Consider the following 58,706-nt stretch of genomic DNA (forward strand, 5'->3'; position numbering starts at 1 on the left):
CTTTTTATTCTATATGTGTGCAGAGTTTGCTGTTAAAAGATCGCCAGTGATGGAATTGTTATTTTTAACTATTGTCCTGATATCAGCTGATTGGGCTGATATTCACCAGATAATACCTAACAGAGTTATTTATTAAACATTAAATAACCCTCTGATCAGTGGCACTATTTTAGACATGATTAATCTATCCTTAGTAAATGGATATGTACCACAGGCTTTTAAAGTAGCTGTTATTAAACCTTTACTTAAGAAACCATCTCTTGTTCAAGATGAGTTAGTAAATTACAGACCTATATCTAATCTTCTTTTCTTATCTAAAATTCTTGAGAAAGTAGTTGCTAATCAACTATGTGAACATTTACAAAGTAATGACCTACTTGAGGAGTTTCAGTCAGGCTTCAGAGCTCATCGTAGCACTGAAACAGCTCTGGTGAAGGTCACTAATGATATTCTCATGGCCTCAGATAATGGACTTGTGTCTATACTTGTCCTGTTAGATCTCAGTGCTGCGTTTGATACAGTTGATCACAATATTCTCCTACAAAGACTTGAACATACTGTAGGGATTAAGGGGAAAGCATTAGGCTGGTTTAAATCTTATCTGTCGGACAGATTCCAGTTTGTTCATGTTAATAATAAATCTTCCTCAAACTCTAGGGTCACTTGTGGAGTACCACAGGGTTCAGTCCTTGGACCAATTCAGATACAGGGGAGGGACATTATGAATATTTAACTGATGAATTCCTTCTTATTTTTTTCACCAGATGTGACCTTTCCTCGTTATATTTACTGCAGTTAAACAAAACATGTAAAATTGTTTCTTCTATATGGTGTTGATCACTTAAACCTGTTTTATGCTTCCCAATCTAATGTAATGTACTGTTTAAATTACTGTCCCAACATGATACGATTATCTGTTCTTGTCTTTCCTATCTTCAGAGCTGCTTTCTATACATTATCAATTAAACCAAATAAAAGTATTCCAGTGGTTCTGCTCTCCATCTAATCTGCCTTTGAACATTTAGTTAAAAAATTCAGTCACATTTCTGTGTGAAATGCTTCAGCACACCTGACTCCAACAGGAGCTCTGCAGAGCTTGGCTGCAGGCTGGTGAGGTAGTTTAGCGTCTGATTCAGGTGCGCAGGGACTCACCTGAAAGCTGCAGGATTACAGTTTGTGACCCCTGCCTTAGAGCCGAGGTCTTCAGAACCGCCCGTCCTGCATGTTTTCCTGACTTTGCTAAATGAGTGATTAACATGACTGCTGAGGAGCTCCTGCAGGTATTTGTTCAGGTGTGGTGGAGCAGAGGAGCCTGAGGACGTCTGATGGTCTTGGAGGTTCTAGATCTGGTTCAGTTTTCTGTCTGATGGTCTTGGAGGTTCTAGATCTGGTTCAGAGTCTGTTCATGGTGGGACGGCTTGGAGGAAGGACAGACTGTCCACCAGGTTCTGAATAGGCGTGTAAATCAGCAGCTTTATTACCATAAAATGTTATACTGATTGGATGACGAGACGATGTTTCTGATTAATATGATGCAATATTATTTGCCTAACATTATTCATATTGATGCCAACAAAGAAAAAAACATATTAACCATTTTATTTCTAAGCTTTTACATGTATCAGGCGTTTAAATCAAAATGAGAATTCCTCTCATTTTAAAATAATATATATGATAATAGATCTCATGCCTGAATTTCAAAACGACGACGATACGGGTCGGTAGTTTAATTTTGCGTGGATCTTAATGGCTCGTTAATCATTTAATTAATACATAGATGTGTTGCTGCACCTCTAGATCTGAAAGCACATTCTTTCTGCCGCAGATCTAGACTTTGAGAACTTCTAGTTTTACTGATCTACATCCTCTTTGAAAGTCAGAACAGGAGCAGGAAAACAGAACTGAGCTCAATTCTCTTCTGTTCTGATCCAGTTTAGTCTTCTGCAGGAATAATATGGTTCTGACCCTGATCCAGCTCTATTATAACACCGGCCCAAAAGCCTCCTAATAAAAACAACCTGAGCTCACTGCTGGTACCAGAGCCCAGATGTTCAGACTCCACTAAAATGCCACAACATAAAGTGGAGGAAAGGTTCTTTAATTAGAACTAAATTCATGTGGAAGTTGTTACCGCTGCGTCCCTCTTTTGCTCTGGGCTTTGGGCCGGGTCAGAACAGGAACACAGAACTTCAGAGTGACTTCATCACTGGTTTATTGGCACATTTCTGTTGAGAACAATCATATCATCAGAGTCCCGCGGCGCCCCCTGCTGATGTGACACCACAGCCCATATTGCACAAATGTATTTACAGTCAGCAGGTTCTGGTTCCTTCATTCAAAACTTCTTTGGGATTTCTAAAACATCGACCTCAGCGTCTGTTAAGGTTTATCCGAGCAGAGATCCAACGTTGAGCTGAAGAGCAGCAGGTCCAGCCCTGAGCTGCAGGAGAGCTGCAGCAGCGAGGTCCACACGGCCGTCCAGGAGGACAAACCCCAGCAGGAGCTCCAGGTCTTTGTCCCTCAGAAGGACGACTTCGGTGCAAATAGTGCATCTGTAAACGTTAAACAGGTCACCTCTCATTTCCTTTGCTTCAGTCTCTGAACAAGTGAGGAGGTCAGAGGAGTAACGAGCGACCCGTCCATCAGCGAGGAAAGGAGGAGCTGGATGCTCCTCTTAGAAGAACATGAAGGTCAGCTGCACACACCAAACATCTACAGCTGCTTCTCCACTAAAAAGTGCTTCTCTAACAACAAAGCAAATGTTCTACACATCCATATAGGGAAACTTTCAGGATTAAATTCTGTTAATGATTCTGACTTCCAGCTCATGAAAACCCGAATCAGTTTGCCGTAGAACCAAAATATTAAATCAGACCAATCAAACCCTTTTTACGCCAGAAACCCGGTCCTGTTGTACAATATCTCCAGCGTATGGTCCGTATCTGCAGCCAGAACAGCCCGAGGTTCTGCTGAGGGGTTCTGGAAGCCCGGCTTGCCTTGACAGCAGCCTTCAGGTCATCTGAACTGCTGGTTCTGGTGTTGCTCAGGTTCCTCAATCCTCCATAGATTTTCTGGAGGGTTTGGGCCAGAGCTGGAGGTGCTTTGGCGGTGTGGACTGGTACCAGTCCTGTTTAGGATGACCCTGGTACCAGTGTCTGCTGGACATCTGAACATTTCTGCAAAGAAAGCTGTTTTTATTGGTCTGATGTGATATTCTAATTTTCTCAGAAAGTTTCAAATAACTTTAAGCCAAAATCATCTAAATTAACAGAAGTAGAATTTGAGATATTTAATATATTTATACGTTTGGATGACCTCTGTAAAACAAGTTTCATCATGAGCTGAATTATTGAATTATTGAATTTAGTGAGACCAAAGATTCAGATGAAGCCTGACCTGAGATCAGTGCATCAGGAACCTGTCAGTGAGTGACAGTTCCTGCTGTGACCACCAGGTGTCAGTCTCTGCCTGACACAGCACCATCACGCTTATCTGTAGTGAGGTTCTGTGGACTGGTTCTGTGCCAACATGGTCGCCCTGGTTCTCTGGGCCAGGGTCCTGTAATGTTTTGGAGCAGGGACAATCTAAAGCATGCAGGTTACTGACCCCCCCCCCCCCCCCCCCCCCCCCCCAGCATGTGGCCCAGCATGGTGCAGGAGTTGTGGAGTAACTCCAGCTATAAACTCTGCATCACATCAGCTGCACGCTGTCACTGATTGCATTGTTCCTGTCAAATACATCAATTAATATTCATATTTTAAATTACAGGACTGGTTCTGATTATCTCTCAGACGGACTCTGGAGCATCCTCCCTAAAACATCTCTGTCACCCACAGCTCTGTGACCCCCTCCAGATGTGGAGCAGAGGCATAACCTGAGGGTCAACTCAGACCCCCGTGGTTCCCCAGGGTTGATGCTGATAACGTGCAGAACGTGGACAGTTTGATCTAAACAGGGGTGCAGTAATCTTAGTTAGGAGGTAGAGAAAGGAGTGGTGCCTCTAGAGCAGGAGCACAGCTCCTCCTGCTGGTCAGCCGAGTCCTACAGGAGATCTTCTGCTGCTCCAACCAGCGCTTCCTTCTCCGTATGACCACCTGATCATCCTGCCGGCCGTTTTAAGAAGGGCGTGGTGCTTCCATCCTCACCTTTTCTGTCTGTAGATGTTTCAGGGTTGGACTGGTCAGCACCTTCACTACTCATGGTGACTAAGATGTGGTTTGGTTACAATCCTACCCAACTGTCTCTGAACCCAGTTTGGTCTAAGGAAACCACCGGTTTGGTGTTTCACATGGTGGATGTTCTGTCCTGAAAGAGTGCAGATCTGGGGAGCTGATGGAGAGTTCTGATTCTTTAAACGGGGATCTCTCTGACTGCTGCAGGGAACAGACCAACGGATCACATCCATCCTTTTAACATAAACCTCATAGAGACTAAAACTGGGCCAATCAGGTAGTTTCAAACCAAGCTACTCTCTTCAGAACCTGGTGTTGGCTTGGACTCTCTGAGATGAAGAGGCTTTATAATAGATCACCCTCCCAATAAGTCCAATGCAGCTGCTCCTCATGCTTTGTTCCCTTCTGTCATCAGTCCCCATTGGACTCGGCAACCTTTTCAGCCAGGATCTCCTGGAAGGTGGAGAGCTGCTTCATCTGCTCTGTCTGCATTGAGTGTCTTCTCATCAGCTTCTTCTTCATCTTGAACTCAGGGCCCCGTTTGGGTGACGTTGGGGCCATGGGGACCAGGATCTTATGTCCGCAGTGCATGGGTGAAGTGGGCTTCCCGTTGGCCCGGATGTCAGGGATGGGTCTTTGGGGGTTCACGTTGAGAGGAGGCAGGAAGCCTGGCCTGGTATGCGAGATGTGGTCCAGCAGCAGCGTTCCAGAGCCCCGGCGTTCCAGGAGACCCGGGGGACGCCGGCGCATAGTGATGGGGGACACAGAGTTGGGAATGTTCTCCAGAGACTCCCTGGAAGAGCTGGTTACCAGGGACAGGGGGGAGGCATTATATCTTCGCCGCTCCACAGACATCCGACCAGAGTCTGGAGAGCCAGGGATGGACTCTGGACAGAGGTGGGTGTCCGACTCGTAGTGTTCCATGCGGGTCAGTTTAGGGTGTGCCAGAACCCGGGCCACCGTTGCTCCAGGTCCTCCAGCATTCTCCTGGGGCTCAGGAGCTGTGTTCCTACGGTACAGGATCTGGTGCTGCTGGACCTTGTCAGCCCAAGAAGGGGCAGAAAGGCTCGTGCAATCCTCGGAGCAGGACCGGTCGATGGGTTTAGGAGAACACGGGTCATGTGTCTCAATACTGTGCCGGCGTGACAACCGAGGTCGGACCGGTTCCGAGATAGACAGGCCATTCATCTCAGAGACCACTCTGCTCAGGTCGCTGCTTCCCTCCTCCTCCAGACCCTGGTCCAGTCTTTCCTGAGGAACTCCGTTCAGCACCGAGGGCGCCACCAGGCCCCACGGCTCTGAGTTCAGCCTTTTCAGGAGCTTTCGGGGAGGAGGCCTCTTCTCACCTGGAGGCCGAGCGGAAGGCAGAGGAAGTGCTGAGGTGAGGGCAAAGCTGAAGATCCCCTCCTCGTCTCCTGCTGGTGAGGAAGTGCCAATCTCCACGTCTGAGGGCGACATGCAGGCAGGAGACAGTTTGTCCACAACGCCCGGAGAGGGCGGCGAGTTCAGGTACTGTTTGGTCTTCTTTGTACCCGACGGTGACGTGTCAGTGGTGATGATGATCACCTCTTTGCCTTTGGCCTTGCAGGCGTCCAGGAGCACCTGCAGGGTCTCGCGGTCTCCCTTGTTGATGGCGTGGATGAGGGCGGAAGCACCAGAATAGTCTTTGAGGCTGGGATCCGCTCCGTTCTCCAGCAGCAGCGACACCACCTCCTTCCCCGCCTGCTCGGCACAGGCGTGCATCAGCGCGGTGCGGCCGCTCTTGTCGGGGATGTTTGGGTCGGCTCCTTTCTCCAGCAGGTATCGCACCATCCTCTGGCGGGTTTGCGGGTCATCGTAGCTCCCCAGGCAGGCGGCAGAAATGGGAGTCTCGCCTCGTTCGTTGCCTTCATTTATGTAAGCGCCGCCCTCCAGCAGCAAGCGGGCCAGTCGCAGCTTTCCCTGGAAGACGGCTTTGAGGAGAGCGTTCCCCTCGGACTGCGGGGGTCCTCCATCTCCCATGATCCTTTGCCTCTCCTCACACCTTCTGCCCAGTGGAAGCTCGCTCAAGGCTGGACATCCTCTCTAAAAAGTCACATGACCTGCAGGAGGACACAGAGGTTAGATGTTACGTGTTAAGAGACATGTGGACGGAGCAGAAATGCTGCCATGTGACTGATGATGAGAAGCAATCTGACGTCATGAGGAGATGAGGCAGTTTTTAACAAAACTCAGAGGAGTCTCACTGCCTCAGAGCAGATGTCCTGCCCAGCCGCTGATGACTTTAACAGGCTTTAATCTTTTTGTTCACTGAATGATTATCAGTTCAGTCAAACCAAATAATGTGGTTACCACTTCTGACCAACAGGGGCGCTGTTGCTGCAGCCAATGCAGCGTGATTGCTCCTCTTTCTTCTACAGCAGCGAATGAATGAGAAATAAAGAATGTGAAAAGGTGGAAGAAGCTGTTAGTTCTGTTCATTGTGGATTATTAGTCAGAAAGTTTATTTATAAAGCTTAGAAATCAGAAAGTTAGAGACAAATGTAAAGATGATTGACAATAATTAATAATTTTTCCAACATGGCGCTGCGCACACAGCAGCTCGTTACGTCGGCTCTGTCTTCTCTTTTCCTACTTTCTCTTCTTTATAGTGTTTTTTGGACTGTTTTTCTACCAGTTAATATCCTATCTGTTCTTCTGTAAATACCTACACAGAGAAAGCCAACTTTTTGGACTGTGGTGCTGAGCTTTCTCTGCTGCCCTGCTCCCACCCCACTGAGAAACCTGACATCCCCGCAGACAAACGGAGGAAACGGAGAGGCTGCAGGGGCGGCAGGACGAAGCGGAGGAAAGGTTATTTACCATCGGTTATCATGGGAAACGTTAGATCTCTCCGGAACAAGACCGAGGAGCTCGCAGCACTAATTCGTTTCCAGAGGAGGTACAGAGACGCTAGTATCATGTGCTTCATGGAGACGTGGTTAGATGGATCTGTCCCGGACTCAGTGAGCTCCCTGAACGGCTTTAAACTCATCCGTGCGGACAGGACTTTGGCGGAGAGCGGGAAAAAAGAGAGGAAGGGGGGCTGGAGGTGTTTGTGAGTGAGAGATGGTGCAGGGCGGCGCATGTTCACGTGAAGCAGCAGATCTGCAGCTCGGATGTTGAATAACTCGCAGTGAGTTTAAGTCCTTATTACTTGCCGTGGGAGTTTGGCCACATGATCGTGCTCTGTGTTTATATCCCTCCCTCTGCGGACGCCGCCGCTGCGTGTGAGCGGATCCACGGCGCGGTAAACAACCTGCAGGCGGAACGCCCCCGCGCTCTCCTGCTGATCACTGGGGACTTCAACCACGCCTTCCTGCTGATCACTAGGGACTTCAACCACACCTTCCTCCGCTCCACCCTCCCCACGCTCACCCAGTACGTCACGTTTGCTACAAGGGACAATAAAACGCTGGACCTTTTTCATGCAAATGTTAAAGACGCCTACACCTCCGCCCCCCTCCCCCCACTCGGACGCTCGGATCACAACCTCGTCTACCTGCCCCCCCCCCCCCCCCCCCATTACACTCCACTGGTGAGGAGGACAATAGCGCAGAAGAAGTCAGTGAAAGCTTGGTCAGATGAGGCCAGTGAGAAGCTGAAGGATTGTTTCAGATCCACAGACTGGAGCATGTTCCAAAGCTCTCATGATGATGACATCAACAGCCTGACTGAATGCATCACTGACTACATGAACTTCTGTGTGGAGAGCATCGTGCCTACACGACGGCTATGATGCTTTCCAAACAACCCCCGCTGGGTGACCCCTGAGCTGAAAGTCCTCCTGAACCAGAAGAAGAGGGCTTTCTACTCAGGGGACAGAGAGGAGCAGCGTAGAGTCCAGCGGGAGCTCCAGTGGAAGATCAGGGCAGCAAAGGATTATGGGAAGAAGATGGAGGAGCAGCTGGCGCAGCGTCAGGGATGTGTGGAGAAGTCTGAAGAACATCTCCGGCTTTGGGCAGAGGACCAGCAGAGCTGCAGACGGTGACACCAAGTTTGCAGATGAGTTAAACACATTCTTCACTCGGTTTGCCTCCCCCCACACTGGCCCCCTCCCTGCCGTCAACTCTCCACACGTCTCCAACCACCAGCCCTCCAGAGATCTAACACCCCCCCCCCACCACCACCACCACCACCACCACCAACACTCTCATCAACCCCAGACCCATCCACACCTTCAGCCCTACCTTCCTCCCCCCTCACAGTCACACCAATGCAGGTGAGAGGTCAGCTGACGAGGCTGAATCATAGGAAAGCCTCAGGACCGGACGGCATCCCCCCTCTCCCCCCCCCCCCCCCAGGCTGCTGAGGACCTGTGCAGACGAGCTCTGTGAAGTCCTCAGCTACATCTACAACCTGAGCCTCAGCCTGGGGGTGGTGCCCACCCTGTGGAAGACCTCCTGTGTGGTTCCGGTTCCCAAAACGCCGCACGCCAGGGAACCAGCCGACTTCAGACCAGTCTCCCTGACCTCCCACCTGATGAAGACCATGGAGCGCCTCATCCTAGCTCACCTGCGCACTGTGGTGAGCCCCACCCTGGACCTGCTGCAGTTTGCCTACCGGCCCAACATGGGAGTAGAGGATGCCATCATCTACCTGCTGCAGCGGGCGCTCACCCACCTGGAGACCACCGGGAGCGCTGTGAGAGTCATGTTCTTTGACTTCTCCAGCGCTTTCAACACCATCAGACCGGTGCTGCTGAGGGGGAAGCTGGAGGACACTGGGGTGGACAAACTTCTGGCTGACTGGACCATTGACTACCTCACTGACCATGGACTACCTCACTGACCATGGACTACCTCACTGACCGTCGACTACCTCACTGACCATGGACTACCTCACTGACCGTCGACTACCTCACTGACCATGGACTACCTCACTGACCGTCGACTACCTCACTGACCATGGACTACCTCACTGACCATGGACTACCTCACTGACCATGGACTACCTCACTGACCGTCGACTACCTCACTGACCATCTACTACCTCACTGACCATGGACTACCTCACTGACCGTCGACTACCTCACTGACCATGGACTACCTCACTGACCATGGACTACCTCACTGACCATCGACTACCTCACTGACCATGGACTACCTCACTGACCGTCGACTACCTCACTGACCATGGACTACCTCACTGACCGTCGACTACCTCACTGACCATCTACTACCTCACTGACCATGGACTACCTCACTGACCGTCGACTACCTCACTGACCATGGACTACCTCACTGACCATAGACTACCTCACTGACCATAGACTACCTCACTGACCATCTACTACCTCACTGACCATCGACTACCTCACTGACCATGGACTACCTCACTGACCGTCGACTACCTCACTGACCATGGACTACCTCACTGACCGTCGACTACCTCACTGACCATGGACTACCTCACTGACCATGGACTACCTCACTGACCATCGACTACCTCACTGACCATGGACTACCTCACTGACCATGGACTACCTCACTGACCGTCGACTACCTCACTGACCATCAACTACCTCACTGACCATCTACTACCTCACTGACCATGGACTACCTCACTGACCATGGACTACCTCACTGACCATCGACTACCTCACTGACCATGGACTACCTCACTGACCATGGACTACCTCACTGACCGTCGACTACCTCACTGACCATGGACTACCTCACTGACCGTCGACTACCTCACTGACCATCAACTACCTCACTGACCATAGACTACCTCACTGACCATGGACTACCTCACTGACCGTCGACTACCTCACTGACCATGGACTACCTCACTGACCATGGACTACCTCACTGACCATCGACTACCTCACTGACCATGGACTACCTCACTGACCATGGCCTACCTCACTGACCGTCGACTACCTCACTGACCATGGACTACCTCACTGACCGTCGACTACCTCACTGACCATCAACTACCTCACTGACCATAGACTACCTCACTGACCATGGACTACCTCACTGACCATCTACTACCTCACTGACCATCTACTACCTCACTGACCATGGACTACCTCACTGACCATGGACTACCTCACTGACCATCGACTACCTCAATGACCATGAACTACCTCAGTGACCATAGACTACCTCACTGACCATCTACTACCTCACTGACCATGGACTACCTCAATGACCATCGACTACCTCAATGACCATGAACTACCTCACTGACCATAGACTACCTCACTGACCATCTACTACCTCACTGACCATGGACTACCTCACTGACCGTCGACTACCTCAATGACCATGAACTACCTCACTGACCATAGACTACCTCACTGACCATGGAATACCTCACTAACCATAGACTACCTCACTGACCATGGACTACCTCACTGACCATAGACTACCTCACTGACCATGGACTACCTCACTGACCATGGAATACCTCACTAACCATAGACTACCTCACTGACCATCGACTACCTCACTGACCATGGACTACCTCACTGACCATGGACTACCTCACTGACCGTCGACTACCTCACTGACCATGGACTACCTCACTGACCGTCGACTACCTCAATGACCATGAACTACCTCACTGACCATAGACTACCTCAATGACCATGAACTACCTCACTGACCATAGACTACCTCACTGACCATCGACTACCTCACTGACCATGGAATACCTCACTAACCATAGACTACCTCACTGACCATAGACTACCTCACTGACCATGGACTACCTCACTGACCATCAACTACCTCACTGACCATGGACTACCTCACTGACCATCAACTACCTCACTGACCATAGACTACCTCAATGACCATGGACTACCTCACTGACCATGGACTACCTCACTGACCATGGACTACCTCACTGACCGCCCTCAGTACGTGCGGCTGCACGGCTGTCAGTCAGAGGTGGCACTCTGCAGCACCGAGGCCCCCAGGGCAACGTTCTGTCTTTGTTTCTTTTCACCCTCTACACCTCGGACTTCACCTACAACACGGACAGCTGCCACCTTCAGAAGTTCTCTGACAACTCGGCCATTGTGGGCTGTGTGTCTGAGGGGAACGAGCTGGAGTACCGGTCGGTCATCATGGACTTTGTGGACTGGTGTGAGAAGAACCATCTGTGCTTAAACACCAGTAAGACCAAGGAGATGGTGATGGACTTCAGGAGAAGACCCCCACCTCACTCACCTGTGAACATCCAGGGGCAGGACATAGAAACTGTGGAGAGTTTCAGATACCTGGGTGTTCACGTCAATAATAAACTGGACTGGACTCATAACACAGACGCTCTGTATAAGAAGGGCCAGAGCCGCCTCCACCTCCTGAGGAGGCTGAGGTCCTTTGGAGTGAGCAGGCCTCTGCTAAAGACCTTCTATGACTCTGTGGTGGCCTCAGCCCTCCTCTACGCTGTCGTCTGCTGGGCTCCTGGCAGCACAGAGCGGGACAGAAAGAGGCTGAATAAGCTGGTGAGGAAGGCCACTTCTGTCCTGGGCTGCTCTCTGGACTCTGTGGAGGAAGTGGCTGAGAGGAGGGTGTTGTCCAAGCTCACATCCATCATGGACAACACCTTCCACCCCCTGCACCAGACTGTAGAGGAGCTGAGCAGCTCCTTTAGTCTAGGAACCCTCACTGGTGCTAAGAAGCCTTAAGATTTCCCACAATCCTTAGCGTGCCATGGCGTATTATCATAGCCTCCTCACAGAAATCAACTAAAACCTCCGTAGAGCAGAGAGCGTCTCTCTGTAGCTCATCTCCAGAAGGCTGTAGGATCTGACTCCATCCTCCATGATTCTGACTCCATCCTCCATGTTTCTGACTCCATCCTCTGTGGTCTCTGACTCCATCCTCCATGTCTCTGACTCCATCCTCCATGATTCTGACTCCATCCTCCATGTTTCTGACTCCATCCTCCGTGGTCTCTGACTCCATCCTCCATGTCTCTGACTCCATCCTCCATGATTCTGACTCCATCCTCCATGTTTCTGACTCCATCCTCCGTGGTCTCTGACTCCATCCTCCATGTTTCTTACTCCATCCTCCATGTTTCTGACTCCATCCTCCATGTTTCTGACTCCATCCTCCACGTTTCTGACTCCATCCTCCATGTTTCTGACTCCATCCTCCAGGTTTCTGACTCCATCCTCCACGTTTCTGACTCCATCCTCCACGTTTCTGACTCCATCCTCCATGTTTCTGACTCCATCCTCCATGTTTCTGACTCCATCCTCCAGGTTTCTGACTCCATCCTCCATGTTTCTGACTCCATCCTCCACGTTTCTGACTCCATCCTCCATGTTTCTGACTCCATCCTCCATGTTTCTGACTCCATCCTCCAGGTTTCTGACTCCATCCTCCATGTTTCTGACTCCATCCTCCACGTTTCTGACTCCATCATCCACGTTTCTTACTCCATCCTCCATGTTTCTGACTCCATCCTCCATGTTTCTGACTCCATCCTCCAGGTTTCTGACTCCATCCTCCATGTTTCTGACTCCATCCTCCATGTTTCTGACTCCATCCTCCATGTTTCTGACTCCATCCTCCAGGTTTCTGACTCCATCCTCCACGTTTCTTACTCCATCCTCCATGTTTCTGACTCCATCCTCCAGGTTTCTGACTCCATCCTCCATGTTTCTGACTCCATCCTCCATGTCTCTGACTCCATCCTCCATGTTTCTGACTCCATCCTCCATGTCTCTGACTCCATCCTCCATGTTTCTGACTCCATCCTCCATGTCTCTGACTCCATCCTCCAGGTTTCTGACTCCATCCTCCATGTTTCTGACTCCATCCTCCATGTTTCTGACTCCATCCTCCACGTTTCTGACTCCATCCTCCATGTTTCTGACTCCATCCTCCATGTCTCTGACTCCATCCTCCATGTTTCTGACTCCATCCTCCATGTCTCTGACTCCATCCTCCATGTCTCTGACTCCATCCTCCATGTTTCTGACTCCATCCTCCATGTCTCTGACTCCATCCTCCATGTCTCTGACTCCATCCTCCGTGGTCTCTGACTCCATCCTCCATGTTTCTGACTCCATCCTCCATGTCTCTGACTCCATCCTCCATGTTTCTGACTCCATCCTCCATGTCTCTGACTCCATCCTCCATGTTTCTGACTCCATCCTCCATGTCTCTGACTCCATCCTCCATGTCTCTGACTCCATCCTCCATGTTTCTGACTCCATCCTCCAGGTTTCTGACTCCATCCTCCATGTTTCTGACTCCATCCTCCATGTCTCTGACTCCATCCTCCATGTTTCTGACTCCATCCTCCATGTCTCTGACTCCATCCTCCATGTTTCTGACTCCATCCTCCATGTCTCTGACTCCATCCTCCATGTTTCTGACTCCATCCTCCATGTTTCTGACTCCATCCTCCATGTCTCTGACTCCATCCTCCATGTTTCTGACTCCATCCTCCATGTCTCTGACTCCATCCTCCATGTCTCTGACTCCATCCTCCATGTTTCTGACTCCATCCTCCATGTTTCTGACTCCATCCTCCATGTTTCTGACTCCATCCTCCATGTTTCTGACTCCATGATTCAGACTCCATCCTCCATGTTTCTGACTCCATCCTCCGTGGTCTCTGACTCCATCCTCCATGTTTCTGACTCCATCCTCCGTGGTCTCTGACTCCATCCTCCATGTTTCTGACTCCATGTTTCTGACTCCATCCTCCATGTTTCTGACTCCATCCTCCATGTCTCTGACTCCATCCTCCGTGTTTCTGACTCCATCCTCCATGTTTCTGACTCCATCCTCCATGTTTCTGACTCCATCCTCCAGGTTTCTGACTCCATCCTCCATGTTTCTGACTCCATCCTCCAGGTTTCTGACTCCATCCTCCATGTTTCTGACTCCATCCTCCATGTTTCTGACTCCATCCTCCAGGTTTCTGACTCCATCCTCCAGGTTTCTGACTCCATCCTCCGTGTCTCTGACTCCATCCTCCATGTCTCTGACTCCATCCTCCATGTCTCTGACTCCATCCTCCATGTTTCTGACTCCATCCTCCACGTCTCTGACTCCATCCTCCATGATTCTGACTCCATCCTCCATGTTTCTGACTCCATCCTCCATGTTTCCGTCACTAATGACGTCAGAGTTAAAGGCTGGAATCAGCTCAGCAGCTGAAGCTGACTGAAGCTGATGGAGTTCGGCTGACCCAGGAAAGGTCAGGGAGCAGGAGGTAGGAGTTAGGAGGTAGGAGGTAGGAACAGGAGCTAGGAGCTGTTATTAAACGTTTAAGATGGAGCCAGAGGGTCCTCCTGTTTTCTGTATTGAAACGTTTAAAATAACACTTTGATTTACTAAATGAAAGTACGATGGCTTCACATGGCTGTTGTTTTAGACTTGATTTATAACCTCACCCAGAAAGTGAGCCAGTAATACGTGAATACAACAACTGAGCATTTAGCAAAGAGGCTCCTTTAAATCCCCCCATGTTGAAGGAAAGCTGCACGTTTCCATACCGTGAGTATAAAGAGCTTTTAACCTTGTGCACATATAACAGCTCTGGTTCATCAGTCCAGAGAGGAGGCCTTCAGACGTGGAACAGAGTCCCGTAGAACCAGGCAGGAACACACCGACTGAAGAGGCGCTTCGCTCAAATTGCACCAGCAACCCTGCGTCTATGTGGAGAGGCCTGTGGGCGAACCCCCCCCCCCCCCCCCCCCCCCCCCGCCTCTGCTGGTACCAGTAGTTGGCTGACAAGGTGAACGGATGGATCCATCCATCCATCCATCTGTTCATCCATCCTCCCATCCCTCCATCCATCATTAATCCATCCATCATTAAATCATCCATCCATCCATCCATCCATCCATCCCTCCCTCCCTCCCTCCCTCCGGTCTACCGGTGTTGCTGTGCTAACACTCCTGACTGCTACGAGTAGCGGGGAACTCTGAGTCTTCAACTGATCCATTGATTCATTAAATCGGTTCCTTTTACTGACTCACCTGGATCAGACAGGAACCGCTGACTGCTGCTAAATAGGTTCTGACCCGTTATTGATCAGGGTCACGTGCCCTCACCTGGGCGTCTCGGTGAATCAGTCACGTGTCACAGGGTGATGATGAAGATGGGCTGTAAAGGAATGCAGCGTCACCTTTTCTACGTCACCGCTCCAGTCTGACGCACTGACTTTCTATATTTACTCACCGGCTGCGCGAGCGTGTGCGCGTGATCTGAGCGTGCCTGCGCGCCCATCACACGCACGCGGGGAGGAGATGGTCGGTGTATTTCTGCATTTAAACAGCTGCACGGCGCGCACGAGCACTAAAACACACGCGCGCGCCCACGGTGGATGCTGGTGGTGAAAATGGAGGGAAGAAGAGGAAAAAGAAGAAGAGAGGCGCTGCAGAGATGGAGGGAGCAAAAGATGGATGGATGAAGGAGGAGGCTTTTCTTACCGCAGCTGATGGAACGGCTTCCTCCTCTTCCTCAGCTCGTACCGACTGACTGATGGAGCCGCTGCGCGACACTCCTCCTCCTCCTCCTCCTACTCCTCTTCCTCCCAGCCTGATTTAGCCCTTAGAGCGGGTGCGCGTCGGATCCATGCAGTCAGATGTGAGCTGTTGCTGATCAGCAATCAGCAGGAAACAGCTGACATCCTGCTGTTTCCATGGTATCCACTAACTGCCCTGGTTATCCGGGAAAACATCCAGAAGATAAACTGACAAACTGCGGAATAACTGCGGAGCTTTTAGTTGCCTGCATGTTCAGGACGCAGCGGAGACGGAGACCAGGAGGCGCAGTAACATCGGCGGCCAGCAGGGGGCGCAGCTGCTGCACAACATTAGAGAGAGATAGAGCTTTAGGAGCACAGCGCTGGTACCAGCAGAACCACAGCTGGTACCAGCAGAACCACCAGAACTGGTAGCAGATATCCCCATGCATGCAGGGTGGGTTGGGGGGTTCCCTCTGGGATTATTAAAGTATTTCTGGTTCTGATTCTGGAGAACGGAGAAATCCTCCCGTCTCTAGAGCTCTGGACTCATTTTTACTCCCAACCAGAAATAGCTGCCAGGCAGACGAGATTAACCTTAAATGTTTTTCTAATAAGATTTAAAAGCTAGTTAAGTTTTTTCTGGTGCACTTAGAACTATTTTAGTTTTTAAAAGTTTAACATCCGTGCAACGCTGACTGTCTCCAGTGGTCAACGGGTGAGAGGCGGAGACGAGGACATTCTGGACACAGGGTAAAATCTAACAGCTTTATCAGACGTCCAGAAAGCTAAATAATGCCTTTTATAAACTCATGAGTTGTGGTTATTAATAGTTGTGCAATGACAGGCAAAGCAGAGACTGGTTATAGTAATGTGTGTTAAATTAAAGTGTTTGGCGTCATCCTAGCGTCCCTCACAAGCGTCCTGTTGTCCCACATGTGAGACTTGGTGTCCCTGGTCTGCAGAGTAAGCAGCAGATTTCTGCCATTCTAGTTCTAAGGGGAAGACTCAGGATCTGTGACACAAAATACGTTTAATCTGGTTTAGAACTGGCATCAGGTCCAGTCCTCATCAGTGGTGCCACCAGAGCAGGTCTAAAGAGCCCAGAGAGGCTTCCTTCCTGATCAGGGGCTCATCAGACCTTCTGTGGGCCGGATCGGGGACTGGACCTGGACCCTGGTGGCCAGCAGAGGTTCTGGTGGGTCTGCAGGTTTACTGAGGCTTTATATGAGGTTCAGTCAGAGGTGGACGTCCTTCTCTGACAACTAAAACTAAAGAAGACACAGAGAATCTAGAAGAGCCAACATCTGCTGGTTTGATTCCAGCAATCCGCCATCGACTGCCTAAGTGTCTTTGAGCATGACACTGGACCCAACAACCCTTCTGCGAGACTGAGCAGGTCCAGATGCAGGAGGCGAACAGCTCCACCATGCAGGAGGAAGGACACCCCTCCCTGAACCTGTAGATCCTCCTGGTGGTAGTTCTCCATCCTCCCAACAAGAAGAACAGCAGGTAAGCCTGAGCGTCTATGTTCCTAACAGAGCACTTTGCTCTCAGACTGCAGGTCTGCTGGTGGTTCCTAGAGTCTCTAAAAGTAGAATGGGAGGCAGATCCTTTAGCTATCAGGCTCCTCTCCCGTGGAACCAACTCCCAGTTTTGGTCCGTGAGGCAGACACCCCGTCTACTTTTAAGACTAATGTTAAAACTTTCCTTTGTGACAAAGCTTCTAGTCAGAGTGGCTCATGTTACCCTGAGCTACCTCTATAGTTATGCTGCTATAGGCTTAGGCTGCTGGAGGACATCAGGGTCTATTTCTCTCTCTCTGCTGAGTTCTCCTACTGCTCTCCACTCTGCATTGTTTGTTGTTATTTCAGCTTTAAACTTTTTGTTCTCTGTCTTTTTTCTTCATAGAAGGTACACCTGGTCTGGCGTTCTGTTAGCTGTGACATCATCAGGGGAGGCAGATCATCCTCTATTACCATCTAACATAGAAAGTACTCCTGGGTCAATGTGAGCTTCTGTGCTTTCTGTGTCTCTGCTCTGTCTTCTCTAACATAGAAAGTACTCCTGGGTCAATGTGAGCTTCTGAGCTTTCTGTGTCTCTGCTCTGTCTTCTCTAAGCCCCAGTGGGTGGAGGCAGATGAGCGTTCACACTGAGCCTGGTTCTGGTTCTGCTGGAGGTTCTCCTCCCTGTTAAAGGGGAGTTTTCCTCTCCACTGTCGCTTCATGCATGCTCAGTATGAGGGATTGCTGCAAAGCCATCAACAATGCAGACGACTGTCCACTGTGGCTCTACGCTCTTTCAGGAGGAGTGAATGCTGCTTGGAGAGACTTGATGCAACCTGCTGGGTTTCCTTAGAGAGGAAACTTTCTCACCAACCTGGAGGATCTGATGGAGGCTGACTTTGGAAAGAACCTTGAGATGATGTGATGTGGTTTGATGCTATATGAATAAAAACTGAATTGAATTGAATTGAATTAACACACACAGTAACACACACACACACACCCTGTTGCTATTATGGAAACCCAGTTTCTATGGCAACTGCTGAGCTGAATTCCTGCAGATGGTTTAGGGTAGACATGATGGTTCCCACCGTGACACGCAGCTTCTTCCTTATTAACACACATCCTGGCTGATGAAGCGTTGGAGCTGCAGAAGAACAAACGGTTTAACATTCTGGGGAGAACGTTAAACCGTTTGTTCTTCTGCATGATGTCTGTCTGACCTACCTCCTCCTCACTGCTCTTCCTCCTGCTATCCTCGTCTTCTTCTGTCCTGTCCAGGTTCCAGGTTACGCCGCCTCCTTCTCTACTTTCTTTCACTCTGATATATATATATATATATATATATATATATATATATATATATATATATATATATATATATATATATATAAATCAATACGGCTCACCTTGAACCAAAAAATAAAACAATTAAATGTGGTCTATGAAATATAAGGTCTCTCCCTCCAAAGACTTTGTTAGTTAATGAATTGATTTCTGATAAACAGATTGATTTATTTTGTCTCACAGAAACCTGGCTACAAGAGGACTACGTTAGTATAAATCAGTCAACCCCCTCCAGTTATTTAAATTTCCACATTCCCAGATCTGTGGGAAGAGGAGGAGGAGTGGCAACCATCTTTCAATCTGATTTATTAATTAGTCCCAGGCCAATTAATAACTACAGTTCTTTTGAACATTTAACCCTCAGTTTCCCTCATCCAAACTGCAAAGCAATAAAACCTCTTCTGTTTGTTGTTTTGTATCGTCCACCAGGCCCTTACTCTCAGTTTTTGGATCAGTTGTCAGACTTCTTATCTGATTTGGTGATAAATACTGATAAGGTTATTATAGTGTGTGATTTTAACATCCATGTTGACACAGAATGTGATAACCTTAGTGTAGCCTTTAAAACTATCCTAGATTCAATTGGTTTTACTCAAAATGTGCATAAACCGACGCACTCTTGGCTCCATACTTTAGACCTTGTGCTGACATATGGAATTGATTGTGAAGAATTAACAGTATTTCCTCACAACCCGGTCCTATCTGATCATTTTTTAATAACCTTTCAGTTTAATCTAACTGAGTTCTCCACCCCCAAAAGAGGGTTCCATTATAGTAGATCTTTATCAGACAATGCTGTATCAAAACTTAAAGAGTCTGTCCCCTTTTAATATTGTCAGTATTGCAGAAATACCCTGCAGATAGTAGAAATGTTGTTTCTTCCCATTCACAAATAGATGTCTTTGTAAACAGTATGACTTCCTCATTGCGTTCTGCATTAGACAATGTAGCTCCCTTGAAAAAGAAGGTGATTATTCACAGGAAGCTGGCTCCTTGGTTTAATTCAGAGCTGCGTTCCTTGAAGCACAATGTTAGGAAATTGGAAAGAAAATGGCGCTCTACACACCAAGAGGAATCCTACCTAATCTGGAAGGACAGTCTATTGTTGTATAACAAGACCCTTCGCAGAGTTAGAGCAGCATATTTTTCATCATTAATTGAGGAGAATAAGAATAATCCTAGATTTCTCTTTAGTACAGTTGCCAAACTTACCCAGAGCCACAGCTCTGTTGATCCATCCATTCCCTTAGCTCTTAGCAGTAATGATTTTATGGAATTCTTCATAAATAAAATTGATTGCATTAAAAATAAAATAATTGGCATCCTTCCAAACATGATTACCTCGTCCTCAGTAAGTGAGGCAGCGTTAGAGGAATCTTTAGAACCTGCGCAGTGTTTGAACTGTTTAGAAGCAGTAGAGCTTTCTGAGCTATCTAAAATTTTAGCTTCATCTAAACCTTCTACCTGCATGTTAGACCCAATCCCAACCAAGTTGTTTAAGGAGGTATTCCCTCTGATCAGTGGCCCTATTTTAGACATGATTAATCTATCCTTAGTAAATGGATATGTACCACAGGCTTTTAAAGTAGCTGTTATTAAACCTTTACTTAAGAAACCATCTCTTGATCAAGATGAGTTAGTAAATTACAGACCTATATCTAATCTTCTTTTCTTATCTAAAATTCTTGAGAAAGTAGTTGCTAATCAACTCTGTGAACATTTACAAAGTAATGACCTACTTGAGGAGTTTCAGTCAGGCTTCAGAGCTCATCATAGCACTGAAACAGCTCTGGTGAAGGTCACTAATGATATTCTCATGGCCTCAGATAATGGACTTGTGTCTATACTTGTCCTGTTAGATCTCAGTCAGCGGAGCACTCTTGAGAAACAAGAGTATGGGAGAAGGGAGCAGCTGAGAGACGCTGGCCGAAATCGGAGTCCTTTAACCGGATCAACCATGAGCTAGATCCCGCTGACTCCGCGGAGCTTGAATGTCCAATGTCAAACCAACTTCACCGCGGTCTGCACTACAGCCACCAACTACGCACCTAGAAGGCATTTTATCTTGTAATTAGTTCGGCGATATTTTTTATAAGCGCTTGCTCAAAGTAGACGTGGATCCACAGATTTGGTGTGTGAAAGAAGATCCCGGAAAACATCCATATATATCCTTGTTCGCCGTACCGGTTGTACAATGTAAGCAATGTGTGTTTCTATGCAAGTTCGATACGCTCGTTCTCGGTGTTCTTGAACTGACGTCACAAGTCGGAAATGGCTGATCGTAAACGGAGGCAGCACTCAAACGCGGAATACCATAATCGGTGTAAAAAATGTGCAATATTTCATATTTAAACTTAATTTGAACACTTTTGTACATGAATATTCAAAGTTTACCTTGTTCTGGAAGTTATTAAACGGTTTTCAGGATATTTTTTCGGTACAAGGCCTTAGACTTTAAGACTAATCTTAAAACTTTCCTCTGTGACAAAGCTTCTAGTCAGAGTGGCTCATGTTACCCTGAGCTACCTCTATAGTTATGCTGCTATAGGCTTAGGCTGCTGGAGGACATCAGGGCCTATTTCTCTCACTCTGATGAGTTCTCCTACTGCTCTCCAATCTGCATTGTTTGTTATTATTTCAGCTTTTAACTTTTTGTTCTCTGTCATTTTTCTCTTCATAGAAGGTACACCTGGCCTGGCGTTCTGTTAGCTGTGACATCATCAGGGGAGGCAGATCATCCACTATTACCATCTAACATAGAAAGTATTCCTGGGTCAATGTGAGCTTCTGAGCTTTCTGTGTCTCTGCTCTGTCTTCTCTAAGCCCCAGTGGGTGGAGGCAGATGACCGTTCATACTGAGCCTGGTTCTGGTTCTGCTGGAGGTTTTCCTCCCTGTTAAAGGGGAGTTTTCCTCTCCACTGTCGCTTCATGCATGCTCAGTATGAGGGATTGCAGCAAAGCCATCAACAATGCAGACGACTGTCCACTGTGGCTCTACGCTTCTCCAGGAGTGAATGCTGCTTGTCGGGACTTTGAAGCAATCAACTGGTTCCCCTTTATAGGAAATTTTTGACCAATCTGTATAACCTGATTGATTTTGACTTTGTAAAGAGCCTCAATATGACATGTTTCATGAATTGGTACTATATAAATAAAATTGAATTGAATTAAATTGATGCAACCTGCTGGGTTTCCTTAGAGAGGAAACTTTCTGACCAACCTGGAGGATCTGATGGAATCTGACTTTAGAAAGAGCCTTGAGATGACGGGTGTTGTGATATAATTAAAATTGAATTGAATTGAATTGAATTAATATATTCAGAAAATGGCAGCACACGTTTTTGACTCCATCGCGTGTTAAGGTTCACAGCATGGGTGAAAAAAAAAATGGTACATCATGTTATTTATGGATTAAAACTACGTGTTAATAAACAGATTATCTTTGATACTAACGACTCGCCATAGCTCTGTCTACGAGTTGCAGGCCGCCCCTGCGTTACACTTCACAAACAACGGAGCAAAGAGGTGAAGGGAGTGAGTCCAGTCAGGCGAATGATTAGACACCAAATCACTGATCCAACGACTGGATTTAAATGACCAAAACTACCAAAAATAAAACAATTTTTTTGAGTCGTATCAATAAAACAAAAGGAAAATTAAGATTTTTTTAAGAATTCAATTGCTACAATTTAAAGTGATCTAAAGTGTAAAAGGGTCTAACATACTTTAACTGAAGCGGTGTGTTCTGAGCTGCAGGAACAGAACCAGACAGGTTTAGTTGTGTTGTGTCACTGTAGAACCATTTAATCAGTGGTTCTGTTGGTTTGGCCGACAGAGCACGCTCAGCTGGGCTCTGTTGATTGGACGGACTGATACAGACTTCTAGGTGAATACCAGAATCCGGATCAGACTGCAGGATCGGATGAGGACGAGCTAAGCATTCAGGACCAGAACCGGTCTGCTGTGGGTCCAGTTTCTGTCTGAGTCACCTGGCCTCACCTGATTGGCTCTTCAGGCTGAGCAAACTGTAGATTTTAAAGGTCGTGGAGTCAATGAACCTGAGAATGTTTGTGGTGTATGAATCAGCCAATCAGAGGACAGAACGCTCTGACCCTCCTCCTCAACTTGCTCCTCTACCTCTTCATCTTCTGCTAGTTCTGCAGCTCAACAATGCACACCAAAGGAAGCTCCTGGTGAGAAACCCGCCAACGCTTCACCTGTGACCTCCTGTCTCCTGCAGTCTGTACTCAGATCAGCAGTGGATTGACTCTCAGGTCCTGACTGGTTGTTTCCTGGTACCCACTGTGTTTCTCTGTAGTCGTATAGAGCAGTTAGTCCAGGCTAAGCAGGCCAGTTTCAGAACTTGGGCCTGAGATTATCGTGCAGCCAGTAGGAGATGTGAAGCTGATGGTCTTCCCTCAACACCTTCTGCTTTTTGTTAGCTCAGACTGATTCCAGCAGAGACTACCTGCTCAGAGAACCTGATTCTGTTTGTCTAACCTGGCTCCAGCTGCTGCTCCTTCGAGGACTACAAGCTGACCACCGAATGGCTGCTGAGCCAGACCCGGCACCGACCCAAGGTGGCCGTGATCTGCGGATCAGGACTCGGTCTGCTGGCCGAAGGGGCTGCAGACAAGCAGACCTTCAGGTACCAGGACATACCGAATTTCCCTGTCAGTACAGGTGAGTGCATGATGCCCCCTGCTGGAAGGCATGTGCAGGTGCAGCCGTAGGCCAGCAGTAAGAATCTGCTGAAGAAGTTCAGGAAGTAATCTCTTCCATAAATTAATGTCGAAATTAGGACATTAGATATCCATCCATCCATTTTCTAACACGTCTATCCCTTGTGGGGTCGTGAGGGGTGCTGGTGCCTATCTTCAGCATTTCAACAGGCGAGAGGCGGGTTCACCTGGACCGGTCGCCAGTCTGTCGCAGGGCAATTAAATTATCTTTAAACCTAAAATTAACCATGTTTAACTTCTTAAAACTTAAACAAAAAAGTTTGGACAACCCAGCCCTAGTCTCTCCTCCTTTGGTTGAAATAACTTCTGTGAGATGCTTCTTGTCTCCATTGAACATCTTTGACTGAGGAAGTTAGACTTTCTCTTCCAGTTGTTTAAGGGTTTTTCTAAGTTCATCCCGTTCAGTCCAGAACTTTCCATTTGGTGACGCTGGTTCTACTGGATGTTTTGGGTTTTTAAAGCTGGTCTCATCTTCCTCCAGCATCCTGTGATACATGTTGGAGATCCAGGTGGCTGACCAGATCCTGCTGCAGTAAAACATCCCAAACGACTTTATGGGAGCATTTAAATGTTCGCATATTGATTAGCAACTACTTTCTCAGGAATTTTAGATAGGAAAAGATTAGATATAGGTCTGTTATTTATTAACTCATCTTGATCAGGAGATGGTTTCTTAAGTAAAGGTTTATTAACAGCTACTTTAAAAGCCTGTGGTACATATCCATTTACTAAGGATAGATTAATCATGTCTAAAATAGTGCCACTGATCAAAGGGAATATGTCCTTAAACAACTTGGTTGGGATTGGGTCTAACATACAGGTAGAAGGTTTAGATGAAGCTAAAATTTTAGATAGCTCAGAAAGCTCTACTGCTTTTAAACAGTTCAGACACTGCACAGGTTCTAAGGATTCCTCCAATGCTGCCTCACTTACTGAGGACGAGGTAATCATGTTTGGGAGGATGCCAATTATTTTATTTTATTTTTTTTTGGGGGGGGGGCGGGGTTTCGTGACACTAGTGGCTCACTTTTTAACACAGTAGGCTGACAGGAACGGGGGAGGAAGAGGGGGAGAGACATGTGGCAAAGGACTTCGGGTCGGAGTCGAACCCCGGTCGACCGCGTCGAGGACTAAGGCCTCCATACATGGGTCACACTACCCAAATTATTACATTTTTTATAGAATCAATACTGAGGATATTAAAAGGGAGGCAGGAGACAGACTCTTTAAAGTTTCGGAGCCTGTAAACTCCATTTAGGCGGGGTCTGGGCAGTTTGGAGGAATGCGGCCTTGACAGCTGCGCTTTTTAGCAGCGGCTGGCTGGCTGCGTTCCTTGGCAACGCAAGGCCTCAGTCAATCGTTCCCCCCAAATGTTTGTTTAAGTGTATGTGATGGACGGTTGTACTGGAACTGACTTTTCGATTGCAATGCAAATTGTAATTGACAAATAAAATTTGATTGATTGATTGATTGATTGATTGATTGATTGATACAGCATTGTGCGATAAAGATCTACTATAATGGAACCCTCTTTTGGGGGTGGAGAACTCCGTTAGATTAAACTCAAATGTAATTAAAAAATGATCAGACAGGACAGGGTTGTGAGGAAGTACTGTTATTTCTTCACAATCAATGCCATATGTCAGCACAAGGTCTAAAGTATGAAGCCAAGGGTGCGTCGGTTTATGCACATTTTGAGCAAAACCAATTGAATCTAGGATAGTTTTAAAGGCTACACTAAGGTTATCACATTCTGTGTCAACATGAATGTTAAAATCACCCACTATAATAACCTTGTCAGTGTTTATTACCAAATCAGATAAGAAGTCTGACAACTGATCCAGAAACTGAGTGTAAGGGCCTGGTGGACGATACTAAACAACAAAGAGAAGAGGTTTTATTGCTTTGCAGTTTGGATAAGGGAAACTGAGGGTTAAATGTTCAAAAGAACTGTAGTTATTAATTGGACTAATTAATAAATCATGAAAAGGAGTGGACTCATTTATACTTCAGGACATCCCCAAACCTCAACTTGATGCTCTCAGATGTCTGCGGGTTGCCAGACTCTAAAACTCCACACCTGCTTTCCAGCAGTTATTGTTTTGAATGTGGACCCAGAGGAACTTTCTAATGAGTGCTGGAGAGTTCAGTGACTGGTAAAAACTGCTGGCGTTCCGCTGGCTTCGTGGTGGAGCTCGTCTGTCTGGTAACTATCATTTGTGTCCACAGCTGGTGTCGTACTGGTTCAGATTCTTCTTTGTCTGAAACTGTTTAAAGTTTCACCTTAAAGCAGTAGCTAACCTGCATAAATGACGATGATGATGAGAGTTAATTGGTGTTACTGAGCTGCTGCCATGGGAACTGCTGTTCCTCTGCTCTCCAGTTCCAGGTCATGAAGGCTGCCTGGTGTTTGGGACCATCGAGGAGACCCCCTGTGTCTTCATGAAGGGTCACTTCCACCTGTACGAAGGTTACTCCCTCTGTCAGGTGGGTTTGCTTTACCTCTACCCAGCATGCACTGGGACAGGAGCATCAACAAGATGTGGCGCTCCTGGAGATAATCAAGATGTTTTTGGTATATGTGAGACGGGTCTTTGTGTTTTCGGGTCAGCAGTGGTTCTGGCCTCGGATCTCTCCCATTTTGGTAATTTCTGCTGAATCATGACCCCGAGGCGGTAAGGCCTGCGGAGCTTTGAGGTCTGTACACACTTCGAATTTGGGCCGGCATAGACGATCAGTATCTGCTGCTCCGACCTGCGTCTACTAAGCAGAGCCTGCGGAGGCCTACGGGACGCTCCGCAGGTCCCAACGAACAAAGAAAAAGGGAATAAGTCTTGGGTTTCTGAATCAACTCCTGTCAGGGAAAGCTGTGCTGGTTGGTCGGATCAGAACATCACGCCGGCACAAACGGCGACAGCGTCCATCGTGGTTCTCCGGTTGTAGCAGCCATACCATCGCTGATTAATCATTCAAAAGCATTTTTCTTTCTGCTGGATTTCTTTTTGCCGCCTGCAGTGGACTTTGAACAGGGACATTTGGCAGAACTTGTGTTTTAATAATGAAAGGACTTTGTCATTTTATTAAGCTGATTCATCGTATTTGTATTTGGTTGTGGTTTTATTCTGGAAGGATTTGGGGCTGAGGAGTCGAGCAAACGGCTGATCAGCTGATTTGTTTCTCTTAAATCCAGCCGGAGTGGAAGATGGATGGCAGACGCTGCTGAAGGTGCTTATTGTCGTACGTTGTAACCGGTTTAGTAGCAGACGGTGATCAAGACGCTCACATCAAAGTTGACATTGTACCAAAGTCGTTAGATCCAGGTGGCAGTGTGTGTGCCAGGCTTTAGATGTTGTTCTTCTGAGATCTCCTGGATAAGTCGATGATGAGCTCCTAGTAAAGTTGGACCGTGGTTCTTACGCTGATTCTCTGGAAAAATGACAGAGCAACCCTTTGCGGACGGATAGATGTCAGAGACGTTGTTTTCCAGGTCGAGGAGATTAAGGGGAGTTTTTGAGATGTTCTCCTGAAGTGAGAATCTTTACGGTAATTACCGTTTCCAAATCAGGTTGTATTTGTCTAGTATTAATTTTTGAAGATCAGACAGAAAACACCAGAAAAGGTGTGAATACTTTTCACAGCACTGAAACTGACAGGTTTTAAGCCTTCCTGTTTCTAGAGTTACAGATTTTAAGGGTTGACAGACCTCCAGTTTCTATCTTCATGCTGCTCCAACACTGGACCAGAACCAGACCTCCTGTTTCACCATGACGTTCTGATTGTAGAATTTAACCCTGCGCTGCAGTCAGCAATATGTTCTGGTTCTGAATCTGGGTCTGAGAGATGCTGGCATCTGTCCACCTGTCTCAGGTCACCTTCCCTATCCGGATCTTCAAGCTGATGGGCGTGGAGTGCGTGTTGGTGACAAACGCCTCTGGAGGAATCTGCCCGGACTTTAAGGTCGGAGACATCATGATCATCAAAGACCACATCAACCTGCCGGGCTTTGCTGGGCAGCACCCTCTGTGTGGACCCAATGACGAACGGTGAGACACGGACGGCCACACCAGAACCACGTCCTTCATCTAAACCTTTCCTCTGTTCAGGTTTGGCATCCGCTTCCCCTGCATGTCGGACGCCCACAGCAAAGAACTTAGGACTCTGGCTCTGGATGTCGGTTCTGAGCTTGGCTGCAGTGACTTCATCAGAACCGGAGTCTACTGTATGGTGAGCGGACCCAACTTTGAGACCATCGCTGAGGCCAGAATGCTGCTGACACTGGGCTGCGACTCTGTGGGTAAGACAGGGTCCCTGTCGCGGGTCCTCTGGCCCGTTGTGATCCATGGTTCCTGACAGTTCTTTGGTTCTCCTGCAGTATGAGGTTCTGTGTAGCCTGAAGGCAACTTGTTTGTTTTGTAGTCTAAACGAATCCTCTCCTCAACCCAAACATATTCTGTTTCTCAGAAGCAAACGGTTCTGACATTACCCAGCTGGTACTGTGGTGTTGGGTTTATAACTGGACTCCCAAAACATTGTAAAGGTTCTTTAGTTGGAATATTCAAAGGGCTTTCATTGCATCATTTGGACTTATAGATCCTCATAAATTAGAAATCTGGGTGGGAAAGTTTGAGCAGGAGGGAGTAGTTCTAGGTTTCATTAGCTCCAGAAAACAGTCTTTGTGGAAAAGGCCTTACTGAGGTCCAGATCTCGTAGCTTCGCTCCAAACTTAGAACAAAGGAACAAATCCTGCGATGTGGACTGAAACATAAATCTGAACTCAAACGCAGAGAATAAAACAGCTTTTTATCGGAGAGCAGAAACTTTGAGATATACTCACAGACCTCTGCAGGTGCATAAAACACGGAGATTTGTTTCTACCGTCAGCGTGGGACAACGGCTTGGTGTGGCTGTAAGAATCCAGCAAAGATACTGCTGCGGTTCTGGAACCGGTTAAATGTGTGTGAAAGGTCAGATCCGGGCCCCCGTTGGGTTTCATCATGTTCCATGTGTTCTCCAGGTATGAGCATGGTTCCTGAGGTGACTGTGGCCAAACACTGCGGACTCAGAGTTCTGGGTCTGACCCTCATCACCAACAAGGTCTCTGATCCGTGTGCAGTGGTTCTGTGTTCTGTGAGACGACGTCTGTAACGTGTTCACCTGTTGCTCCGCAGGTGTCTCTGGACTACAGTCGGGAGGAGAAGGTGAACCACGAGGAGGTTCTGGAGATCTGCAAGATGAGGGCGGAGCTTCTGCAGAAACTTGTCACCACACTGATTGGCCGCTGGCAGCAGAACATCAACACACACTGACGCACCTGAGACACGGACACCTAGAGACGCACCTGAGACACGGACACCTGGAGACGCACCTGAGACACGGACACCTAGAGACGCACCTGAGACACAGACATATAGAGACGCACCTGAGACACGGACACCTAGAGACGCACCTGAGACACGGACACCTAGAGACGAACCTGAGACACGGACACCTAGAGACGCACCTGAGACACAGACATATAGAGACGCACCTGAGACACGGATATTTAGAGACGCACCTGAGACACGGACACCTAGAGACGCACCTGAGACACGGACACCTGGAGACGCACCTGAGACACGGACACCTAGAGACGCACCTGAGACACGGACACCTGGAGACGCACCTGAGACACGGACACCTAGAGACGCACCTGAGACACGGACACCTGGAGACGCACCTGAGACACGGACACCTAGAGACGCACCTGAGACACGGACATTTAGAGACGCACCTGAGACACGGAGACCTGGAGACGCACCTGAGACACGGACACCTAGATACGCACCTGAGACACGGACACCTAGAGACGCACCTGAGACACGGATATTTAGAGACGCACCTGAGACACGGATATTTAGAGACGCACCTGAGACACGGATATTTAGAGACGCACCTGAGACACGGACACCTGAGACACCAGACATGAACTGTGAATCAGGGCGCGCTGCTGCGGTTCTCTTGAGGTTCTGCTCGTAATAAAAGTCCAGAACATGGTTCGATGTCCAGGTTTGTTTTTTCTAGAACTTGCAGGAAGATGTTGGTCCTTCAGCATCTGGATAAACTAAGTTGCTGAACATCAGAGGCAGGAGAGCTGATGCCGGCTGTTTTACTGTGGGACAGCCTGGTCAGATGGTTCTGGCCGGGTTCTGCTGTGTTGGATGGTGTGGAGGTGGGTTGTGAATGTGTGAGCATGTGAGCTGGTGCGGTTCTGATCCGGAGGTATGTGTGAGTGTGGTAATCAAACATGATGCAATAACTTAACGTCTCACTTTTATTATTAAACACATCGCGCTCACTGAGCATGTGCAGACAGTCACATGACTCTCCCCCGGCTTTGTGCTGTCTGGCTTCTCAGGCTGATGGGCTTGTCGAACAATTATTAATGAAAACAATCATTTTAACAGATGTGAGCAGGGGCGGGGCCTCTGCATGGGGGCGGGGCCTCTGCATGGGGGCGGGGCCTCTGCATGGGGGCGGGGCCTATGCATGGGGGCGGGGCCTCTGCATGGGGGCGGGGCCTCTGCACGCTTTGATGATTGGTAGTCCGATGAGCTGTCAGAGTTCCTAGGATCCCTTAGTGCTTCTGATCATTTCCTCCAACATCTTCCACTGATCCTGAGTCACCTGGAACAAAGGTGATGGCGAGAAGACGCACTCAGTGACCATCAGGTCAGTCATGTGACCAGTCAGGTGATCTGCTACACTCACCTTTCGTAGCTCGTTAAACTCTCCTGCCATTGACACGAACTCTCCTCCGTCAAAACGGATCACCTGAGAACAGAAACAGTTGCCGTATTAAGAGGCAAGGCAAATTTATTTGTATAACACATTTCAGTACAGAGACAATGCAAATGCTATACGTGATTAAAATACAGGAAAAAAACAGACTAAAAGCAAGTAGGAATAAAATGTAGAAACAAAAATAGAACATTATAGTTGGACTAAAAAAGTTGAACTAGTGATGTTTCAGTAAAACAGTTTAACTAGAACAGTCGAAGATAATCCTGAACAAATGAGTTTTTAACCTCAATTTAAAGGAACTCAGGCTTTCTGCACTTTTCCAGTTTTCTGTAAGTTTGTTCCAGATCAGTTGAGCATAGGAACTAAATGCTGCTTCTCCATGTCTGGTTCTGGTTCTGGTTCTGGTTCTGCAGAGCAGGCTGGAGCCAGAAGACCTGAGTGGTCTGGAGGGTTGATGCCCTGATAACAAGTCTGTGATGGATTTAGGTGCTAATTCAGGGATTTATAGACTAACAGAAGGATTTTAAAGTCTTGAACACATCATGATGGACACCAGGAAGCATCAGCAGCTTAACCCAGAGGATGGTTCTGTGGAAGAGAACCGGCACTCCCTGCTTAGAGAAGACTGTATCGATGCTGACTGCACAGAACCTAAAAGAACCGCAGCTTTAACGTAATACAGAAAGGTCTAGGGTCCAAAAGGTGGAGGACAAACAAAACCCAGCAGAACCAAAGCTTAGCAGGACTCTTTTTGGCTGGTCCAGGTTCTGTACCATGTTCTCTGTCAGCCGGGTCCGCCAACAGCTGGTTTGGTTCTATAATCTGGCGGTTCTTCGGGTTATAGATGAGTGATTGCGCCCCACCTCCACCTTCAAGCATGGCGAAGGCTCAAGGGTTCTGGAGAACGGGATCCAGAACACATCTCTGAGATCGGTCAAATAAAGTCCATTTTGTTCTGACTCATCATCAAGCCTCCAGAACCAGAAACCAAATGATCCGGGTCGTTCCATCAGCCTCTGAAACGTTGTTATTGGTTCACTGATTTTTATTGTTTAAATCTTTTACTGTAACATCAGAATTGATTTTGTATCAGAACCCGTCACAATGCACTGGCACAGAACCTGTCCTGGTTCTGTTCAGAACCCTGATCTGGGATCAGTGGAAACTCACAGCTCCAGATATCCAGCTGGCGTAGTCGCTGCTGAGGTAAGCTGCCAGGTTTGCGAGCTCTGCTGGTTTACCGAGCCGGCCCGTCGGTATGCGATCAATCATCGCCTTCTCAAAGGTTCCGGTTGGGTCCAGGCGGCTGAAGGCTCCCTGAAGAGCACAAACAAACACCGCAGAACCAGTCACATCAGCCTCAAGAACATCTGAGGTGAGACGTCTTCAGCAGGAGATTTGCTTCAATAAACTTTGAAAACTGGTCAGTTCAGGAAAACTGTCTTGGTGTTTTGAAATGAAACTCTCATCAAAGAGTTTGAAGGTTCATAACGCTGGATGAGAGAGCCGTGGTTCTGCTCCAATCAAGCACAATCTCTTGCAGTAGAAATGAGTCTGTCTAGGTCCCTGCAGAGAAAATCCAGCAGGTTCGGCTGAAGTGAGCAGCAGGAAAAGGTCAAAGTCAAGGTTTGGGTATGGAGAAAGAGGGTGGTACCTTGGTTCTGATGGGTCCAGGCTGGATGATGTTGAATCTGTGGCCATAGCGCCCCCACTCTGCGGCCAGAGACCTGTCAGTCAGAACCCACAGTTACCACAGTTACCCACGCCGACGGACGCGGGTCCAGATTTTCAGCTGGTGTCAAACGGACTTGTAGAGCGCCTCGACTCCAGCCTTGGCCGACGCACTCGGGACAACGAAACCAGAACCGGACTCGGCGTAGATGGTGGTGATGGCGAGGAAGGAGGCTCCTGAGACAAAATCCACAAAACATTTAAACCTGGGCCCAGATCTCTGGTTCTGATGGAATTTGAATTTATTTCTTTACATATTAACAAACCTAAATCATTCTAAATCATCTTTCTCCAGAGAGGTCATCACAGGATTGACCTTTCTGGTTCTAGATCAGTTCCTGACCTTTCTGGTTCTAGATCAGCTCCTGACCTTTCTGGTTCTGGATCAGTTCCTGACCTTTCTGATTTTGAATCAGTTCCTGACCTTTCTGAATCTGGGTCAATTCCTGACCTTTCTGATTTTAATTCAGTTCCTGACCTTTCTGGTTCTGGATCAGTTCCTGGCCATTCTGATTCTGAATCAGTTCCTGGCCTTTCTAGTTCTGGATCAGTTCCTGACCTTTCTGGTTCTGGATCAGTTCCTGACCTTTCTGATTTTGAATCAGTTCCTGGCCTTTCTTATTTTAATTCAGTTCCTGGCCTTTCTGGTTCTGGATCAGTTCCTGGCCATTCTGATTCTGAATCAGTTCCTGGCCTTTCTGGTTCTGGATCAGTTCCTGACCTTTCTGATTCTGGATCAGCTCCTGACCTTTCTGGTTCTGAGTCAGTTCCTGACCTTTCTGGTTCTGGATCAGTTCCTAACCTTTTTGATTCTGGATCAGTTACTGGCCTTTCTGGTTCTGGATCAGTTCCTGACCTTTCTGGTTCTGGATCAGTTCCTAACCTTTCTGATTCTGGATCAGTTCCTGACATTTCTGGTTCTGAGTCAGTTCCTGACCTTTCTGGTTCTGGATCAGTTCCTAACCTTTTTGATTCTGGATCAGTTACTGGCCTTTCTGACTCTGAATCAGTTCCTGACCTTTCTGATTTTGAATCAGTTACTGGCCTTTCTGGTTCTGGATCAGTTCCTGAGCTTTCTGGTTCTGGATCAGTTCCTGAGCTTTCTGGTTCTGGATCAGTTCCTGATCTTTCTGATTCTGGACCAGTTCCTGACATTTCTGATTTTGAACCAGTTTCTGACATTTCTGGTTCTGAGTCAGTTCCTGACCTTTCTGACTCTGAATCGGTTCCTGATCTTTCTGATTCTGGATCAGTTCCTGACCTTTTTGATTCTGAATCAGTTACTGGCCTTTCTGGTTCTGGATCAGTTCCTGACCTTTCTGGTTCTGGATCAGTTCCTAACCTTTCTGATTCTGGATCAGTTCCTGATCTTTCTGATTCTGGACCAGTTCCTGACATTTCTGATTTTGAATCAGTTCCTGACCTTCCTGGATCTGGGTCAGTTACTGATCTTTCTGATTCTGGATCAGTTCCTGACCTTTCTGATTCTGAATCGGTTCCTGATCTTTCTGACTCTGAATCAGTTCCTGACCTTTCTGGTTCTAGATCAGTTCCTGACCTTTCTGGTTCTGGATCAGTTCCTAACCTTTCTGATTTTGAATCTGTTCCTGACCTTTCTGGTTCTGGATCAGTTCCTGACCTTTCTGGTTCTGGATCAGTTCCTGATCTTTCTGATTCTGGATCAGTTCCTGACCTTTCTGGTTCTGGATCAGTTCCTGATCTTTCTGATTCTGGACCTGTTCCTGACATTTCTGATTTTGAATCAGTTCCTGACCTTCCTGGATCTGGATCAGTTCCTGATCTTTCTGATTCTGGATCAGTTCCTGACCTTTCTGGTTCTGAATCGGTTCCTGATCTTTCTGATTCTGGATCAGTTCCTGACCTTTCTGATTTTGAATCAGTTCCTGACCTTTCTGGTTCTGGATCAGTTCCTGACCTTTCTGGTTCTGGATCAGTCTCTTTCCCAGCTCCAGAGTGATGAACGCAGTCCCATTCAGGACAATATCGGTGATGCTCCTCCAGCCGTTTGGCGACAGGCGTTCTGATGGACAGATAAAGTTCCCTGCAGCGTTGTTGATGATCACCTGCACCAATCAGGACACGGTGGAACGTGATGTCATCACACACAGAGACAGTTGTCACATGTCTAAGTTTGGATTTATCTGGACACTGAACCGCTGTTTCAGGTTCCAGAAGAGTGTTCCTGACTTATTTAAACGGGTTTCTGTCAGGCCAGGTGTGTGCACTCACATCAGGAAGTCCAGTTAGCGCCACCATCTGGTCCACACAGTGAGAGACGGCTTGAGGGTCTCTGACATCACACTGGACAGCATGGACCTGAGGACAGAGACAGGGCTGGCTCACACCAAGCCAGGGAGAGTCAAACCTAGATGGGCCCGGTTCAGCCCGGTTCTGGACGGTTACCTGGTTTCCAGTCTGGCTGCTGATCTCGTTGGCGGTTTGCTTCAGGACGTCCAGCTTCCTGACCAAACCCAAGCAAACTTCAGGATTTGAAGGAGCGTGTGTGCCTGTTTGGAGTCACGTGACCTCCTACCTGCTGGCGATAACACACTGGGCTCCAAGCTGGGACAGAACCACGGTCATGGCCCGGCCCAGTCCAGTACCGCCTCCAGTGATGAAGGCCACTTTGTTGTTGAAACTTCCTGCCGGCAGCATGATGCCTTCAGATGGAGCGAAGAACTGGGAGTGAGGAGCAGAAGAGGACTGGAGCCCCGCAAACCTGTGGAACCATGACTGAGATGGTACACACACAATAAGTTTGGTTCTGAGCTGGTCCAACAGAATCAGGTCCAGTAAAATGTTCAGAAACATTCAGCAGAGACCAGATGGTGATTGGACCTCCTCAGCATCACAGCAATCTGTAAACCACTGGATGGCAGCATAAAATCATAATCAACTCATCAATCTTCATGTTTTCCTCAAGGTGATGGTAAAGGAAGCTCTCCTCATGGCTGCCAGCAGGACCTTCCAGATGAAGAGGAACGTTCTGGATGACGGAGAACTGTGCCGTCCTGCTGACAATCACGGGTCGGCTGCTTTGGACTTAAATCTGTTTCTGTGATCTTCGGACAGAACAGCTTTCTGGGCTCTGGTCTGTCTGAGTTCAGCTGCTTTTGATCGAGGATCTTTAATCTAAAAAACATGATGTCACTTCCTCTGAACACCAATCGCTGTGGATGTACTGGTCTGGTTCGGTAAACTGATAGTCGGACCTGAACAGCAGTGAATACCAGAGTTATGGATCAGAACACGGACCTGCAGCTTGCATGCCTCACTGAGGCTGGGAGCAGGTGAGGGGACAGGTGAGGGGACAGGTGAGGGGACAGGTGAGAGGACAGGTGAGGGGACAGGTGAGAGGACAGGTGAGAGGACAGGTGAGAGGACAGGTGAGGGGACAGGTGAGAGGACAGGTGAGGGGACAGGTGAGGGGACAGGTGAGAGGACAGGTGAGAGGACAGGTGAGGGGACAGGTGAGAGGACAGGTGAGAGGACAGGTGAGGGGACAGGTGAGAGGACAGGTGAGAGGACAGGTGAGGGGACAGGTGAGAGGACAGGTGAGGGGACAGGTGAGGGGACAGGTGAGAGGACAGGTGAGGGGACAGGTGAGAGGACAGGTGAGAGGACAGGTGAGGGGACAGGTGAGGGGACAGGTGAGAGGACAGGTGAGAGGACAGGTGAGGGGACAGGTGAGGGGACAGGTGAGAGGACAGGTGAGAGGACAGGTGAGGGGACAGGTGAGAGGACAGGTGAGAGGACAGGTGAGGGGAAGACAATGGATGGATAGGTCCTGTGGTGTGAGACACCTGGGTCTGGTTACAGTGGCTTGCAAAAGTATTCACACCCCTTTGCACCTATGGCACAGTAATCTTTCCATTTCCGGATGGACTGAACTGCGTTCCGTGATATGTTCACAGCTAGCTGCTAAAAGCCTCTTTGTCTTGCTACAAACATTTTAAGGCAAAGTTTATGTGTAGCACATTTCAGTAACAAGACACTAAGAGGTGCTAAACATGAACAGACAATATGGAAAGAAAACTTTACAGAGGAAAGCACGTTGCAGTGAAATAATAACTACTCGATTCGCTCCGCCAGCGTCCCACAGCGCTACGAGCGTTCACACAATAAGGAACATTAATGTCGATTTAATGCTATTTTGTGTAACTTAACATTAACCCACCAAGTTAATGGTCACATGACACGGATGTGCCCCTGACATAAGTCCCGGTCATCTTCCTCTTACAGCATCTTAATTATTTCCAGGAGAAATAATTACATTAATTATTGATTTTCACTGAGCAAATCATTCTTTAAAATGTTATTTTCTCAAATAATGTTTTAACTCAGGATTTGCATTGTGAATGGGCTGAAATACATAACAAATGTTGTTCTGAATTAGTTAAGCTAATTTAACTCCATTCCATGCTCTTTAAGATGAACTTTGGTTCTTTAACTCAGATCTGCAGTGAACCAGGATTCACTGAATCATTCTGATGATGATCGACCATTTATTTGTCTTTTGTTTCTTTTACATGGACATAGTTCCTTAGCTTCTATTTATCTTAATTTTGCTTAGTAGTTTAGTTAAGCTTCACTAGCCTAGTAGAGGATTTATTGATTGAAATATAGTGTTAATTCAGATAAACAGCATTCTATAGTGATGTTCTCTGGATGTTCATTTTATTTCTGTAAATAAATTCTTGAACTTGAAGAGAAGTTGTCACTCATTTATTCTATATGTGTGCAGAGTTTGCTGTTAAAAGATCACGAGTGTTCAAATCATCAACTACTGTCCTGATATTCACCAGACAAAAACAGACAGAGAGTTATTCAGTCGATGGCGGCCCTCAGGTTTGCCATTTTTACATCCATCTGATTCACTTCTGAGTCATTATGGGCTGCGACGTGCGTGCAGAGATCTTATGGAAGGGGTCATAGTCGACAGGTCAGCTTTCTGTTTTAAATACAACTTTCAAATAACCCAAAGCACTTTTGAACCTAATTCCTAAAGTCGTTACTTGGTTTCAGGTACTTTGGCTCAGTCTAATATTCCATGTTTACCACAATGTTTGCCTGGAAACTGTTGTTACGGACTCGAGAATTTCCAATAATATTATTCCACACACACTGGATGATCGCTTATATCCCACGACTACTTTTAGAAACGCTACTTTTAAGACTAATCTTAAAACTTTCCTTTTTGACAAAGCTTCTAGTCAGAGTGGCTCATGTTACCCTGAGCTACCTCTATAGTTACGCTGCTATAGGCTTAGGCTGCTGGAGGACATCAGGGTCTATTTTTCTCTGCTGAGTTCTCCTACTGCTCTCCAATCTGCATTGTTTGTTGTTATTTCAGCTTTTAACTTTTTGTTCTCTGTCATTTTTCTCTTCATAGAAGGTACACCTGGTCTGGTGTTCTGTTAGCTGTGACATCATCAGGGGAGGCAGATCATCCTCTATCACCATCTAACATAGAAAGTACTCCTGGGTCAATGTGAGCTTCTGAGCTTTCTGTGTCTCTGCTCTGTCTTCTCTACCATAGAAAGTACTCCTGGGTCAATGTGAGCTTCTGTGCTTTCTGTGTCTCTGCTCTGTCTTCTCTAACATAGAAAGTACTCCTGGGTCAATGTGAGCTTCTGAGCTTTCTGTGTCTCTGCTCTGTCTTCTCTACCATAGAAAGTACTCCTGGGTCAATGTGAGCTTCTGTGCTTTCTGTGTCTCTGCTCTGTCTTCTCTACCATAGAAAGTACTCCTGGGTCAATGTGAGCTTCTGAGCTTTCTGTGTCTCTGCTCTGTCTTCTCTACCATAGAAAGTACTCCTGGGTCAATGTGAGCTTCTGAGCTTTCTGTGTCTCTGCTCTGTCTTCTCTAAGCCCCAGTGGGTGGAGGCAGATGAGCGTTCACACTGAGCCTGGTTCTGGCTCTGCTGGAGGTTCTCCTCCCTGTTAAAGGGGAGTTTTCCTCTCCACTGTCGCTTCATGCATGCTCAGTATGAGGGATTGCTGCAAAGCCATCAACAATGCAGACGACTGTCCACTGTGGCTCTACGCTCTTTCAGGAGGAGTGAATGCTGCTTGTTGGAACTTTGAAGCAATCAACTGGTTTCCTTATATAGGAAATTTTTGACCAATCTGTATAATATGATTGATTTTGACTTTGTAAAGAGCCTCGAGATGACATGTTTCATGAATTGGGGCTATATAAATAAAATTTAATTGAATGATGTCAGTTCTCCCAATCAATTCATAAACTACACACCAAATACCTTAAATGTGCAATAACTCCGAAACCCGAAGCGATTCACTTGAAAACCTTGAATGGAATTTAACCATCCAGTTACTTTATTCAGAAATAATTTGGTATTGAAAGAAAAAAAAAATCAATTCAATTTTTAATTCAATTTTATTAATATAGCATCAATTCACGTCATATCAAGTCTCTTTCCAAAGTGAGACTCCATCAGATCCTCCAGGTTGGTGAGAAAGTTTCCTCTCTAAGGAAACCCAGCAGGTTGCATCAAGTCTCTCCAAGCAGCATTCACTCCTCCTGAAAGAGCGTAGAGCCACAGTGGACAGTCGTCTGCATTGTTGATGGCTTTGCAGCAATCCCTCATACTGAGCATGCATGAAGCCACAGAGAACTGCATCACAAAAACATTTTGTGATGCAGCTGAAACAACTGAGCATGTATTTATGTTGAGGCATTATGGGCAGACATTTTTGATTGGTTATTCTCCAAAATCTCCTTGTTTTCTGGCAGAGGCATAATCTGCAGTGTTTTATGGAAAACTTCAACAGTGACTTTCTAATAAACACTACAATCATCCTTCTTTATTCACAAAGCTAAATACCTCAAAATGCAACCAATGACTTTATGTTTTACTGTAACGCTCTGAGTAAAATATATAATAAAATCCCCTGAAACTTATTTCTTTATAACTTCAAATACAAGCACTACCCTTTTATTCTATTTAATACACTGTTCAATAATCCGGAAAAGGAGTGACTTCTGCTGTTATTACCGCTTTAATGTACGTCAATACATATGTATATAGTCACCGTGAATGTACATAAGACATCCTAAATCTCTGCTTTATTTCCTTTTTGTATTTTTATTTTTATTATTTTTTGATCCACTGTATATACCTGATGCATCTTTTCCTCCTTTTGGCACCTTCTTTTGATTATTGACTACTGAGCCGATGTGACAAGTGAATTTCTCCAATGTGAGATCATTAAAGCCTGTCTTATCTTATCTTATATTTTGATTTAGCTTATCTTGTACTTTTCTTTAATTTCACCTGTTTTGTACTTTATCCTCGTCGTTATTTTTGCATTTATGCCCCGGTGTTTGTAAATGGACCTTCTCTTTTTGTTCACGCTTCTATTATACATAAGAATAATAAAAAGCTTTGGATCAAACCGCGGGCGCCACCTGGCGGTGTGAGTAAGAATCACAGCTGTTCGCGCTCGCACTCGGAAACGTGCACGTGACGCTGAAGGAAACTGGGTGAAAGGTCAACCCTGGTTAAAACTCAGTCCGAGCAACGAGCCTCTGCTGTGGGACGAACCGTGAGAACCGTCAGATCCGCGGTTCTGGTGGGTTTCTCACCTGCAGAAGTTTTCTCCCTGCTCGCACCGACTCGGTCTGGCTGCGAATCATGGTGGCCGCCATGTTGGTACCAGCTGATGACGTAGATGGACCCTACCAACATGATGACGGGGGTGGAAACTAGAACCAGAGGTTCTGGCTGGATTTGTGGATCCATTCCAAAGGATTCAACTTGCTGCTTTTACCTGAACACATGAAGCCACTAAAAGAGGGAATATGGAATATAAGTATTTAGATTTTATAGCGTTGGTCTACAGCTGATATTCACTATTCAATTAAATGGAATTCAGTTTTATTTATATAGCACCAATTCATGAAACATGTCATCTCAAGGCATTTCCAAAGTCAAATCAATCATATTATACAGATTGGTCAAAAGTTTCCTCTCTAAGGAAACCCAGCAGGTTGCATCAAGTCTCTCCAAGCAGCATTCACTCCTCCTGAAAGAGCGTAGAGCCACAGTGGACAGTCGTCTGCATTGTTGATGGCTTTGCAGCAATCCCTCATACTGAGCATGCATGAAGCGACAGTGGAGAGGAAAACTCCCCTTTAACAGGGAGGAGAACCTCCAGCAGAACCAGAACCAGGCTCAGTGTGAACGCTCATCTGCCTCCACCCACTGGGGCTTAGAGAAGACAGAGCAGAGACACAGAAAGCACAGAAGCTCACATTGACCCAGGAGTACTTTCTATGTTAGAGAAGACAGAGCAGAGACACAGAAAGCTCAGAAGCTCACATTGACCCAGGAGTACTTTCTATGGTAGAGAAGACAGAGCAGAGACACAGAAAGCTCAGAAGCTCACATTGACCCAGGAGTACTTTCTATGGTAGAGAAGACAGAGCAGAGACACAGAAAGCACAGAAGCTCACATTGACCCAGGAGTACTTTCTATGTTAGAGAAGACAGAGCAGAGACACAGAAACACAAAAGCTCACATTGACCCAGGAGTACTTTCTATGTTAGAGAAGACAGAGCAGAGACACAGAAAGCTCAGAAGCTCACATTGACCCAGGAGTACTTTCTATGGTAGAGAAGACAGAGCAGAGACACAGAAAGCTCAGAAGCTCACATTGACCCAGGAGTACTTTCTATGGTAGAGAAGACAGAGCAGAGACACAGAAAGCTCAGAAGCTCACATTGACCCAGGAGTACTTTCTATGGTAGATGGTAAAAAAACGGGTGATCTAAAACTAAAAGGGGGAATATGGAATTTCAGTATCATGATTTTATAAAGTTGGTCCCTCCCTTTTGGTATTATGTAACAATTTTATAAAGAAAAAGTACCTTTTTGTTTTGTATAATTTGTTAACGGTTGGGGGAAATCTTAATGTTTTCATTGAGATGACATGTTTCATGAATTGGCGCTATATAAATAAAATTTAATTGACTTGGATTGAATTAATAATTTTTTTGTTTTAATAGCTTCCATCTAATAAAAATATGATCATTAATTATTAATATTATTATAATATAATTAACAGAAACACTGTGGGTTCTGACCAACTCCAGGAACGGGTCCAAAACCCACTGATGGACTTCTTGGACCTGAACATTGAAGGAGTTGTGGGTCTGGTAGGAACCATGTGAAAACCTGATGATCAGAACCTGTCGGTTCCCTGATGATCAGAACCTGTCGGTTCCTTGATGGTCAGAACCTGTCGGTTCCCTGATGATCAGAACCTGTCGGTTCCTTGATGATCAGAACCTGTCGGTTCCCTGATGATCAGAACCTGTCGGTTCCCTGATGATCAGAACCTGTCGGTTCCTTTAAACTCCTGCAGCCATGAAGGTCAGACGTCACCGTATCAGCTTCTCTCATTGGTTGTCTGCGTGTTGTTGTGGTTCTGATTCTAAGCTTATGGCTTCCTGAACAGAACTATTTAGGTTCTGTGTGTCAAACACTGTTCTGTGCCCCAGTGCCTGATGGGAAATGAAGTTCTCCCGCCTCACACCCCTCCCTTATGGTGCGGTCCGGATCTGACCATAGTCACGTGGTACCCCTCAGTACCAGCAGCTCTGAGCCGAACCGGCCAGCTCCTGGTTCCGGCAGAACCTCCGGACTGCTGTTGTGAAGAGGTTCCGTGGAGCGCAGAACGGCACCGCTTCAGGTCCACTTCAACAGAACCATCGGTTCTAGTGAGAGATGGAGGACCGGGTTTCTGGACCCGAACTGGTTCTGGTCTTCAGCGGGAAACGGAAGTCCGGGAAAGATTATATAACGGATCTGATCCAGGATCGGTAAGGTTCGGTTATCCATGCTGTGATTACTGGGTCACTTTGTTCGGATCAGGTGAATCAGAACCCGAACCGCTCCGTTAACAGTTCTGTGAATGTGTCGGTACCAGGTCCATGAGCCCAACAAAGGTTCGAGCATTTAGTCAAACAACAAAGTTCCACTTTTCCTGTAATAAAAAGTATTTTATATAAAAAAAAAAAAACCGGAACCACTGCTGCACTCAACTGGACCAGAAGCCAGAACTGAACAGAACCGGTTAATCCTGAAAGATGCTTAGTTTGGTGTTAATGAAAGAGACGCTGTTGGTTTGATTTAAGCCTTTTAATGAGGAACCAGCGGTGGTGACTGGAGTTCTGGTCCAGATGTTCCAGACCTTCACTTACAGAACATTCTGCCCACAGGTCCAGTCTGCTCCCACAGACCCGGTTCTGCCTGAAGCAGATTTTACTTTTAGAAGTTCTCTTCATGGCGACGGTGCGTCTGTAGGTTATATGATCCAAGCAAAGCTGTGTCGGCTGAATATAACGGCTTTAGATATTATCATTATTATTATTATTATCATTAATTATTATTATTATCATTAATTATTATTATTATGATGATGATCTCATCATCATAATAATAATTCATGATCATTCATTTTCATCATTATTATTATCATGACTCAAACCAACAACCCTTCTCTCAGCTACGCTACAATGTGCTCAGAGGCTCCTGGTGGCCTCGCCTCTTATCTAGTTGCTGCTTTTTGGCTGCTGGCATTTTTCCCTCAGCGGCCTCAGGATGGCGGCCTCAGGATGGATGGAGTCTGACTTTGGAAAGAACCTTGATGATGAGATGATGTGATGCGTTTCATGAATCGGCGCGATGTAAACTGAGTTCTTCTTCTGCAGTCTGGGCTCGGAGGTCTGCTGCATCCTACGCTTGTCTGGACCGCTCAAGCAGCAGTACGCTCAGGTGAGACCTCGCTGCTCACCTACACGTCTCCATGGTAACGCATAGCTGAGCTCTGCTGGCGCTGCAGGAACACCAGCTGGATCTGGACCAGCTGCTGGGTCCCGGTCCGTACAAAGAGCTGCACCGGGCCGCCATGATCCGCTGGGGAGAGAACCGCCGGAACCAGGACCCTGGCTTCTTCTGTCGCCTGGCAACCAGTGGAGCTCAAACACCTGTGTGGGTGAGTGCTGTGATTGGTCAGGTGAAGGTAACGCTCCTCTTCCATTGGTCAGGTGATGACTCTGCTTTCTGATTGGCCAGGTGGTGAGTGACGCGAGGCGGCTCTCAGACCTGCAGTGGTTCCGCTCTGCGTTTCCTCGTCAGACCCGCACCGTCAGAATTCAGTGCTCAGAGGAAACCCGGGCGCAAAGGGGGTGGAGCTTCATACCAGGTAAGGCGACCTGTCTGTGAATGCTGTTTCTTTACCTGCTGGGGCGTTCACCTGTCTCCCTCTCTCAGGTGTGGACGATGCAGAGTCAGAGTGTGGGCTGGACAGCAGCGTGGAATTTGATTGGATCATCACCAATGAGGCCGACGCCCCCTCTCTGGACGAGCAGCTGCAGCCAATCCTGAAGGCGGCGCATGAAGCTGCTTCATCGGCCCGTTTGGATCAATGAAGTTATTAATATCGGCAAATTAGGGTTTTAATGTAATCCTTTGGAAAGAAATTAAACAGATGATTGACTCAGCCACTCCCCCCTCCACCAGGGGGCGCTCATGGGTACATGGCGACGAGGATGTGAAGCCCTCCACACCAAAGCAATGCAGCCGGATCCACAGCGGCTGCTACGGCACTTTGATCTCAGTCCTGTCTGTCTGCTGTATCGACACATGGGGGCTACTGCGCTGTGATTGGACGGGAGTCAGATGTGCTCAGGCTGGGGGGGGGGGGGGGGGGGGGGGGCTGACTCCTGCAGTATGACGACAGAAACTGCGTGTTCTCATGGAGTAACAAGCTTAAGAAGCGCCATTTGTAGTGAATCGATTCTACATAAATCAAAGTTAAATGAACATAATAATGAAAATAATGTTTCATCATGGAGCAACAGTTCAAACTGGATTCCTTTTTGTAGATTTTTGTTAAGAGCTTCTTTATCTGCGCGGATGAAAAGTTTCTCAACACGAGTGTCTTTCTGCTGCTGGAGCGGTCTGGGTTCTGCTGGGTTCTGATCCGTTACCTGTCTTACCTGCAGACGCTCGTCACTCTGTAAATATAAATAAACTGAATTTAAATGATTTTTTGTTCACTTTATCATCAATGACTTCATTAAGTCCAGGAAATGAAAAGTACCGTCTCGGTTCAGGTTTACATGCGCTGCTTTTATTTTATAAAATCTTTTCACTTTGGGTCATTACAATGAGCTGTGACATCATCGCAGTGATGACATCAAGTAAAAACACTATTACATCATCGTGGGGGTGTCTGATCTCTGATTGGCCCCTGGCTCACCGTATTTGGCAGTGGAATGTCTTTCCATGATTGGCTGATCACACTTAAACCACGCCTCTCAGAAACAAACTTATTGGCTGAAATATTTGGCCCTAATCAGGAATGAATGATGAAAGGAAACTAAACGTTCAGAGAAAACACTGAATTAGTCGTAAACGAGGGCTGGCGTTAGTGAGCGGGTTAAAACAGAACAATTCATCAGACAGAAGGAATGTGTGACATCAGGAATCAGACAGGAGGCCACGCCCTCACACCTGTCCACTAGGGGCAGCGTCAGCAGGCTAGCCATCAGAGCTTCCTGTTAGGCGCCACAGTGGGAGGAGCTTCAGCAGGAGTTGAGCTCCTCCATGGTCTGATTCAGGGTGGCCTGCAGCTCCATGTTGGCGCTTCTAGCTGAAGTCAGGGCGTCTGGAACGACAGGAAGAGTCAGACACCATCCACCGCTCCCCAAAACGGACCAATTACACGTCAGCTACGGCGTGAACCAATCAATGATCAGCGACCAATCAGAGCTCAGACGGGATCTTTACTGCCGTTCTGTAACAATCAGTGCTGATGGCTCCAGTCTGGACTAAAATGTTCTGCTGAGGCGACCTGAGCTCGGTGCCGCCGGCAGACGGAGGCGGAGCCTCTGGACGCACCTGAAGTTCCTCGAATGACTGGAGCTCTGATTGGTTAGTGACCATTAATCGTCCTTTCAGGAAACACCTCACCTTCCAGATCATCCACGGTTTTCTCCAGCTTGGCCACCGTACGTTCCGCAAACTCTGCTCTGGTCTCCGCCTGAAACAGGAAGTGACAGGAAGGTAACAGGAAGTGGTCAGGAAGGTGAGGGGAAACACCTGCAGACGCGTGGCTCACCTCCTTCAGTTTGCTGCTCAGGTTCTTGATCTCCTCCTCGTAGCGGTCCTCCTTCAGAGAGTACTGCGAGACAGAAAGAGACGGCGTCCAATCAGAGCGCAGCTGTACCAACAGAGGTACAGCTCACCTGTACAGGTGTCAGAGCTCAGGTGAGCGAGTCAGTGGATCAGACTGCAGATCTAACACACGTCCGCCTCGTTTGTTTTAGCTGGAGGCTGCTAATTCTGATTTTCTGCCTGCTGGTGAACGCACCATCAGAACCTCTGACCAGTTCTCAGGTGCTTCTGGACCAGAGGTTCTGCAGGTGAGCAGTTCTCAGGTGCTTCTGGACCAGAGGACGGACAGAACCCCCACGCCCTGCGCCTCCATCCTACCTTCTCAGCCTGCGCCTCCAGAGACTTGGCGCTGGTGAACACGGTTTTCAGCTCCTCCTCCACCTGCCGACACTTACTGCAGAGAACACATGGTGTCAGATAGGTGTGGGCGTGGCCTGCTGTCAGGTGTGTGTTAGAGCGCACAGCGGGTGGAGGAGGGGCTGAAGCAGCAGGTAAAGGTCTGAGGTCATGGAGGCAGCAGGAGGTGAGGAGGAGGAGCTTCACCGCTCTGACCGACAGGAGGGAGGTCATGTGACCTGCAGTACCTTGTCTTCAGATGCCTGCAGGCTCTTCAGTGATTGGTCGAAACTCCTCAGCTGCTCCTCCAGCCTCCGGACCTTACTGTTAGACAGGTGAGAAAGAAACGTAAAGAGAGCGGCGTAGCGAGAGACAGAGACCACGCCAACAGGAGGAACATGAAGACGCAGCTGAAGAAAGACCACAGACAGGTGCGCACAGACAGGTGCGCACAGACAGGTGCGCACAGACAGGTGCGCACAGACAGGTGCGCACAGACAGGTGCGCACAGACAGGTGCGCACAGACAGGTGCGCACAGACAGGTGGAGAACGACAGAGAGAAGAACAGAAGAAACCAGCCGAGAGCAAACAGCCAGAAAAAGGCGGACACGGACAGGTGGGGATGGACAGGTGGAGATGGACAGGTAGGGATGGACAGGTGGGGATGGACAGGTGGAGATGGTGGAGACAGGTAGGGATGTAGCAGCACATGCAGCAGTTTCCATGGTAACAAACAGGTAAAAAAACAAGGAGGCTCTCAGTCAGCTAGAGGTCATCAGTGTGACATCATCAGGTGCATAACAGGTGAAACAGGTGATGGTGGAGCTTCCTGCAGGTCTGCAGTGACCAGGAACCACGGCTGGCGGCGCCGGCAGAACCGCAGGACGGTTCTGGAGAGAACGGCTAATTCTGCAGACGCAGCTGAACCTAGCAGAGGAGCTCACCTTCCACTCCGATTGGCTGCTTTGGGCTCAATCTGATACATGTCTGCTCGCTATTGGCTGTCAGCGTGGAACCACAGCAGAACCACAGCAGAACCACAGCAGAACCAGGGCTGTGGAACCCAACGAGGCTCATATTTATGTTTCTCTCGTCTTTAGTTGTGTTCGCAGCCTTGCTGCTGAATAACCGTAAGTCAACAAAGTGGAAAACACTTTAATTTCTACTCCTGCCCAGGTGTGGAGCTGCTGCTGTGTGGGAGGGGCTTGGTTCACCTGTCCGCCTGCTCGGCCCGGTCTTCGGCCCGCTCCAGCTCTCCTTCAACCATCACCAGTTTACGAGCCACCTGTGGAACAAAGAGGACCCGTCAGCAGCAGCCTTTGTCTTCCTGGGGGGGGGGGGTTTAGCAGGCTTTAAACGGGGAAGTCACAGTGGGTGGAGGAGCACTTTGACACCAACAATGGCCACCAGACGTGGAGATGACTGCACCTGTACGCATCAGGACTATAACAGCGTACAGGTGACCACGCCTCTTCTACCTTCAGCAGCACCACCAGGTGTTACCGCCTAAAAACGATCAACACGGAGCTGCAGGCCCGTCAGGGCGTCGCCCGTCTTTAAATTCACCTGTGGACACGCCCATCCTTAAAGCCGGGCGTACGCCGTACGAGTTTTTGCCCTTTTCACGCCGATTCTTCAGTCGTACGAGAATTTTTTGGATCGATGCACGTCCTGCGTCGTCGTATCCGGGCGTAACGAGGGGCGACTCCCTCTCACCACCACCTCCCCATCAGCAATCAGACGGTGATGGTGAGCGCCTCCTGCTGTTCAAGTGGAGTTATGACCGTCTACGAGCAGATTTCCCCCGACCTCTCCCAAAGATTCTTCTTCGTCTTCTCAGAGGAAAACAGGAGTGGAGAGAATCATGGCGGCGGTACGTGTGACATGGAGTCAGACTACGGAGCAGCAACTGGTAGAATTACCAAAGCAGCGTTTAGTTCTAGTGAGCCTCACGTTTAACAGAGAACATCAACATTTCCGCCTTTTTCTTCATCTGCTGTTGACGTTTGGCTTCCAGGTAGACGAGTCTGAGTAGCGCCACCTCTCTGCGGGGCTGAGTCCAACGTTTGGTTTCTAGACGCTCAGTGTGAGCGGTCAGGTCGTAGCAGAGCGTCGCACAGTAAGAACAGAGATGGAGAACTTTTAAACGCTGGTTTGGTCGTACAGTTTGAGCTGGACATGAGAACCATGACTGAAGACATCGTACAGCGTGAGCCCGGCGTTAGACGCACAAAGGATGTGATCCATGTGGGTCTGGAGGCTCTGCAGTTTGTAGATGCATGCAAAGAAAACTGACTAACTTACTACTACAGATGAAAAAGATCTACTAAGTTCACGAAGCCCTGATGGGGAGGAAGAATTTACGCTCAGGAAACCACATTCCTGATATAAATCAAGCACAGCTATAAAGTCTAAAGGCAACCTTTGGTACCGCTGTACAGGTGAGACAAAATAATATTTTTACACTGAAACCACGACAGCAAATGTCAGAATGTCTGGAGGACATCAGGGTCTGTTTCTCTCTATCGAGTTCTATTGTTCTTCAATTATGTGTTGCTTATCATCATTTCAGCTTTTAACTTTTTGTTCTCTCTCTTTTTTCTTCATAGAAGGTACACCTGGTCTGGTGTTCTGTTAGCTGTGACATCATCAGGGGAGGCAGATCATCCTCTATTACCATCTACCATAGAAAGTACTCCTGGGTCAATGTGAGCTTCTGTGCTTTCTGTGTCTCTGCTCTGTCTTCTCTAACATAGAAAGTACTCCTGGGTCAATGTGAGCTTCTGAGCTTTCTGTGTCTCTGCTCTGTCTTCTCTAACATAGAAAGTACTCCTGGGTCAATGTGAGCTTCTGATCTTTCTGTGTCTCTGCTCTGTCTTCTCTAACATAGAAAGTACTCCTGGGTCAATGTGAGCTTCTGAGCTTTCTGTGTCTCTGCTCTGTCTTCTCTAACATAGAAAGTACTCCTGGGTCAATGTGAGCTTCTGAGCTTTCTGTGTCTCTGCTCTGTCTTCTCTACCATAGAAAGTACCCCTGGGTCAATGTGAGCTTCTGAGCTTTCTGTGTCTCTGCTCTGTCTTCTCTAACATAGAAAGTACTCCTGGGTCAATGTGAGCTTCTGTGCTTTCTGTGTCTCTGCTCTGTCTTCTCTAACATAGAAAGTACTCCTGGGTCAATGTGAGCTTCTGAGCTTTCTGTGTCTCTGCTCTGTCTTCTCTAACATAGAAAGTACTCCTGGGTCAATGTGAGCTTCTGTGCTTTCTGTGTCTCTGCTCTGTCTTCTCTAACATAGAAAGTACTCCTGGGTCAATGTGAGCTTCTGAGCTTTCTGTGTCTCTGCTCTGTCTTCTCTAAGCCCCAGTGGGTGGAGGCAGATGAGCGTTCACACTGAGCCTGGTTCTGCTGGAGGTTCTCCTCCCTGTTAAAGGGGAGTTTTCCTCTCCACTGTCGCTTCATGCATGCTCAGTATGAGGGATTGCTGCAAAGCCATCAACAATGCAGACGACTGTCCACTGTGGCTCTACGCTCTTTCAGGAGGAGTGAATGCTGCTTGGAGAGACTTGATGCAACCTGCTGGGTTTCCTTAGAGAGGAAACTTTTGACCAATCTGTATAATATGATTGATTTGACTTTGGAAAGAACCTTGAGATGACATGTTTCATGAAATGGGGCTATATAAATAAAATTGAATTGCTATATTGGTAATTTAAGAAAAAAAAAATCATTTTTGGAAAAAAAACATTACAAAATAGCATGAAAATCCTTTGGGGAATATTTACCGTCTGCATCATCTAGCAGCATAAAATCAGTAAAATGAAGAGAAAATGTTGCTTCAGAACTTCTTCCTCTGCTGAGTGTAAAACTAAGCGTTCAGCAAAGGAACCACACAGACTGTCTAAGCGGCGTTAAGCAGATTCATGGCATCTGAAAGATCTCAGCTTTCTGTTAGGATCCACAACGCCTCCTGGAGAGATTCAGAAAGATTCTGATCCACGTTTAAAGCCCGCTAAAATGGACGGTACCGGTACCGCTGGGTCGGGTCGGGCTTATTGATTTAGGACCAGCAGAGGAGGCAGGTTCTCAGTGCGGTTCTCCACATGGAGGAACCTTAGCAGGTACCTCCTCATATTTGCGGTCGGCCTCCTCAGCGATCAGCTTGGCCTCCCTCAGCTGGACCTCCAGCTGCTCCATCTTCTCCTCGTCTTTCAGAGCTCGGTTCTCGATCACCTTCATCCCTCTGTGGACAGGTGAGTAGGAGGAGGGGTCAGACAGGTGAGTAGGAGGAGGGGTCAGACAGGTGAGTAGGGGGGGTCAGACAGGTGAGAAGGAGGAGGGGTCAGACAGGTGAGTAGGAGGAGGGGTCAGACAGGTGAGTAGGGGAGGGGTCAGACAGGTGAGGGGTCAGACAGGTGAGGGGTCAGACAGGTGAGAAGGAGGGGTCAGACAGGTGAGTAGGAGGAGGGGGCAGACAGGTGAGGGGTCAGACAGGTGAGTAATAGGGCTCAGACAGGTGAGTAGGAGGGGTCAGACAGGTGAGAAGGAGGGGTCAGACAGGTGAGTAGGAGGAGGGGTCAGACAGGTGAGTAGGAGGAGGGGTCAGACAGGTGAGTAGGGGAGGGGTCAGACAGGTGAGAAGGAGGGGTCAGACAGGTGAGTAGGAGGGGTCAGACAGGTGAGTAGGAGGAGGGGTCAGACAGGTGAGTAGGAGGAGGGGTCAGACAGGTGAGTAGGAGGAGGGGTCAGACAGGTGAGTAGGGGAGGGGTCAGACAGGTGAGAAGGAGGGGTCAGACAGGTGAGAAGGAGGGGTCAGACAGGTGAGAAGGAGGGGTCAGACAGGTGAGTAGGAGGAGGGGTCAGACAGGTGAGTAGGAGGAGGGGTCAGACAGGTGAGTAGGGGAGGGATCAGACAGGTGAGGGGCCAGACAGGTGAGTAGGAGGAGGGGTCAGACAGGTGAGTAGGAGGAGGGGTCAGACAGGTGAGTAGGAGGAGGGGTCAGACAGGTGAGAAGGAGGGGTCAGACAGGTGAGTAATAGGGGTCAGACAGGTAAGTAATAGGGGGCAGACAGGTGAGTAGGAGGGGTCAGACAGGTGAGTAGGAGGAGGGGTCAGACAGGTGAGTAGGAGGAGGGGCCAGACAGGTGAGTAGGAGGAGGGGTCAGACAGGTGAGTAGGAGGAGGGGTCAGACAGGTGAGTAGTGGAGGGGTCAGACAGGTGAGTAATAGGGGTCAGACAGGTGAGTAGGAGGAGGGGGCAGACAGGTGAGTAGGAGGAGGGGGCAGACAGGTGAGTAGGTGGAGGGGTCAGACAGGTGAGTAGGGGAGGGGTCAGACAGGTGAGGGGCCAGACAGGTGAGTAGGAGGAGGGGTCAGACAGGTGAGGGGCCAGACAGGTGAGTAGGAGGAGGGGTCAGACAGGTGAGTAATAGGGGTCAGACAGGTGAGTAGGAGGAGGGGTCAGACAGGTGAGTAGGAGGAGGGGTCAGACAGGTGAGTAATAGGGGTCAGACAGGTGAGTAATAGGGGTCAGACAGGTGAGTAGGTGGAGGGGTCAGACAGGTGAGTAGGGGAGGGGTCAGACAGGTGAGGGGCCAGACAGGTGAGTAGAAGGAGGGGTCAGACAGGTGAGTAATAGGGGTCAGACAGGTGAGTAGGAGTGGGCAGACCGGTGAGTATGGGGGGTCAGACAGGTGAGTAGGAGGGGTCAGACAGGTGAGTAGGAGGGGTCAGACAGGTGAGTAATAGGGGTCAGACAGGTGAGTAGGAGGGGTCAGACAGGTGAGTAATAGGGGTCAGACAGGTGAGTAATAGGGGCCAGACAGGTGAGTAGGAGGGGTCAGACAGGTGAGTATGGGGGGTCAGACAGGTGAGTATGGGGGGGTCAGACAGGTGAGTATGGGGGCTCAGACAGGTGAGTATGGGGGGGCAGACAGGTGAGTAGGAGGGGTCAGACAGGTGAGTATGGGGGGTCAGACAGGTGAGTAGGAGTGGGCAGACCGGTGAGTATGGGGGGTCAGACAGGTGAGTAGGAGGGGTCAGACAGGTGAGTAGGAGGGGTCAGACAGGTGAGTAATAGGGGTCAGACAGGTGAGTAGGAGGGGTCAGACAGGTGAGTAATAGGGGTCAGACAGGTGAGTAGGAGGGGTCAGACAGGTGAGTATGGGGGGGGCAGACAGGTGAGTATGGGGGGGGCAGACAGGTGAGTAGGGGGGGTCAGACAGGTGAGTATGGGGGGGGGCAGACAGGTGAGTAGGGGGGGGGCAGACAGGTGAGTAGGAGGGGTCAGACAGGTGAGTAGGAGGGGTCAGACAGGTGAGTAGGAGGGGTCAGACAGGTGAGTAATAGGGGTCAGACAGGTGAGTAGGAGGGGTCAGACAGGTGAGTATGGGGGGGTCAGACAGGTGAGTATGGGGGGGGCAGACAGGTGAGTAGGGGGGGGGCAGACAGGTGAGTAGGGGGGGTCAGACAGGTGAGTAGGGGGGGGCAGACAGGTGAGTAGGAGGGGTCAGACAGGTGAGTAGGAGGGGTCAGACAGGTGAGTAGGAGGGGGCAGACAGGTGAGTAGGAGGGGGCAGACAGGTGAGTATGGGGGGGCAGACAGGTGAGTAGGAGGGGTCAGACAGGTGAGTAGGAGGGGTCAGACAGGTGAGTAATAGGGGTCAGACAGGTGAGTAGGAGGGGTCAGACAGGTGAGTAATAGGGGTCAGACAGGTGAGTAGGAGGGGGCAGACAGGTGAGTAATAGGGGGCAGACAGGTGAGTATGGGGGGTCAGACAGGTGAGTATGGGGGGGTCAGACAGGTGAGTAGGAGGGGTCAGACAGGTGAGTAGGAGGGGTCAGACAGGTGAGTAGGAGGAGGGGTCAGACAGGTGAGTAATAGGGGTCAGACAGGTGAGTATGGGGGGGGCAGACAGGTGAGTATGGGGGCTCAGACAGGTGAGTATGGGGGGGCAGACAGGTGAGTATGGGGGGGTCAGACAGGTGAGTAGGGGGGGCAGACAGGTGAGTAGGGGGGGCAGACAGGTGAGTATGGGGGGGCAGACAGGTGAGTAGGAGGGGTCAGACAGGTGAGTAGGGGGGGGCAGACAGGTGAGCTACTCACCTCTCACTCTCATCAGCGACCTTCTCCACCTCGTCAAGCTTCCGCAGAGCGGTGGCCAGACGCTCCTGGACCCGGTCCAGGTTCTCCTCGCTGAGCTGCAGCCGCCGGCTCAGAGACGTCACCTCGCCCTCCGCCTGCGAGACAAAGATCAGGGTTAAAGGAGCAACCTCAGCGCCGCTCCAGGTTTATCGGACCTTTATGGACCTCCAGAACCAGGCCGTCCCCTACAGAGAAACCCGACAGCGTACCTCCTCCCGGGTCCTCTTCTCCTTCTCCACCTCCCTCTGCAGCCGCTCGGCTCGCTCCTCCGCCTCCTCCGCCTGGTCCTGCAGCACCTTGATCTTCTTCTTCACCGCATCGATGCTGTTCATGCCTCCGCTCATCTTCGTCACCTGCAGGAGAACAGCAGCCGGTCAGTGGGGCGCTGAAGGTCCAACGGCGGACCCGACCCGTTTAGAATATTCAACAGAACCGGTTCATTTATCAGCGCTCTGAGAAGTGGACCCGTCATCTGACCCTGCAGGTCTTTGGGTTTATTGGTTCCGGTTGTTTGTAAGTTCTGGAAGTGGAGCGGAAGTTAAGGTGGAAAAAGTCCAGCTCACTAACCGGATCCCAGCTCCACGCGGACCAGAACCAACATGGCGGCCCAGAACGCCGCCGTTCCTCTTTGGAAACCGGTTCATTCCTGACCCGGTCTGGACCTACAGGTGAGTCCGCTGAACGAGGGGGGGGGGGGGGGGTATTACTAAAATCTCTGATTTTATTTTACCAAATACAATTAAGAATGTTTTCATTTCTCAAAAAAGAAATAAAAGGAATTCGTTCACAAACTGTTGTGTCAAGCATTTCTTCTGGAAGTTAAACCTGAATTTAATAATAATAATAATAATTATAGTTATTATTATTATTATTATTATTATTATTATTATTATTATTATTATTATTATTATTATTATTACCACCCATGCTGGTAAACAAGATAAGGTGAAATGTTTCAGCAGATATTCAGCGCCGCTGCTCTTCTCTACTGGAAACATTTATTCTGCATCGCTCAGCCCCAGAACATTTCCCTTAGAAAGCTCTCACAGGTCAAAAAACCCGCACAGATAAAACCTGAAACGTTCTGCAACCTGCATCCGGTTCTGACCCGCCGTGTTCTGAAAGTCCAACGGCTGCAGAACCAAGCAGGCAGAACCAAGCAGGCAGAACCGGGCTGACTACAGTCCACCTCCACCGCCTCACGTCCTCCAAAGCGTCGTCTGCTAGTCGCTCTTCCAGTGGCGGCTGGTGAAAAAAATAAATCTTGGTGGGGCTGGCCAATAGATTTCCCTGCCTAACCCACTACATGCATTTAAATTAAAAGTCGGAAAATTACTACGATTCCACAATAAGCATTTAATTAATAAACAAACATTGTTCACAAAGGATTATTTTGGTGGTTTTGTTTTATTAATCCTTATTAATCATTATAAATTTATTATATATTATTAATCCTTTTCACAGACTCATGCCAGAGGGTTTGCATACATTGTACATGTACGTATATTATTACGAAACAAACGTTTACGTCTTGACTTAAATATATATCCTATTTTTTTATTTATATAATTATTTCAGTAGAACAATGACTAGCGCAGAATGAAGTTGTATTTACCGGAGATGAAGTGTAGACTGCAAATTCTGTCGTAGTATGATGGCCCCCCCCCCAGTCCATTGGGAGTGTCTGCCTGCGTTCTTTTCATTGAAAATATCAATTTCTTTATTCTTTCTTCTGTAAACGAAAGAAACGTACATCCGACGATTTGGAATGCCTCTGTGTGCAACCGGGAGCACAACAAGTCGTAGGCATTCTTTAGATTCCACAAATAAACTAAAAGTACGCTCTAATTCACCCGTTTAGTCACGCTGGTAAGTGAAAACAGTTCTGTTTCTGCCGACCACCGTTACCCGGATGTAGCTCGGGACGTCACGCTGATGTCACGCGTGATCTAGTCTATACACCTATCACTGTGCAGCTAGGGCTACGACTCTAGGAGCCCCAAAGCCATTCATTTTGGCGATGCTGATTGGCCAAATATTTATAAATCTTCCCTAGCAACAGTATACGATTGGTTATTTCACTACACTTGTAGGGCTTCTTGAGTCACAGCCCCAAAAGTGTAGAAGAAGAGAAATGATACGTTCTGTTGGTGGAAATGCAGTTAAATGAGAGTCAATTAGTAGAAGTGTTTTATTAAATTCTTATTACATGTAGCCTCATACTATTAAGTAAAAACTGACAATAATACTTTTAAAATCTATATATATTTTGACTTTTCTCCTCCACATCTAGGGAGGGCAGCGCCCGAGCGCCCCCTATGGGCCAGCCGCCACTGCGCTCTTCTTTGTTCTAACAACGCCGCCTGTCAGCTTCTAACTGTGCAGACACCTGGGAGGTTCCAGCAGGTGAAGAACTACCTGACCAGGAAGTGGAGACACCTGGGAGGTTCCAGCAGGTGAAGAACTACCTGACCAGGAAGTGGAGACACCTGGGAGGTTCCAGCAGGTGAAGAACTACCTGACCAGGAGGTGGAGACACCTGGGAGGTTCCAGCAGGTGAAGAACTACCTGACCAGGAAGTGGAGACACCTGGGAGGTTCCAGCAGGTGAAGAACTACCTGACCAGGAAGTGGAGACACCTGGGAGGTTCCAGCAGGTGAAGAACTACCTGACCAGGAAGTGGAGACACCTGGGAGGTGGAAGGAACTACCTGACTACGTTGTTAATTATTTCACGGTGACTAAAGGAGAACCTCCTGACTAGATCCCAGGTCATCGGCCAGAACTCCTGGACAATGTTCTGCAGCTCTGACCCGGTTTCCCTGCTGGACCACCAGACTGAAGGCGTTTAGGCCCTCTGCGGTTCTTCCTGGGCCCGGTTCAGAGAGCCGGATCAGCGGCTATCCAGAGTATTTCTGGGTCGGTTCCTGCATCGTTTTAGGGCTACGGCGCATTTCTGCACTTTAATAACGCAGACTTAAAGTGATTTAGTTAATATAAAGTCAGCATCAAGCAGGATGGTGAAGCCAAGTTGTGTGAAAACGATGAAGAAATGATTTCAGTAACTCTCATCATCATCATCATCATCATCACCATCATCACCTGCATGTAGATTACAGCCCATTAATGCTGTAGCTGATTAAGCTAAAACAAGAATAACTGATTAAACTTTGTCTTGATTCACTGCCACCAGGTGTCACCTACACACATAATAAATAAATAAATGCCCCCCCATCATCATCCTCCCCCCCCCCCCCCCTTTGGGTATTGGATGAGTGCAGTGTGAGAATACAGCTTTAATTTAAACAATTAACTCATTTTAATTCTCTGCTGCCGTTAAACATTCTGGTTCCTCTGGTTGAGGCCCATTTCCTGCCGGCGCCACGGTGGATCTCCTGATCTGGCTTCCATTGATCAGGGCTTCTTTCCTGCTCGCTTAACGCTGACTTTAGTCACCTGGTGGACATCACCTGTTGTGAAGGTGCAACGCTGAGCCTGACGGCGTCGGCTAGAACTTCTGAGGAGCTGCTTTCTACGTAGGTCGGCCATGCTTTCTGAAGCCGGGTCCGAGCCGGGAACCAGAACCGCACGTTCTTCTACCCCTCTGACCTGCTGGGTCCCTGGACCTGGCCCAGGTGAGACGGCGCCCCTGGCCCAGGTGAGACGGCGCCCCTGGCCCAGGGACAGCTGGGGACACCAGGCCCTTTAGAACATTTCTATCCTCGCTCTGCTCGACCCAGTTGATCAGAACTCCTTCAGCGTGCTGAACACCACCTACGTCTAACTGGTACCGTTGGCGTCTATCTTCTACAGCTAGAACTGGACCTACTCAGGGTGTATACCTGAGCAGGTCCATGTTGATATACCTCTGCTGGGATCAAGTCAAGAACCTCCCTGACGGTTCTTGAAGAACCTTCAGAACCTCATCTAACCCCTGGGACTCAGAACCATGGAGACCGATCTGAAGTGACCCAGACCAGAACCAGAGGAGCAGCAGGCTAGATTTCTGACGGCCTGATTGCTGGACAATCCAAACAAAGAGCAGCTGGCGGAACCGCTGAGCTGCTAAGCAGAACCAGAAGGTTGAAGCTCCTCTGGTCTCCACCTGAACCAGGAACTGCCTGAGCTTTAGAGAACCTGGGCTCTTCCTGGTTTCTCTAACGCTCACTGAATATACTCTGGATCAGCTCCTGGTTCTATTGGCCGCCCTGGTTCTGCTTCCCAGAACCGCTCAGAGTCGGTTCTGTTGCCGCTTCTCGTTTAAATATGTAACTCTTTATTTATATTACTTTAAATGCTCCTAATGTGTTGCTTTTATTTTCTAACCCCACTTTTAGCCCGTGGAGTTTCCAGCTGTCGCAGGAAATGTTCTCTACAGATAAGTGACCCAGCTGTGAGGAAAACTTTTCACTAGTTGCGCTGACGTCACTTCCTGTCCTGTCGGTTCCGACTTCTTCGCTTTTCGATCCTCTAATGGGCCCTAGAAGCCCCAGGCAGGCGGTTCTGGCCCAGTAAGTATCAGGTGTTCCTGCAGAACCCCGCACCCTCCCGAACTTACCTGACGGTTAGCTGCTAGCGGCTAACGGAGCTCTCCGGATCAAACTGCGGCTGCGCGGATTAATAAGCCGTCTCGGTCCCAGGTGATTGGCGTCCCTGTCGCAGCTCCAACTTTGGTACCAGATACAGCGCAGGACTCAGTTCTGGTTCGGGTTCTTCTCCCTCAGCCAACACCCTTTTCCGGGTTAAGTTCCCTCCACTGGAAATGACGTCACCTACTCTTTGTCAGGAAGAGAAGCCGCTGGAGTCACAGTGCTGCCCCCTGCTGGACTCACCTGAAACTGTCGCCAAGCACAGCAGCAGTTCTTTGAAGGCTTTAAATATGAAGTTTAGGGAGTTCATTCGTTTTTGTTGTTTTCGTTATAAACATCGAATCTCATAATACCCCAAATTTCGGAAAACTCTAAAAACTAGCAACTTAGCTTTCCATTAATCAAGAATTACCCAAACAACATGTCATTAATCGTTTGCTCCTTATTTCCTGATGGCAGATGAATAACTTATCAATGAAATCACTTTTCAAGTAGAATCCAGACTGAGGAAGCAAAGATGTCGCACTGGAAGCTTATATATTGCTTTTGTCATCATTTTAATGAAATGGAAGCTCTTTTATGACTCTGACATATTCAAAAATAAATATAGAAATGTATACCGAAACAAAATGCATGCTCAATAAATATACAAGCATTAAACAAATACACAAAAATACAGCAATTAAATGTAAACAGCAATTAAATTATGCATTGATGTAAATGTAAATATCTCATATAATTAGCTTGTTTATTTATTCCTCTTTTTAATAATCACCTCATTTATTTATTTTTCATTATAATTGTTAACTTTATGTATTCGTTTTTAAATGTATTTCTGTCTGTTTTAGTATTCGTATATGTTTGATTCTTCCTTCCTATATTTTTACCCCATTTATTTCTTCCACCCTATTTCTTTCTTTTTCTGTGGACATGATCATCATATTAGACTAACAGTGTTGAAAGAGTCATGTAGGCTACAATTCCATAGGAGAGCAATAATGAGAGGTCTCATTTTCTGTTTTAACCCACTAACAACCTTTTATTTTGCTTTTTAACAAAAGTTCAACATTTCTATTTCCAGGAAGAGATGGCTGGAGATAAGACAGAGCCAATTGGATCATGCTGTAGTCTCTGTGGCCATGACACCTGCAGACACCTGGGTCCACATGAGCCGCAGTGAAACAGTCAGAACGTCCAAACAACAGATAATAAAGTCTGGAATCACAGCGTTGTTTTCAAATCAAGCTGTTAAATGGTTAGGGTTAGATCCAGACCTCAGGCCATTGATCCAACGTCACAGCAGCTGCTAGCGACAGCCATTAAAGGCTGCAGCAGGAAGTTTCCAACTACAGACTGATGCTAACCAGCCAATAGGGAGCCGTTGTCTCCTTAAGACCGCCCTCCTCATTTGCATAATGAGGCGTAAATGCATTCAGAAATGGAAAAAGGATAGTCAGAAATATATAGGATGGAAAAATGTATGGCATAAAAATATAGTAAGGAAGAACAAAACAGACAAAAATAATAAAGCAGACAGAAATAAATGCATTTAAAAACTAAGTAATTAATACATAAAGTTGACAATTATAATGAAAAATAAATGAATGGGGTAATTATTAAAGAGGAATAAACAAATAAGCTAATTATAAGAGATATTTATATTTA

At 47.9% G+C, this 58,706-nt stretch overlaps 5 protein-coding genes and 1 long non-coding RNA gene across 10 annotated transcripts; 3 read left to right on the forward strand and 3 right to left on the reverse strand.

Moving 5' to 3' along the window:
* Window positions 1-3,620: 3,620 nt before the first annotated feature.
* Window positions 3,621-17,149, reverse strand: LOC105922753 (ankyrin repeat domain-containing protein 34A). 2 transcript variants are annotated; one of them, XM_036135655.1, is made up of 2 exons: window positions 15,607-17,149; window positions 3,621-6,253 (listed from the first exon to the last, which is right to left on the reverse strand). In XM_036135655.1, exon 2 carries the CDS (start codon window positions 6,171-6,173, stop codon window positions 4,584-4,586), a length of 1,590 nt encoding a protein of 529 aa, XP_035991548.1. In that variant the 5' UTR covers window positions 6,174-6,253; window positions 15,607-17,149; the 3' UTR covers window positions 3,621-4,583. The 2 variants fall into 2 exon arrangements, with proteins under 2 accessions (XP_035991548.1, XP_012714134.2); XM_012858680.3 differs by lacking the exon at window positions 15,607-17,149 and adding an exon at window positions 6,504-7,662.
* A 4,645-nt stretch (window positions 17,150-21,794) lies between these two features.
* On the forward strand, window positions 21,795-29,018 carry pnp4b (purine nucleoside phosphorylase 4b). The gene is made up of 7 exons (XM_012859532.3): window positions 21,795-22,687; window positions 23,005-23,177; window positions 25,620-25,723; window positions 27,104-27,279; window positions 27,340-27,530; window positions 28,251-28,330; window positions 28,405-29,018. The coding sequence occupies exons 1-7, from the start codon at window positions 22,665-22,667 to the stop codon at window positions 28,540-28,542; spliced, it is 885 nt and encodes a 294-aa protein (XP_012714986.3). The 5' UTR covers window positions 21,795-22,664; the 3' UTR covers window positions 28,543-29,018.
* A 514-nt stretch (window positions 29,019-29,532) lies between these two features.
* On the reverse strand, window positions 29,533-39,492 carry decr1 (2,4-dienoyl CoA reductase 1, mitochondrial). 3 transcript variants are annotated; one of them, XM_036135656.1, is made up of 11 exons: window positions 39,377-39,492; window positions 34,302-34,501; window positions 34,172-34,229; window positions 33,998-34,084; window positions 33,684-33,831; window positions 31,825-31,924; window positions 31,671-31,743; window positions 31,187-31,333; window positions 29,984-30,046; window positions 29,794-29,899; window positions 29,533-29,717 (listed from the first exon to the last, which is right to left on the reverse strand). In XM_036135656.1, exons 1-10 carry the CDS (start codon window positions 39,437-39,439, stop codon window positions 29,840-29,842), a joined length of 999 nt encoding a protein of 332 aa, XP_035991549.1. In that variant the 5' UTR covers window positions 39,440-39,492; the 3' UTR covers window positions 29,533-29,717; window positions 29,794-29,839. The 3 variants fall into 3 exon arrangements, with proteins under 3 accessions (XP_035991549.1, XP_035991550.1, XP_035991551.1); XM_036135657.1 differs by having other exon boundaries at window positions 29,533-29,736; XM_036135658.1 differs by lacking the exons at window positions 29,533-29,717; window positions 29,794-29,899; window positions 29,984-30,046 and having other exon boundaries at window positions 31,277-31,582.
* A 1,861-nt stretch (window positions 39,493-41,353) lies between these two features.
* pmvk (phosphomevalonate kinase) lies at window positions 41,354-43,845 on the forward strand. Its single transcript, XM_021315303.2, has 5 exons — window positions 41,354-41,615; window positions 42,507-42,570; window positions 42,638-42,790; window positions 42,871-43,000; window positions 43,069-43,845. Exons 1-5 carry the CDS (start codon window positions 41,521-41,523, stop codon window positions 43,224-43,226), a joined length of 600 nt encoding a protein of 199 aa, XP_021170978.1. The 5' UTR covers window positions 41,354-41,520; the 3' UTR covers window positions 43,227-43,845.
* A 63-nt stretch (window positions 43,846-43,908) lies between these two features.
* Window positions 43,909-57,234, reverse strand: LOC105924491 (tropomyosin alpha-4 chain). Of its 2 annotated transcripts, none has more exons than XM_036135660.1 (9): window positions 57,011-57,234; window positions 52,663-52,806; window positions 52,415-52,548; window positions 49,433-49,550; window positions 46,528-46,598; window positions 45,561-45,636; window positions 44,921-44,983; window positions 44,773-44,842; window positions 43,909-44,467 (listed from the first exon to the last, which is right to left on the reverse strand). In XM_036135660.1, the coding sequence occupies exons 2-9, from the start codon at window positions 52,795-52,797 to the stop codon at window positions 44,385-44,387; spliced, it is 750 nt and encodes a 249-aa protein (XP_035991553.1). In that variant the 5' UTR covers window positions 52,798-52,806; window positions 57,011-57,234; the 3' UTR covers window positions 43,909-44,384. The 2 variants fall into 2 exon arrangements, with proteins under 2 accessions (XP_035991553.1, XP_035991552.1); XM_036135659.1 differs by lacking the exon at window positions 45,561-45,636 and adding an exon at window positions 45,295-45,370 and having other exon boundaries at window positions 57,011-57,232.
* Window positions 45,626-45,914, forward strand: LOC118562732. The gene is made up of 2 exons (XR_004930793.1): window positions 45,626-45,743; window positions 45,828-45,914. It is a non-coding gene; the product is annotated as an uncharacterized LOC118562732 (long non-coding RNA).
* Window positions 57,235-58,706: the final 1,472 nt, after the last annotated feature.

This window comes from Fundulus heteroclitus, chromosome 3 (genome assembly GCF_011125445.2).
Source record: "Fundulus heteroclitus isolate FHET01 chromosome 3, MU-UCD_Fhet_4.1, whole genome shotgun sequence".
Lineage (NCBI taxonomy): Eukaryota > Metazoa > Chordata > Actinopteri > Cyprinodontiformes > Fundulidae > Fundulus > Fundulus heteroclitus.

Excerpts from the sequence above, each read along its gene's own strand:
- pmvk (XM_021315303.2), top strand. The coding sequence starts at position 41,521 with ATGGAGGACCGGGTTTCTGGACCCGAACTGGTTCTGGTCTTCAGCGGG. Across the intron at positions 41,616-42,506 it reads ACGGATCTGATCCAGGATCG|TCTGGGCTCGGAGGTCTGCT; the intron begins GTAAGGTTCGGT and ends CTTCTTCTGCAG. Across the intron at positions 43,001-43,068 it reads GGGGTGGAGCTTCATACCAG|GTGTGGACGATGCAGAGTCA; the intron begins GTAAGGCGACCT and ends TCCCTCTCTCAG.
- decr1 (XM_036135656.1), bottom strand. The coding sequence starts at position 39,439 with ATGGCGGCCACCATGATTCGCAGCCAGACCGAGTCGGTGCGAGCAGGG. Across the intron at positions 31,744-31,824 it reads GGAGTCGAGGCGCTCTACAA|GTCTCTGGCCGCAGAGTGGG; the intron begins GTCCGTTTGACA and ends TCTGACTGACAG. Across the intron at positions 30,047-31,186 it reads CCAGCTGGATATCTGGAGCT|GTGATCCGTTTTGACGGAGG; the intron begins GTGAGTTTCCAC and ends TTCTGTTCTCAG.
- LOC105922753 (XM_036135655.1), bottom strand. The coding sequence starts at position 6,173 with ATGGGAGATGGAGGACCCCCGCAGTCCGAGGGGAACGCTCTCCTCAAA.
- LOC105924491 (XM_036135660.1), bottom strand. The coding sequence starts at position 52,797 with ATGAGCGGAGGCATGAACAGCATCGATGCGGTGAAGAAGAAGATCAAG. Across the intron at positions 49,551-52,414 it reads GTCGCTGATGAGAGTGAGAG|AGGGATGAAGGTGATCGAGA; the intron begins GTGAGTAGCTCA and ends ACCTGTCCACAG. Across the intron at positions 44,468-44,772 it reads AACCGTGGATGATCTGGAAG|ACGCCCTGACTTCAGCTAGA; the intron begins GTGAGGTGTTTC and ends CTGTCGTTCCAG.
- pnp4b (XM_012859532.3), top strand. The coding sequence starts at position 22,665 with ATGCACACCAAAGGAAGCTCCTG. Across the intron at positions 22,688-23,004 it reads CACACCAAAGGAAGCTCCTG|CTGCTGCTCCTTCGAGGACT; the intron begins GTGAGAAACCCG and ends ACCTGGCTCCAG. Across the intron at positions 27,531-28,250 it reads ACTGGGCTGCGACTCTGTGG|GTATGAGCATGGTTCCTGAG; the intron begins GTAAGACAGGGT and ends TGTGTTCTCCAG.